We start from the raw sequence: 72089 nt of genomic DNA, 5'->3' as shown, positions 1-72089 counted from the left end.
GGACTTCAGGTCCGTTCGTGGGCATCCAGTTGGCGTGTCCGCAAGTCCTGCAGCAATGCATAGGAATTGGAGCATGGAAATCCATCGGCCATATTCCGATCAACAGAAACATATGGACTAAAAAGTGGCATTGACTGTCTCCGGTGTGTTCCCTTGACCACCGAGACCCAGGAGCGTGTCACTCCAGCTCCAGGAGACTGCTGCATAGCACCGCCATTTAGAGTGCCGCCGACCGGGGATTCCACAGGGGCAGCCTCGCCGAGCACCAGCGGGACAACGCCGGCACCCGGAGCGCCACCACCCGGGAGTTCCATAATGGCCAAACGGTCCTGGAGTTGTGCTTGCCGCTGTAGGAGTTCATTGAGGAGGTTAGTGAGGGAGTGGAGCTCCGTCTTCACCGAGTCAATTTCTGTCATTGTGGGAGCCATAGCAGGACTCGTAGTAGAACTTATCTTCGGCTAGATGTCAGCCACAGCAAACTCTGCTAAACAAGCACCATGGCTAAAGACGAGCCACCGCCAGCTAACAGAGAGCAGTTCGAAGATGTTTGTGATCAAAAAGTGCCGATTAATACAAACGCATGGAAGGTGTATAGCCTATGTCTGCTAGACAGGCACCATGGCTAAAGGCGAGCCACCGCCAGCTAACAGAGCATAGTTCGAAACGTGTAATCAAAAGTACCGATTACCGATATCCCGTGTTGGTATGGAGGCTGTGGATCACTTGGCTGGTATCCAAAGTTTGGTGTTAAAAGAGTTAGTAGAAAGTTGTTACAATAACGATAAAAAGTCACTCTGTGAGAGAGCTTCTCACTGACAGCCACAGACGCTCATGCATGCGCGATTTTGAGAGAGAGAGAGAGAGAGTGTATAAGGCATATTAGTGCTCAACAGAGCCATTCCCAAGGAGCCTAGAAAGTTTCAGAGTGCTGCTTACTGTAGATGATGAGATGCACAGGTAAAAAAGCAAATTGTTTTTTTATTACACAATGTTGTTGTACATATGTATTGTGATTCAAGGCACTTGATATGAATTGCAGTTAATGGCTTTATTAATAACATCAGTGTTTATCAGTGTGGGGACCAGGGGTCCTAAAGGAAAATGACTTAATTTACTGTTTTTATTAATTTTTCCCCCCAACTGTTTGGCTTCATAAAAATATGTTTAACATTGTTTTAAAATTGTAATTATTATAGTGCCTTCCCTGGAACCTTTCTAAAAGGCCTTGCCAAAAACAAAGGTCCCCCTTGCCACGTTCCAGAAAAGAGGTCAAAGAAGTCGTGGAAGCCATTCCAACTGAACTTCCTGCCTCTAAACACGACACTACACCTTCACCCCGTGATGAGCTGGAGCTCATGCAGGCAGGCATGGGAAAGAGGACATTGGCCATTACAAACGACTTCAGTCATTCAGAGGTGCAATGTTTAATTCGAAATGCATTTTGTTCCCAAGTGTATCAAGACTCAAGAGTATGGATTGTGTGGCAACAAAGCTATACTGTCTAAATGCAAGCAAGCAGTTGAAGTTTTTCTTTTCCCTTATCAGTTATCCAGTTTATTAAGGACAGCATTTCCAAAGATGAACAACCTTCAGGACAGATGGCTTCTGTACAAAGCATCAGGTGCACTTTTAAGTTGTCACTAGACGTATTCCAACAAAGTAATTCATCCAATAGATACAAAATAATATATATATATTATAATATAATATATTATATTATTATAATATATATACTGCATCATTTCAGTTGTGCTACATGCTTTTCAAAGGTGGAAATGGGAGGAGGAAAATGTCACGAGTCGTGTTGGACGCAAGGGGATACTCTGGTTCTGCCCTCAGAAGTGCCTCCGGAGGTGGAGGCAAACAAACACTCTACATAGTGCCCCTCCAAGATGAACTGGACCTAACTCCACTGCCACCTGATGCTCCAGAGTTCGCACAGATGCCAAAAGTGGCATGCAAACGTTGCATGACCTTAATGCCACTACAGATGTTGGCACTGCACATCGATCAGTGCGGAAACTCATCCGGCTCAGAAAACGAGGTAAAAATGTTTCCTACTTTGCCTCTTAAGTAACTTGAGATTGTCCTTTTCTGATGTTTTACTCCTCTGCTAACTTAACATGTTTTACTCCTCTGCTCAGGATGCAGATGTGGTGTTGCTGGAAGAGGAAGAGTCCAGAGGTCAAAATTGCTTTCATCAGGTGGGTCAAATGATGATGGACATCTAGGTGGCGCATGGTTGTGTACTTCCTCATTTAAATGGAGAGCAACATAACATTCATATTAAGTTGTTTTAGGTCTTAGTTGCAATTCAAAATGTCTCAATGATGTTTATACCGTAATCTGCTTATTGGTGCTTATGTATGTTAAAATGCACTTATTTATGTAGACATTTTGGGGCTCAGGTGAGTGAGCGTTTCTTTTTGTTAAATGTGCTCCTCACAATTCTGATTGTCAATGTTTTCCATGTGCCTGCATCTAGATGGATGGGGTCCAAAGTTCAGAGGGTTGTACCAGAGGGTTACCTGTGTTAGACAATATGGGACATGAGAGCTTCTGCTGTGAAAGGTGATTATTTGATTTATGTCACAGGTCAGATATGAGGTAGTAGATGGTAATCTGTGTATATTTATTTACATGACAAGTGTAAATGTGTTACTTTTCTATTTACAAGTATGGGAAAGGACTTCTGCCAGCTTGACACAGAATGCGCCGATCGAGAAGATCTCTCACAGTTCGACCATGACAGCATTCGCTCCGATCTGGATCATATATCATGGTAAGAAATTGTAGCATTTCAATACTTTTTGAAAGGGCCATGCAGTCTAGTTCATTTGAATGAACCCCTACTATAGAATAACTGCATGTTTTTTTTTTCTGTTTAGCTAGACCAGGACTGCCCAAAAGGTAGATTGTGATCTACCAGTAGATCACACAGGCTGTGCCATACCACATGACATGCAGCCTAAAATATATAATTTAAATAAAAACAAACTATTTTTGTCATCTCCAACTTGAATTAAAGTGACTTCACTTGATTAATTTGATTCATAGACAAAAAAATGAAGCTCTAACCAAAAATGCAATACTTTTTTTTTTTTTTTTTTTTATTTCCCCCTCTATTTCCCATTCCAAGTGTGTTTGTCTAATATGTAACTATTTTCAGCAATGGGATAATAGGCCTATATATTTTTTTTGGTGGGTAGATCTGGTTGAGCTGGTCATTTTGAAAGTAGATCTCTAGTCTAACAAGTGTGGGCACCCCTGAGCTAGACTAATGCTGTTTTGTGTTTTTGCCTGTAGCAATGATTTCTACGCTCGAGAAGCGGCTGTTCGAAGGGGAGAAGGGAAAAATGCCCAAGTACTCTACAAATGAAGCAAACAATGACCTGTTCAAGTATGTTCTATCTCTTAACCACTTGAAAGTTAGCATATAGGCTTTGTTTGTGCATATCTGCGGTCCATGACTAGTTTGACAGGTGGTACTGCCTGATGGACAAAAGTTAATTCATCCCCTAAGCAAATGGCTTGCTCTACTAGCTCAGTGGTATACAATTTGGTGTACATGCAGGGGACACAGATTTGAATCCTGCCTACTATGAGCTTTATTTGCTGCTTTAATTTTGTAAACGGTGTGTGTGAAAGTTGATAAATTCTTCTTGCTGTCAGTCATGTTAGATCAGTACTTAAAACTGTCTATTTATTTGTGTTTCATCCAGAGCTGCAGGTGAAATATTTGCAGTGAGCCTTGCCCAAGGCCGCAGTCACACCTTTGAGACAGCCGTCTTATGGCTGTCTGATGAAAAGCATCAGACAAGACAGCTCCCAATGCATTTCTAATGGGAGTCACGTGGTCTCATCAGACAAACGTGTTTCATGGGGGGGGGGGGGCGAGACACAAGACACAAAACATTCTGTAGTCCACAAGCTGAAGAACAAGGCGGCACCTCAGACAAGACAAAAAGGGTTGGGTTTACCCGCCAACCAATAGGAGAGAAGGTCCGTTTGTTACGCTGCACTGGGCGGTCTTTTCACACTCTGAGTCTGTTTTTTTTTTTTTGCATAGTGCAGACACGGAAGAGGAAAGCCTATGCACTTTCGTATTAACGAAAATGAAGTAAAGTAGTTTGGTCTGTTCCAGTAAGCAATTCAACAGGAAAATATAATCCCTGCCCGTCGTGGCCGAACAGAAAATTAAAACAAACGTTATAATTCAAGGTGCATGCATTTTCACTCCTAATGCTTGATGCTTGATAAGATTCTGCCCTGTGTTATGATCTGAGTGCCTATGCTGTGTAGCCTACTTGTACGACTGTACGTGAATATACAAATGTACTAGATATTTATCGTGTACACACGCACACGCACACCCTGCATTGACAGAATGGACCGGAGCTACTTATAAACTGAAAAAGTCGCTTGTTTAACGTGCCACGGCTGTGACAGCTAGCAGCTGCAGCTGTCAAACTAGCAACAGGCCAGGGCTGACAGTCCGAATGTCGGCAATCCAGTTAAAAAGCACATCAGTAAAACTGTGTATCCGAACCTTAAAATCCATATGCTGTCTGCAGTGGTTAAAAAACAGGGCTTAAAAAGAGCTTAAAAAGACGGAGCTTCGTCATTGAGCTGCTGCTGTGTTTCAGGGTTGAGCTGCTTAACGTTCGGTGTGCATCGTTCATCGCTGAAACTACGCGACTATATTAAAATTTCAAATACTGTCTCAGCAGAAATTTTGATTCATATGATTCATATGATTCAAAATCATATGATTTGGTTGTTAAAATAAAATAAAACTGTTAATATGAATGAACATGTTTTCAGTTCGCATGGGCAGTGCGCATTGGACTGGAGATTATGAAAGAGTCGTAGCCATGACTTATATATATATATAATACTACTGCTCCCAAACAATCATTTTGGGCATGAAATGTTATGATTCCCCCCCTTTTTTTTTCTCTCATTTTTTTAATAACATTAACATCGAGGTGTCCACTGCAATCTGTCGTCTCCTCTCCTGAAGTAGCCTAGAACTGGGTCCTGGGTTGAAAGGCATAGGGAGGCGGGGCATTAGCCTCCGGCGAAAACGGCCGGAGTTTTTTGGCGCGCCCCTATTGGTTCACCAAAATGTCAATCAACCCGCTCCCCGAGTCCGTCCTCCCCTTTCCTGCATGTGTAACTATGTTTATATGCCCGACTAGAACACACTAAAAGACGGGAGGATTAACAACAACATTGAACATTACCGAACGCTCGTTAAACAACTTTAAAAGCATACAATGGACACAGACCAAGAAGACGTTAACGCTGCCATCATACAGGCTTGCAAAATACACGGTGTGGAATTTTTGAAGGAGCTACAGCAAGTTATTTTGGAAACGCTTTTGTCAAAGAAAGATGTACTCGGCTGTTTGCCTACAGCAAGTGGAAAATCTCTGATTTTTCAAGCATGGCCTACGGTATGCAGTCTGTTATCGAACAAATATCCAGACAAATGGCCCAACGAAGCAATGGTTTTGATTGTTTGTCCACTACAATCAATAATGGATGAACAGGTTAAAATGTTGAACGCTAAAGGACTGTCTGCTGCCTGTGCTGGTAAAGATGAGAAGACCGACGAAAGAATTTGCAAAGGAGACTTTTCTTATGTTTACGGCTCGCCCGAAACTTTTGTTGGCAACGACTTTTGGAGAACAGCCCTGCAAGCACCTTTGTTTCGAGACCGATTGATTGGTTTAGCTGTTGACGAGGTACACACGATCGTGCAATGGTGAGTCTAAAGTTGAGATTTATCTATACTATAACGTGTGGGTCCAATGCTGTTGTACAGTAATGTGTTCTATTAAGTGGATTGTGTTTTGACTGTCCCTTATTTGATTTTACCAAGCCTAGCCCTGGAATTGCTGAGATATTACATACATTTCAATTAATGTATTCCAACCTTTTTAATGTATGAAATCAAAGCCATTCTATGGCTATATTATGCCATGCCATTTTCGCGTTTAAACGCTACTCAGCAGTACATTTATATCTGAACTGCCAAAAGTTGCAAAAGAAAACTAAAGGGGATGCTTTTGTATTTGTTGTCAACATACTAATGAAACAAACTGTATGTAAGCACACAGTTCTATTTAAAAGCATATCAAATAGACATAATACATGGCATGTATTTATATATAACAGTATTTAAACACACTTTGACCGTTACATGTCCCCATTTGTGGTAGTCATGGTGTAATAAATGTAATAACAATAATATATATATATATAAATAATAGGCCTATCTGATTTGATATTTACGTTGTTATTGACAACTTGGTTAAGTGTATGACTTTGATTGCAGCTGAAAGTAGGCCTGCAGCCTCGGAAACCCAGACGTTTTATTTAAGCCTGCATAAAACATTGCTGAAACCAGAGAACAATAGCCACACATTAGTCAACCGAAACTGCATATATTTGGCACATTAGCTATATAGATAATTAGATATAGATATTATGAGTGTGTGTAAAGCCTGTCCTCTGTTTAACAATATTCCATGTGTCTTTCTCTCAGGGGTGAGACAACTGGAACAGCAGAACCTTTCCGAAAGTGGTGTGGACTCGTCGGGGAACTAAGATCACTGCTACCAACGTCTGTACGTGTACCACTGCTGGCCCTTACAGCAACAGCATCCAAAGACATGAGAAAGAAGGTTGTGAAGAACTTGGGTATGCATGAATATGTGGAAGTTGTTAAAAGCCCTGACCGGGTGAACATCAGGCTGGCTGTGAAGAAGATCTCTGCTGATCCATTAAAAACATTTGCATGGCTCATTCAGGAACTAGAGTCAAAGGCACAAAACACTGAGAAGCATGTAATATATGTTAAGAGCATTGCTGATTGTGTTCTATTGTACTGTGAAGTTTTTAAACTTAACCTAGGTAAGAAATCACGGTTTCCAGTTGGAGCTAAAGATCTGTCCGGGAGTAGACTTGTAGACATGTACCATTCTGAGACACCAAAGGATGTACAACAAGACATTCTAAACTCGCTTCAAGACCCTGCATCAATTCTTAGAGTTGTGATTGCCACATCAGCTCTGGGCATGGGCGTAGATTTCAGAGGGGTTAACCATGTTATTAATTACGGACCACCCAGGGACATTGCATCCTACATGCAAGCCTATGGTAGAGCAGGAAGAGATGGTTCAGCTGCACATTCTCTAATTCTATATCATGGAAGACAGTTAATGGCTTTATCTGACCAAATGAAGCAGTATCTCGCTGATGAAACAACATGTAGACGAGCTAAACTATTAAAGCTTTTTGATGGAGAAAAGTCTATCCCTTTGCTTGTCCCCCATAACTGCTGTAGCAACTGTGCAAAATCTTGTATGTGCACAGAGCAATGCAATGGGCAGATGAGTGCACTAGAGAAACACGCTGGTATTGAACCTGCTAGTAAAAAGAGAAATGTTACTCCAGAACAGAGAATCACAATGGAGGAAAAGTTGCAGGAAATTATACAGCATGCTACACACGAAGGCCTTTATGGAGCTGTGTCCGTGTATTGTACTGGACAGCCTGGCGACACCAGCAACCTGATTAAAGATGTTATTGATAAAAGCAGTGTACTCTTCACATTGAACGATATATTTTTTAATGTGCAGGTTAGCAATGTTGTATTGGCACGTGAAATACTGATCATTTTAATGCTTGTATTTGATGATGTAGACGAAATGGAGGTCAGCAGCTCTGATGAAGAAGTACTAGAAGCATTCGGTGAAATGGAACTGTGGGATTAGATGATTTATTGTGCATTATTGTAAGAAGTGTTCATTTGTCTAAATGTAATTTTTTGCCTGAAAGTTGACTGAAAATAAATGTGAAACATTCAAAGTGTCTACTGTGTCACCTACTCATTTGGACATGCTCATGTGGAATATGGAAATAAGGGAATAATTCTATACAATATCTCAGGTTTGAACAAATGTAAACTGTTGTAGCCTATTAAATAGGTCTGTCTGGCTTCCAAGGCCTGTGTTATGGTTTGTTTCCGGTTTGCTGTCTGTTCCTGCTGCAATTTGTATAACAATAGAATTGGTGTTGATAGCTGCAAGCATAATCAATGAGTCTTCAGAGGAACAGTGGACACGCCTACATTCTCACATCAGTTTGTGAAACTGTACTTAATACATATACTTGTGAGTAAGATGTACAAAGCCTCCAATGAGTGCTCACAATGTAACTGCCACTGTAATGGTGCACAATATAATCCTGATTCAAAATGTATAATTAGAACATGTCTGAATAGGTGCAATGTTTACATGGAACGAAAACATTTACTGATATAATGTATTGTTCACTATAACAATCTAAGAGCAATGCAATGTAATGCACACATTGTCATTATAGATCTATTTTCAAAAGATTATAAATTTGAAAATGGGACATTATGGGTTTTAAGGTCAATTACTTGTATTAGTGTTTATCACCAGCTTTAACTATGCTTATCTGAGAAGCTACAGCAGGGTTAAAGACACAGCAGGGTGTCTTACATCATGATGGTTGAACAAAGGAAGGCCCTTTAGAGCTGCTATGACAAACACAGCTGTATGGGTCATGGAGTTCACAACCTTTTAAAAAAAGTGATTTGTGAACAGAGATGCCACAAATAAGTCAACCAAGTATTAAATAAACTTGTTTAATAATCGAATGTACTTTGGTTGGCATTCTGTAGTAAAAGCACATTATGATCATTGATTGGGGTTGTAGAAAGAACAAAAAAATAACTTAGCCTAAAAACATCTGGGTTTCCTAGGCTAACTACAATGAAATAATGTATTCTCAAACTGCCATTGCACACTGGTATACTTTAAGATTCTGATTTCTGAATAATTACATATCTCAAATTATATTTAAAAGGTTCACAATAGTCCTGATACTAAATTTCCCAAATTTGGTTAATTTCTAAACTTGCACATTAACTATGGTGGTTGAAACCAATTATATTTTAATCTTCCTTTTTTTTTTCTCCATATGTAATATGAAGAGGTACAAAGTTTTCATGATTCATACATTTTTAAGCCAGTAACACTCAGTTGTCAGATTTTTAAAAGAAGAAAACAAAAACAAGTACATCTTTAAATGTATAAAATTATAAACTTTATTTACAATAACAAATGATAAAGAAAATATGGGAATGTTTGCCTATTTACAATAACAAATGATAAAGAAAATATGGGAATGTTTGCCTATTTACAATAACAAATGATAAAGAAAATATGGGAATGTTTGCCATGAGAAATAGCTGTAGCTGTAGCTTGTTATGGATCCTCCTGTAGCTGGTGACATCTCTTTTTATTCTCCAGGATCCATTGCACAATATTTCCTGCCTTTAATTTGTGCAGTGGATTGGCACTTTGGTTTTTGAAGGCGCCGTAAGACCTTCCAGGCTTGACACTGAATACATCATAGTCGTGGAGAATTTGAACCATTTTAATTATGTCACACTGTTTGTTTGCCGCAGTGTGCCTTCCCGACTTTGGACTGACACCACAGTCTTCGTCAAATTGATCCATGATTCTTTTCATCTCACCAATGCTCCTGCTCATCACCTGCGCTATTTCAAATTCGAGATTGGCCCCCTGTTTGTCCATCAGCTCTTTAGTGTACTGTACATAGTGTTCACAGTTAAGGTCCAATGCAACGTTCTTTCCTGCCATACCACTTACATTGACCGTCCTGTTCCACATTAGCCTATGTGACACATTTGGACTTTGCATTGCAGATATGTCTAACTGCAGTCTTAGTGCCTCTAGACTATATTTGTGCCGGCCTGCCTGTTTAAAATGCAGCATCTTTGATTTCCAAAGACGGCAAGTCCTTTGGCCATCCCCCTCCTTAATTGAGTCCTGGAAATCTCTCTCAAGTAAGGCTACTTTCAAAAACCCGCTGTGGTAATTGAAGACCCCGTCAGAATTTTTATTTTTGTTGCCCTGAGCTTTTCCTGTGCTTTCCGGTTCTCCACAATGGCTTATGAGGACTTGATGTGTGTCATCTACATGTTTTTTGAGTTTGGCATGGGTGTTGAATGTTAGGCCTTTGCAATCCCTAAATAGGCAAGTTAGACTTTTTTTAGCCATTCCGACATGTTTCTCCCAATCATCATCTGTAGCAGTGGCCCCCATCTCTAATGTTTCATTCAGAATGTATGTGTCAAGGATGTTAATTAGGTGTTTGTCTAACCACTGCTGTTTTTGTTGATCTGAGCTGAACGTTGGAGGTATTGTGTTTTTCTTGGGTGTGTCTTCAATAGTGTCCATGGCAAAGTAATGTAGAGCAGCCGCAATGATCGATGCATCTGTAACATCTTGGATAAATGTGTTGCTGGCTGTGTATTTGTCACCAAGTGCAGATGTTGATACATTTCTTCTGTTGATTGTATTTCGTAGATGTAATAAAGTGCCCGGGTCACCGCTTGAGGTGGTGTTGTAGTAGTCTTTAAATATGACATCATTGGTGTTCATGCTGCAGTGAAAGTCTGCTATTGCTGTGACAATGCCGTTCTGTCTTTCATCTGAACCATTTGCATTCCCCAGTGCGCCTATGGCTACATCTGAATTTTGCTTGGTCAGTTGGTCTCCTGCTAAAATGACCTTAACAGCTGGCTTCATGACTGTCCTTCCATCCTCCTGAACAGGGACATAAGGGACATATTTGTCATTAATGTACTTTATTGTCTTTACCATGTCTGGCCCTTTCTTCTCATCAAAATCCAGAAGTCCAAGCGGTATGATCTCAGTTTTTGTGGCCATTGTTGAAGAATACAGATGAGGGATGTGCAATTTGACATTGTCTTTAAATTGGCTGAATTCTGGAAGTTGGGACACCAGCACTCGTCCAATCAGCTCCTTGAACTCTTCTTTTAAGTGCCGTTTGTCATCCTGGTTTGGAATGATGTCAGTTATTGGAACATCTCGTACATCCCTGTGAGTGTCTTGAGGGAGATGGGCGGCACTGACTCTCTCTGGATTAGCCAACATAATCATCCAGTGGTTGTCTTTCCTCTGATTGTCCGATGTCATAGTGTGTGGTGTGACGCTGCGGTCCAAATTGTCTATTGTGATTTGCATGGGCAAACTCATTGTAGGTCCCTGCAAAAAAAAGTGGGGTGGGGAGAATCGAAAGATGTGATAATCAAAATAAAATAATGCCAGAAAAAATAAATTAACCCATTTAGGACGGGAACATGTGTTGGTGTTTTAAGCATTATACTTTAGCTATTGAAAAATAGCAGATCTACAAGCTCATAGCGCGGCACTCTACTTGAAAACATGCACATTTATGAACATATATTCTTTCACAGCAGACATTTTAAATTCTAATCTTTGCTTCTGGGAGGGTCCCTGGAACAACAGATGGGGGTCGATAGGCCTTCATACATTTTTTAGGGTCCTTGACATGAAAATGTTTGAGAACGACTGATTTAGAAGGTATTTGTAGAATCGACCTCAGGTCTAAATGGGTTAAGACCTATAGCGTTTAACCACATTGACCATTATATTATACTTTAGTTGTTTAAAAATGGCCAAAATACAAGCTCGTAGCACGGCACAGAGTGCCACGATATGAGCTTACAGATCTGAAAAATCTTAAAAATGTGTTCAAATCTTTCAATACACATGGAACCTTTTTAACTCTAAGTTTTGATTCTGGGGGGTCCCTGGAACAAAACATTTTAAGATGTGGGTCTGTGGCCAAAATAGCAGATCTAAAAGCTTGAGCTTGTAGATCTGCTATTTTTCAATAGCTAAAGTATGACATAATGCTTAAAACACCAAAAGGGGTTCCCGCACAGAATGGGTGTGTTAATAGTATTTCCGCATACTCAAAACAATACATTTCAATATTGTGATACATACATTTTGCAATATCTTACCCTTTCAACTTGGGGAAGAAGCGATGAGCCAGATGCCGCACATCCATCCATAGCACCAGCTTCTCCGGCAGGTGGGTGAGCTGCTATGTATGACTTGCACACATCTTCCTTCCACTGGATTACGTTGCTGTCCCATGATTTAGCGATGTCTTTGACTTTTTCAAGGACTCTGCCAGGAGACACGCATACACCCAATTTCACTAGGCGTTCTAAACACCTTTTCTTTGCTCCTCCATGACGCATGACCAATGCATTTCGATACATGGGTGCTGACATAGACTGACATCTTGCCCTGAGTAGCGCTGCACCAGCCATCGCCATTGTGCATGTTTTGCTCTTTTGATATAGCAGTGCACGTGGTTTCAGAGGGCTTTTGGGGAGGGGCGGGTCCTTTGGGATTTTACTAGCACTTTCCAAGAACCGTTTGTATGTGGGAGCTTTTTGCCTCCACTCAGAAAGAACGTCTAGCCATTTGAATTCTTTCAATGCCTTAACGGTGGTCTGCCTCAATTTAGAATTGAATTTTAAACTAGACAATGTCTGACATTCCATGTTGATTTTCTTCAGTATCTCCTCAGTATCTCCTCCACCAACCAATGTCAGACATTCCAGGTACAGCCATAATTGCATGTGGTATTTGTTTTTCTCGTTTTCTGAGTATATTGTCAATAACTTTCTCATATGGTCCATGAATTATTCTGCTTCGGAGTGTGGAGCGATTTCTCACAGTAATCTATGGAAAAATAAACAAAATTATATATTAATCGTTATATTAATTATGAAGTGATTGCATAGGGACAAAATGGAAACAAGACCGCAAGGACATAACACTGTAAGATGTTGCTGTTTATACATTCTGTCTAATAGTCTAAACTATTCAATCAGTCAAGTCTAATTTTCCAGGTAAAAGGATAAAACTACAAAGACACATGCTCTTCCATGTTTTATCTTGAAAATAAAGATACAAACCTTTGTTTCACGTAGCTTTGTTGGCCCAGAGTGTGTTGGTGAGCGTGTTGCTGAACGGACTACTGTGTGACTTGGTACTTGGACGTCAGCAGTTTGCATCTCCTGCTGTGTTTGTTGACACTCCTAATGTAAAAACAAAACATCAAATCAATTCATAATAAAATAAAATTAGTATGAGCTGCTATAGAAGAATGCAATGTTTACAAACCTGAATTGTTGGTGCAGACAAGAAACTGGCTGCAGTTGAATTCTTCTTTCTGACTGCTCCTTCACCGGAGACTGGCCTGGATGTTGTCGGAGGCTGTGACAGTGGTGGTGAATTTGACCTTAGGCTCTCCCAACTTTCAGTCCTACTGGAAAGGGAAGTCTATAACAGAAGAGTGCAATATAGGATACAACAGGTTATGGTTTGGGTCATTCAATTCCATATCTGCATGCATTTATTGTCAAAAGCCCTAATGTACATCCCAAACAGTTGTGCCATGGCCTAGCAGTATGACCATCTTTCTGTAGGAAAAAACAAAGCCAGTGGGCTGTTAGATATTGGTACTAAAACCATGTAGATTGGTATCAGTATCGTATATGGGCAGCCTGTGCCGTGTGTGTGGGTGAGCACATGCATGCGTGTGTGGAGAGTTGTATTTGGAACTGAATGATGTAATACCAGGATATTTTGTATCTTATTTGGACCGATTAGATTATGGATAAAAGGAAGGAATAGTGATTGGGAATATTGCCAGACAGTATTACAGAAAAAAATCGTCTTCTCTGTGCAGACAAAAACAAAACAAAAGTGCATCTCACCATTCCTTCAGTGGAAGGCGTCATTCTTTTGGTCAGTGGTGGCAGTGGTGTTGTGAAGGACCTGGTCTCCATAGGTGCAGGAATCGTGGCAAATGGACTCTATAAGATATGAGGGGAATATGTTTAGGACATTGAGAATCATAACAAGACAGTATATTGTATTAGAGAGAAGCAACACAATGACATTGAGGCTGAATTGTTTGATACTCACAACTTCGACACTGGTAAGAGATCTGGGTGATGTCAGAGCTTGTACCCGCGGTGAAGGGCTGATCGGGCTAGTCTGACGTGCTTCCCAATTTGTAGTCATGTTGGCAACTGATATCTACAGCAATATGAAAACAGCCACAGTAAAATTGAATCAACAAACGAGACTAAACAATTCCAAAATGGCAAATCTAAAATCTAACTAAAGGCAACCTTGTTTATGCCCTACATTACATCTATACATTGAAAACAGCCAATGTACAAACGTGAGCTGATATGAGTTTTGAGCTATTTCTCTTGAATGTTCTCCCCATAATAGGTATGCTCTTGTCAATTAAGAGGATTGTGGTAGGAATACTTTACTATCAAAGGAAAATGTTCCCGGTTTTACGGTCATATATTTTTGTTAGTCTCCATCAACAACAATGGTCACCAAAGGGGGAGGGGGGTGGTCACCACCAGGGTTTTAAAGATGCTTATCTCTATGAAAAGATACAGCAGGGTTAAGGGGCTAAGCCACAGCAGGGTGTCTTACAAAATTAAAGCTGAACAAAGGAAAGCCCTTAAGAGCTGCTAGAAACACAAACAGCTGTATGAAAGGTCATGAAAAGGGATCACAAGCTTTTAATTATCTGTGAACGGTGATGACACAAGAAGTCTACCATTAAAGTATTAACTTGATGAATAATATACTGTACATAGTTGGCATTTTACATTAGTGACTGTATTAATAATATATTAGGCCAATTGACTGGGGTTTGTAGAGAGAACTGTTAAATAGTTGTAACTCATTGTTGTTGAGCACCGTTTATCAGCATGTCCCAAGCTATTACAAGGCTTAAAGCTAATGTAATATCTTACCTATTTGACACATACAGTAAAGACATTAGTAACAAATGTATTATGTATTTTAAAAGGGGGACTATGGACAAAAGGATGTCATAATGATATCATAATAGGTTTTCCTTGAATTTAAAAAGGTGTACAGATTATGTTTTCCTCACCGCTCCAAATGAAGGCAAAGTTGGACTGAGGGAGTGCTTTGGCGATGCACTGCTATGCTGGAGCTCTTCCCATTGTGATGTCCTCATTGATACAGAAGATGGCTATAGGAACATGGCAACATATATATATATATGAATACAGTATTATTTTTCCTCAACACCATAACTACTTCATGATAATGTATGCCAATGTACAAGCTCACAAGATAATGAGAAGCGCTGTGAGCTTGTGGATCTGTAATTTTCAGCGAGGGTTCATGCTACATTCAAGTGGTTAAAAAGTCAAAGCACAATTATGTTAAAGAAAGCGTTTGGGGGAATGCAAATATTTAAGATAAAGCAGGGGTTTGGGATGAGGAAAGATTTGGAAGAGGTGAAATGCTAGCCTAGTTAATAATAAAAATTCAAACTTCACACCATATGAAGACAATCTGTTCACCAATCTGTAAATAAAAATATACATTTATTATTTAATATAATTGAATGAATATTCACGTGCTTATGTACAACTTGATACAATGATATGATGATAATTGTAACGTTCTCTACATAGCCTAATACTCAAATGAAAACGAATATATTGTCATTAGGCTATATTAACATACTCACAATCAGCAAACTAGTTGTACACTTTGGTACATCTTTATCAACGAAAAGACTTCGTCTTGCAGGGCTTGCAGGATTTTCCAGTCTACCGGTAAATACTTTTTTTCTTTGACGGTCACGGGACCCAGCCGACCCACAATCTGGGACCTGATTGAATAATATTAACATTACAAAGACAAGCACATTAAAGTATGCTAATGGTATTACACAAGAGAAAACACTGTGGCTTGGATTTCATCTTACTCACTCACCTCTTTTTCTGGTGTGGGGTGGGCGCACCGTTTGACTGTTTTGTGCCTTCGATCCAATTCTTTTATCTCGTCGCCAAGTTTTGTAACCTCTTCTTTACATCGGCGATACTTTACTAATTTACTGCGGCACGTCTGGCATACAGCCTTTAACAGATCGTCGCTTGTCACTGATGTTCCCGTGAGTTCTTCTAATACAACGGTGTAGTCCTGCTTGACATTCTTAATAAATAAATTGTGTTTGTTTCTTTTATCGCTGTATTTATCTCCGCAGAGTCTGCACAAGTTCGTGATGGATTTTGATGGAGTGGTGGGTTCAGCCATGTCTCCAAATAGTTGTCCTCGATAGTTGTAGACTTGTAGTTAGCGTTCTCCAAAAAAATGACTAGGCTACTACTGTTAAAAACGAACGGCCTCAGTACTGCAGTAGCATCAGCTTAGCTTCCCGTCGGAAGATATGCAGAAGCACACCAGGTAGAAGACTGACGTCACCCCAGTTGGAGCGACGCCCATCTGCACTGTAGGTTCACTCCCACCCGTATGCCGGTTGGAAGTGGACTGGGACCCAGACTTTTCTTTCTTCCAGGAAATAAAACGTCTGGGTTTCCGAGGCTACTCCTGAAGTAACGCTGAACGGTCTGACTGCAGATAGGAGAGAGCCGTGCGCCCAGGCGCCCCATGGCTAACAGCCTGAAATGCAGCAAGTCGTGTGTTGTGGTAAAATGGATGCGCTTTATTAAAAATAATGGAGTCGTTGTTAACAGAAAATATTAATTTTCCACAATGATGCCATGCTTAGTCTGCGTACCTGGAGGCTATATACATACACACGGAATCAGTGCCAGACTTGGCACCTACTGTGGTAGTGGTACTGATAAAGTGGAGACGCAACACGTTGACACAACCAACGCTAGCTACTAGCTACTGTGTCCCGCAGCTAACAGCGTAAGGACAACAACAGGCAACACGTGGATGTTTCCGCATGTCCTCGCACCGCCCACGCACCGCCCAGATTCCGCAAAGCATTGTGGTCAATTGATGCGACAAACGACAAGACAGATGAAACCATAAAACATTGATAAGACGCTTGTCTGAAAGGTGTGACTGCGGCCCAAGGAGGACCAGCACCACGGTTCCTGCAGGAGTGGTGTTACAATTACCTCGTCACTGGCGTCGTGGACAAAACTGAGATTATGCATTACCCCTTGATCAAAGAGGTATGTTTGGTAAACTGCTTCAGGTTCATGTGTAAAATGTTTCTTTAGTTGCATAGAAAGTAATCTGACCCCAAGTTTTGAACAGCTGTTTTAGGCCATACCTTAATATGACTGTAGGTTAACTAAATGACAATTCATCAATAAGGTTGGTTCTTGCATTAACTTAATTCGTTTTGGCAAGTCAGTCGCTTAACAGGAATTAACTGTAAATTATTTAATTTGTGAGATGGGTGAATATGTATGATGCTGTAGACTCATAATTCAAAAGTTGTAAGGTTAATCCTTGTTGCTTGTTAATAATTTCAGATTGAGGATGCATCTGACCTATCTCCATTCGCCAAAAGAATCGCTGACTGTGGCTACACTGGTAGAATCGACGTGGACCGTAAAGAGAGCATCATAAGGTTTGTTTTGCATTTTGATGTCTATGATGTGATCTGATGTAGTATGGAGAAATATTATACTATTAATTTATTACATGTGTATAGGTCAATGGTATTTTAGCTATGTAGTAATATGCTGCTTTGAAGGGGTCTTTATAAACAAATGTTATATACCGGTAGCTAATTGTACAGTTTACATTGTGTTTTGAAATGGCTGACATAAAACTAGCTGTTTGTTATCCTTTTCCTTCTAGGGCTATTGTCTTGCATATCACCATTCATTGCACTGCAATGCTGCAACAGCTGCGGGAGGGGTTGGAGGTGTACGACCTCATCAAGGTCATGCAGAAAAAGCCTGTAGAATGTCGCAGTCTCTTCGTTGTTGGGGAAGATGACAAGGTATGTTCAAGTGGATATGTTCTCGTTAGTTTTATTGCTATATCCTTTCCTGAAGTTCGCAGTGGTATTCTCATTTGTCATACCCAGTGGAGTTTTCAGGTATATATATATATTTTTTTTAATTTAATTGTACATTCATGACACTTAAATTTTTTAATATTTACATCAAAGGGTATAGAAAGGGATAGAAATATACCCTCTGCACAAGCGGTATTGAAATTGCCACTGGCGGTACCAGTGTGTGAGTGATATTGGATCACATTGATTCAACTGTAATACTTTTTTTGTTCTTAGGTAGACGCCCATTACCTGGCATCACACCTGATCCCAGAAATGAGTCCAAAAGGCTCCACAAACCATGTGAAAGAGGCAAAGATCATGGATTTTTGCATGAGCTTGAGGGTAGGTAAAACTTACAACATTTTTATATAGTTTAGGAGATCCTACACTAATAATGCATATATAGATATATCTCCAGATTGGAACAAATGTTAACCTGGCTCTAGTAACTGATACATGGCAAGCAATGTGTATCTTGTAGCATAAACACTATTTCATTATCTGGATATTGATGTCAGCCACATAATACCGTTTCCGTTCACATGTGCTCCTCCATGACTTATTTAAACCAGTCACCAGAAGTTGTTGATTCTGATCTCTTATCTTTTCTAAGATGCACAACCAGAAGATGGGGCTGAACAAGCGGCACCATCTGTGGCATACGGTGATGCAGTGGCTGACAGGTCAAAATCACAGACATATGCTGGTGTCGGAGAGGGAGGATTTCCAAATTACTGTACAATTTGACCACAACTGTCTTGTGAACATGCCAGGCCACACGGTGTGTTTCCCAATTGTTAGTGCATGCACTGACACCATAACTCTTCCATCAACCCATATGGAAGATTATGAGTCATTTAAGAATACCTTCCTTAGGCCTGTGAAATTGTCTTTATCTGGGGGGGGGGGGGATACGGTTCATGGGAAATTGTCATGTTTGATATCTATGTTAAAATTGCACATGTTTTGTACCTGGATTTTAAAGGCACTTTAACGTTGGGGGGGGGGGGGGGGGGGGGATTATGTGCAATGTTCAAATTGCACATTCTGTTTGCACTTTGACCTTTGCAAATGTTTGCACCATTTCTTAAAGGGGAATTCGGTTTTCTTACCTCTTCTATGATGTGATATCCTAGGATGAATGGTACAGTTGACAAACTCCATCCCGGGTCTGCCACAGCTAAACACGGGTGCCAATGTGCCTTGCGCTAGATCGCTTATTTTAATAGCTTTTTATTTAAGATCTGATGTTCATATTGACGGAACACACTGTCCAACACTGTCCAACACACTGTCCACTGTCCAACTGTCCAACAAATATTTACTTTAACTTGAAGTATTTTGTGTTCTGCTTTTATACTTTGTGTGGGCAGTGCAACTGTCCAACAAATATTTACTTAACTTGAAGTATTTTGTGTTCTGCTTTTATACTGTTTTAAATCTATGGTAGCATACATTGTTATCTTTGATAAAAATGTGAAACTTGTACTTACAGTACAGCTGCTGTTTTTCTACAGTGTTACCAAGTGTCACTGTAAAATATAATTGAAATTGTTGGATAAACAATTGCACTGAACTGAATGAATTGTCTTGTCTGTTGTTTTACTGCAGCTGATGCATGTCAGTTGTACCTGATCAAGCTTAAGCACTGATTATGAAAACAAGTAATTATATTTCTACAATATAAGTGTTTTCTGAGGAGAGCAATGTGACGTTCAGCATTTCTCTCGCTGTTCTACTGAAACTCCAACTCTGTGAACCCCTCTTTGCAGAAGTTATTGTCAGATTTAAAGTCCTGTTTATTATGTACACTATGACACTACAGTATGTGTGTCATGAAGCATCAGTGCATTAATTCACAGATGCTGCATTGTGAGCTTGGGGATCCATTGTCAGCTTAGCCTCATTTGGAACCTCTCCTTCCGCAGCGATTCGAGCTATTGTCAGCTGTTCTCAATGTCTGACAACTCCTAACTCCACTTGAGCTTCATTTGGGTAAAGTGGTTATAATATGACACTGACAATACCAACTTATCATTTCCTGAAAAATTAAATCTTTCGATTTAGCCAGGGTGCACAATCTGGAGAGCCTCACATCTACATCAACGTGCAAACAGACTTCATTCAGCTTTACAGCATTTGCATAACCTATTTTGCAGCCAAAGAAGGATAAAAGTTTTAGGTTTAGCAGACTCTTAATCCTGAGCGATTTACAGTAAAAAAAGGTAGGTGGCTAGCGCACATCCAGTTCCTGTCTGGTGCTGGACTAAGGTACATACAGTGAAGAGAAGAGAGTCCGCACACAGGTATGCTCCAAGGTGTTTGCTCAGTATAAATTAAATATATACATTGAAACTACATACTATTGCCAGGTCATCAAATGAACCTGGCATCTGTCTAACATGCCATCTTAATTACAGGAGGATGGCGCAGGCTTTACTGTCATATGGAGTTGAAAATATGAATATAATTTACAGTCCTTAACTAATTGCAACTGAAACCAAAAATGTTCATATGAAATATATTTAAGACTTTATAGTGCTTATTAGATAAAGTTGCCCATGTGGTTGGTCAAGGACCATGCACTGTCCTCTGAGTTTCAGAGAGTTTATTCCCCTCTCTGATGGCTCTGCAGGAAGGTGTGGGGGAGGTCGCTGGTCAGGCTGGACCTCATCTGTGAACAGGGGAACCAGGTTGGGACATTGTCCAAAATAGACCTGGCTGGAAGTAGAGTGGGGTTTTTATGGATACCGCTGATGTGGCTGTGGAGGGCAATGTTGATGTGAGGAGGGAGGAGGTGGATGTGAACATAGCTTTGGGCATCTCTGAGTACCACAGATAAATAAAGGAGGAGATAACAAGGAGGTGGCAGAATTAGTGGAAGAGGGAAAAGAGAGAAAGGTTTAATACATCATACAAAACAGTGGAAGGAACATCAGGGGAACAGGTGACATTCTGTGGAATATCAAAGTGCAGTGGGGAATGCATAATTATAATATGTTGTGAAAGCTGTGATGGATTTTCTCTCTGACACAGGGAGAGTCATCAAAAAGTTCAACCAAATAACACGTTTTTTGTATAGGATTTCCTCTCTAGTCAGTAAGAATACCTAGAAGATTCTTACAGGGGCCCTCAACCAAGGTCATTTCGACTATGCATGCCCCTCGTGGTACCACAACACCACTCAGGCCTTAAAAACAAGGCTCCAGACATCCCAAAACAAACTAGTGAGGCTACTTCTTACACATACAACTCATCTAACCCCTGCTCATTTTGCTAGGGTCGGATGGCTCAGGGTTGAGGACAGAGTACAGCAACTTGCAATGGGCCTGGTCTACAAGATACACCACAACATTGGGATACCCATGTACCTGTCAATTAAGTATTTCAAAAACGGAAATGTAAGTCCACAATCACAACACCAAAGGCAGCTCCACTGATCATGTCCAGATTTGGCACAAACAAGGAATTTAACTCATTCTCCTGCTATGCAACAAAAATGTGGAATGCCCTTTTTATTATATATCTCCATGATTTGAGTATGTGAGGATCGCATTTGAAACAAGCCTTTTATGGGCAATCCATTTTAGTTGACCTTGTATTGTAAACTGTACTTCCATGTGCTTTTTCCATGTCTTCTAAATAAAGATTTCAATCAATCAATCAATCAATCAATCGAATGGCTGTGTGCAAATGCAGATCAAGATTGTGGGCAGACAGACAGACAGACAGACAGACAGAGGCACAGAGCTTTGTGGAATTATAGTTAAGTTAAAATGGGCAGTACCCAACACAAACAATGGGAGGCAGTACTAAGCTGACGGGTGGCTAGTGTGCCGAAATTACAAAAGAAAGAAGTAGATGAAGTCAACCAAAGATAGTAAACTATAGTATAGTATCAAATTTAAACAGATCTTGAGAGGCTGCCAGAAAATCTTTGTGTAAGTATTGTTAACTCCCATATAGTAATAGCATGCATGTTATGTTTTATTTGCTTCACTTTGACTAACGTGATGGAAATAGCTTACATTATTTTGCTGATAGCCACTCAGGCTACAGTGAGGTAGGCCTACATTTACAGCCAGTTAATAAATTAAGCGTAATAAATTATAATGCTCTATTTGTGATGTGGTGCTGACATTATTTTGTCATCCTTTGTTGCAACTACTACTACTAGGCAACTTAAAAGTGTGACCATAAAAGAGCACCTGTCCACATGCAGATTGTAACTGGTCCTCCAAGTAAAGTCTAGGCTTAACACCAAATGACCAACTGTTCATATATGTTTTATTGCTACAGGGTGTTGATGATGTATATTATTGTATGTATTTAAATGTGTCAATGAATTGAATACACAGGACCACAATAGAAACGAGCCCAAACAACGTTTTTACTTCAATATTAAATCAATCAATGATAGGTTCACCCATTTTCAACTTATCTTCATATAATTGGTCCTCACTCATGTTCATTATAAGATTACACCTTTTATGACTACTCACTGTCACAGAGGAGTTCATAAACCTGCCTACCAGTGGTATAATCAGTATGCAAGTTTGGTTTGGACTTCTAACGTTTTTGTTATTAATGCAAGAGCGTTTTTGTTATTTATTAATGCTCTTGCATTAATAAATAATGACATAATATTGACCAAACCCGCCGGCGCCTAATGAGATAAAATGGGTATTATGGCCTTTTCCACTCAATAACAATACTTCCCCTTGTCTTCCTGGCAGAATGCAGAACCAACCTGGCAGGTTACAGTTCCAGGTAAGTTTTTATTCCCCAGAAAGTAAATAAGTAGTAACTGTTTTCCAGTATTGTCCTTCAATAGCCAATTGTTAGTGAGTGGCTGTGCTCTGTATGATCAGTGTACAATATGATGTGTAATATAAGCACGTTATGATTTTATTTAAATTATCTTGAAGGTGCACACTTAAAATGTTGTGTATGTGACTCTTCTTCTATCTTTCTTACTTTTATGTTAACTTATTTAAATTTTGTATTTTACCTTGTTTCAGGAACCCATGGGACGGCAGCTCTTGCAGAGAGTCAGGGATAGACTTGCCTCAGTGATTAACAGACAGCCCATTGACTTTGAATACCTACACTTTGTTTGCTCTCAAGAGTTGCAGTTTGTTCGAGCTGCGGCAGCTTATATTGACTTTCTACAACAGCTGTCTGAAGTTGTCAGCACTTATCTATCACAGAGTAATGACCCTCCACTATTTGATGATGTAGCTGTTATTGAATATAGTGGAAGTGTAGGGCGACCCAAGCTTAACATATAAATCCAAACACTCCTGAATCTACTCAGTACTGGGATACCAATGACTTCTTTGGCTGACCTCCATGGGATTTCAAGGTCAACTCTTTACAGACAGATGAAACATCATAACCTCTCTGTCAGAAAATGCTATTCAGACATACCAGATGATGTGCTAGATCAGAAAGTTAGGTCTATAAAGACAAGAATGCCCCATGCTGGCTACAGGCTAGTGAAAGGATCTCTGCAAGCTATGGGGCATCGGATTACATGGAGAAGAGTAAAGATGTCGTTGCAGCGTGTGGATGGTGCAGGAATAATTGCCAGGATGATCCAGCTGTCTTGCATTGCTAGACGGGCATACCTTGTCTCTTGTCCACATCGACACAAACCACAAGTTAATAAGGTGCTATTTCCTCTACTGGACTACTTCTGCCCTTTGATGACTTTCATGTCACCCAAATGCAATATTAGTGCTGTCTAACTATTTACTTTTTGTTAGGTACAACATTGTGATTTTCGGACCAATTGATGGCTTTTCAAGGAAGGTATGTATAATTTTCAATCTCTCATTCATTATAATCTTGTAAATGCGAACTACAAGTGTCCCATTTCCTTACAGATCTTTTACATGGACACAGCTTTGAATAACAAAGCAGAGACGGCTTTTGGATTCTTTATGGATGGAGTTGAGAAACATGGCTGGCCATCAAGGCAAGTGTGTTCCAGGCCACATAGGGTCAAATGTGCGTGCCTAGAACAGACACATATATACGCTGCATTTTCTTTATAGGTACATATACAAAATAAATATGTTAATCTTATTACATGTTGCCAAGCGATGGGGTGGCTGGTAGCTGGTAGTGTATGTTTTACTCTGCTTCAATTTAATTATGTTTTGGGGCTTTCCTTAATTTCATTTCAAACCTTTATTTAAGCTCGAGAGGCACTGAGGTTACCCTCATTAACAGTGACGTAGACTAGGCATGTGGAAAATAATCGATACGTATCGATACATCGATTATGACGTGCGCGATGTGAGTGAATCGGTTCATTCACTGTGTATCGGTAAAATTGACGGGTGAAATCTCGATGCGTCGTTCGCGGAGTGCTTGCATCGGTAAAATCCGTGGTTGCACTGTTTTTTCATGGTAAATTTCACCCTATCCTGTGTTTCCGAGGTGCATTGAACGTACCATCAGAAAAGGAAGGAAAAAAAAGGTCCCTCGCAGCCAGCTCCGCACAGTGTGCGGCTGTGCGCTGCGAGCACGCAGTCAGTGAACAGAAGCTACCGTACGACGGTGCAGAGTAGACACGTTGAGACAACAAACAGACAATAAAGAGCACCCGCGACGAACAGAAGTGAGCCCCACGCACAAAGGAAGCACCACTTTAGCTTTATAAAATAGCTGTCCGTCGATCAGTTGACTTTTCACTGTAGCGCTGCGTGCTGCTAATGATCCACACTCCACAGCTGTTCTAGCTGATTCTCCGACGCGAATCTGCGTCGCGACTCGCGATCATCAATTTGTAATTAAAGAAAGCTTCTGCAGTCTGCACACACGTGTACAACAACAACAACGCCACAGCTGGGTGTACTGCTTGCGTTTAAAGTCGTTTACAACCGTTCCACAACTTTCCACTGTCCAGCTTTCCCCTGCTATTCTCTGGGATAGAGCCTTATTTATATTCTGCAGCAAGACGGTGTCACACGCATAAAATTGCAGATCCACAAGCTCACAGCGGGGCGTGGATGAGACGCGTTGTGAGCTTGTACATCTGCTATGTATTTATAACGTTAATAATACATGCAGGCCAGGGTCTTCAATGTTTTTTAGGTCAAGCCAAAGACCACTTAGCTGAGAGTGAGAGATCAAGCAGGGACCCCCACTATACATAGGCAATTATATTATAAAACTGTGTTGCAGATTAAACTACTTGTTTGACAGCACTACGAGTGTGACCTGTCATTTTTGTTTTGTTTATTTGTTTCTTTTCTATTTATATGTTGGTAACATTAATTGAGCTATTACATAGGCTATTACATTTTAATCTCTTGAACCCTCTATACTCAAAACCTCAAATTGACCTTTGAGATATAATTATTATACTATAGCCTATGATTATTAGTAATCTAACAATTCCACAATAACCAGCAGAGAGCAGACCCTTTGTTTACTTACATAATTCTATAAGTTGGGTTGTTTGAGATGCAGAGCTATAATACTAACCTACAGTAAAACAATAAATTGCTTTGAATTTAAATGTAATGATTTTTACATGTTTTGGGAAATTAATAGAGCTTTAATATAAATCCTTTCTATTGTGATGAATCGCCATCAAATCGCATCGTATCGGTAGAGGGGTGAATCGCATCGTATCGCATTGATTTGAACTAAATGGTTATCGCATCGCATCGCATCGGGAAGAGGGAGAATCGTATCGCATCGTATCGCCAGGGGATTCCATGTATCTCTAATGTATCGTATCGCTGGCAGTGCATCGAGATGCGTATCGAATCGTGAGATGAGACGAGATTCACATGCCTAACGTAGACGCAACAATATCAACAACAACAGACAGGAAGGCAACATTGTTTAAAAACAGTTACAAACGGATACATAGTGGACCATAATCAAAGATGTAACTGGGCAAAAGAGGGCATTGGAAAGTTCGTAAAAGGGCATTCCAGGAGTCGGGGGCATTAAAAGAAAAAGATTTTCCAAACTCAGAATAAACCCTAGGGGCTAAGAGTAACTCCGTTGATCTGGTGCAGGTCCCATTTTGCCAAGGCAATATCTCAGTCAAATATGAGAGATGTTTACTACCTTCACTAATTTACAGTAACAGTCCAGGTCACTCTGTGATGTCAGATTATAACACCATATTGGGATTTGCAGATTTATACGCACTTGTGACCTCACTGATACGCATGCCAAGTTTCAAGTCAATCGGTCAGTAGGGTCTTGAGATCTGTGTGGTACACAGGTGCAGACAGACACAAAAGCATCTAGTGATTTTGTGCATTTATAAATTGATTTTAGTGCCATAAAGAAAAATAAGTGAGAATGGTGATTCCTTCCAACACAGTAAAATATATAATTTTGTACATTGTCTTTCTCTTTCAGAGTACGAGGGGATCATGGTGTTGAGAATTTAGACATTGCTAGATGCATGTTCACTGTGCGAGGAACAGGTCGTGGCAGCTTTATTGCTGGAAAAAGCGTCCATAACCAGAGGTTGTACATGTTTTCTTTCTTCTAAAATATTAGAATGTATAACCCTTTGAGTCATCTATCTATCTTGATGGACCCCCAAAGACACCCCCGGGGACGCGACACGATTCAAATGAGACCACCCCCATCCAAAACGGTTGAGAAATGACAGCGTTACCATTTGGGGGTCCCTGCGGGTCCCTGGGGGCCCCCCAACCTTGAGACCCCCAAAGACTCCCCCGGGGACGCGACACGATTCAAATGAGACCACCCCCATCCAAAACGGTTGAGAAATGACAGAGTTACCATTTGGGGGTCCCTGGGGGCCCCCCAACCTTGAGACCCCCAAAGACACCCCTGGGGGACGCGACACGATTCAAATGAGACCACCCCCATCCAAAACGGTTGAGAAAAGACAGAGTTACCATTTGGGGGTCCCTGGGGGCCCCCCAACCTTGAGACCCCCAAAGACACCCCCGGAAACGCGACACGATTCAAATGAGACCACCCCCATCCAAAACGGTAGAGAAATGACAGAGTTACAATTTGGGGGTCCCTGGGGGCCCCACAACCTTGAGACCCCCAAAGACTCCCCCGGGGACGCGACACGATTCAAATGAGACCACCCCCATCCAAAACGGTTGAGAAATGACAGTTACCATTTGGGGGATCCTGGGGGTCCCTGGGCCCCCCCCCCCCCCCCCCCAAAAACAAATAAATAAAATTAACTTTAAATAAAAAGAAAAAAAAATCCGGCCGGCCAACCCTTTAAACGACCGGCCGGCCCTTTTAACCACCGGCCGACCCTTTTAACTACCGGCCGACCCTTTTAACCACCGGCCGGCCCTTTTAACCACCGGCCGACCCTTTTAACCACCGGCCGGCCCTTAAAACGACCGGCCGACCCTGTTTAAAAAATGGATTCTGCAAAATGGATTCTGCCCTCCCTCTGATATGCAAAGCTCTTCAGCCATGCTTCTCTCTATACAAACACTCATAATGTCCACATGGACATCTTAGCAGCCATGATGGGGTGGTTCACACAGGAGACCAGGTTCAGTGTTCCAGCAGCATCTATGGTCATCTCCATCTACATCTAGAAAAAAATACATCAGAAGCTGACCATATCACTCACAGTAATAGAAACATTTTAAAAGGATCTCTGGCTAATAAGACAAATATTCCTTAACATTATACTTCTATACATCTATAACAAAAATTGTAAAATATAAACCAGTTAAATATTTTATTTCTTTCATATAATCTTTTACAGGAACTGTTCCCGTCGCAGGTTTATGATGTCCATGTGTGGTCCAGCGCTATGGAATGCACTTGCTAATAAAAAGTACTTAAAATATTGCTTTGATGCTTATATCAATTAAGCTGTTTTTGTATTAGCAAACACACGGACAGGCCTCTTTCATACTGGAGTAATTCATCCGCTTCATTTACAGACATCAGTAAAACGTGACGTGACGTCCGTATTTAGAATACAACAGCAGCGCTTATTTTCCAGATCCAAACTTAGCGTTGCACAAAGCTTGCTTAATAGCGACATCAATTCATTCCAATCCACATTAAATGTTGCGCTCTGCGCGTTCATTCATCCGTATGTGTTCTGTTCTCAATGTGTGTTGAGGGTACACAAATAAACAGACAGCTAACACTTGACTTGAGAGATGGTCAGAGGCAGAGTAAAGTTTTGAAGGGGGTTTTACTTCTCCAAACCATGTAGGTATCAAGGCAAATTTGTAAAACTGGAAACATAAGGACACAAAGGAAGCACTAATTAAATAATGCCTAATTGTACAAACATTCAAAGAAATAATAACGGCATAAAAACATACAGCTACAAAGTCTACAAGCATTATGCATTACAGAGACAGTAGACTATCACTTTTAAATGACATGAAATTACTATAGAAAATGTAAATAGCTTGTAGATATATGTAAATAGTTTTAACCTGTTTTACAACACTACACATTACTGTGAAATTAATTACAATACAATATTACTGTCCATATTAATTGAACCATGAAATATAAACAGTATTAGAATTGTTATGAACTGTATCATTGCTGTACTATGTATGAATTGACAAGAAGTCAGAAAGGCTCTCTAGAGCTTGCACAAAGCTACTAAAGCTGACAAAACAGTGAAACTGTCACATCATAGCAACGCACGGAGAAACACTGAAACTAGTATTAGCTTAGCAACCTGTATGCTAGCGTAGGCTCAGCACCAAACACAACTTGCAAAGAAGAAATGAAGATAAACCAAATGGCTACAAAATCAGGAAAATGTCAGGAATGGTTGCAATCAAGTTACTCACAGACAATTCTTTCCAAGACATGAACAGAAAGTTAGGAGGAATACTGTAGAGCAGCAGTTGCACAGTGACCGAAGGGTCTGACGTTAGCTTTGAGAATGAATTAGTTTGCAAGTGAACCCAATGTTAAATAGTGTCCAGCAGAGGGCGCAAAAACACAGAAAAGTTCGGTATGTTCTGGAATAGAACATGACAGTATGGTATAGCTCATTTCATTAGCTTCAATAGCGTGACACATCCATTATGGTTAGATCCTTCCAATCGATCCAATTTCAATACTTGTTTCCGTATCAGAGTAAAGATTTCAACTTGAATGTAGGACCAATATGCCTTTCTTTCTTTTATCACCAGAGATATACGGTTTAACAACGTGCTCACACTTTGTGACTTGGGCGTCTTGTTGTTTACTCACTTGTAGTTGTTTGTCGATGGTGATTGATGATGACTGCAACAGGTTGATATTATGGTAGGAGTTTGTGTTGTGTGTGTAGCGAACCAGGCTGGACAAAGAGGTTGAAGGCCGACTGATGATGTGAAGTTTCTTTAATGGATCAACGTGAAAACTAAAAACAAGACACAAACATATAACCAATACAGGCAGACATATCCAATAATGTGAGGCATTCATATAAACAAATACGTTTACAAATAACCAATAAAAGTTTCATATCAAACCATAATACCATATAAACAAACCAATAAAACAAGATCTCACAACAATATGACACAAACAAATAACCATAAAAATGACATTCACCTTGTTCCCTCTCCAGCTAGGTGCTAACTTGTTAACGGGTGTCCCAATACCATGATGTCACTCAACCATGTAATTCTCCAGGAAAGTCACTAAAACCAATAAATCATATAATTAAAATCCAGCAGTTCCATTTCCATTCCATTTGTTATTTTGTTGGTCTGCACTCACTTGATCTGTTTGGTGTTCCATTTCATCCTGTTGGTTTAGGCTTGGCTTTCAAAGATCATGGTGGAGCACATGAGGAACAAACATTTTCTCCCTGACTGATGCATGCTGGGCTTTCTTTATCAGACAGTATGACTCTGGTGAGTGAGCAAGCTTCCTGTTTGCCCACATAACCTTTCAAAATAAGAGCTTTTCCTCCATTTCCATTCCGGGGTCCGTTAAAGTGTGAGTGTAATGGTTTCAAAATAAACGGGGCAAACAAAACAAGAACAGGCTCCAGACATAAACTAAATAAAGGTCTCAAAAAACAGACAAGCGCAGGGTTCAATAAACAAAAAAAAAGTACTTTTCTTTCTTTCTTTCCTTTCTTTAAACTGCGCTGTTTGTGCGTTGCGTGCGAGCTGTTGAAATCTGTGTCTCTGCTCCGCTCGGCCGCGACAGTCCCCCCCCAACGCAATTCTGTCTACCCAAAGTAGGCTACCAGTGAAAACATCAACTTATTTTTTTCCACCGCTGCGGGGGGGGGGGGGGGGGCTGCGGGGAGGCGGGGCTGCGGGGAGCCCCCATGAGGATCATCAGAACTCTTCGGCTCTGCATTGGACTAAAAGATCCTTTGCAACGAGAGCAGAAAAAAAAAAAAGCTTGCATACAGACAACGACGTAAATCAGCGCCGTTCATTATGCATTTCCAGAAAGTAGATGGAAGGCATCAAATTAATTCTCACTAAGGAAATAATCAAAACGGGATTTATAACGCAGGAACTATTAGAAAGTAGCTATATTATATTATATATTCGTAGGCAGCAGCGCAAGAAAGCCAGTGGTCACGTGACTTGACACATTTACCCCCAGGCACCTACTCGTCCTCTTAAGGCGACTCAAGCCCGACACACACCGTCTGCGACCGGCACAGTATTGCCGCGTGCCACAGCCGCACGGCAACACCAACAGGACGCGGCGCGCTACCGCGCGGCTGGGGAGTTTTGTTGACTATTCCATTCCAGGCCAGTAGATGGCACTGTTGGATAGTGCCATCTACTGCTACACCAGACTGCAACACCAGAGCTTAGGGAAACCGCGGGACAATGGGTATGGTATAATTTTGTTCTACATATTCAATAACTTTAAAACAAAAGTATACCGTAGTTTGTTAAACTAGAAATCAATATATTGGCTGTATTGCCATATGCAAGTGAATAACAATACTTTACTAATGCCAGGTCTGTATCACGATAGTATAGTAGCCTATAATAACAGTAAAAGTTGACATGTCAAGTTTGCAAAGCATCTATTTTGATACCGTGGGTATAGCTGTTAAAAATGTAATATACAATATGAATCTGGCAAGACAAAATCTGTTCATTTGAAACTGCCCTCATTGGTTTATTCATGTTTATAATGTCTACTCAGTAGGCTACAGTCTACTGTACTCCACCAATGTACAGTATGCCTAGACTCTACTGTACATTGAACAATGTAGGCCAATACTGAACTCAGGTAGCCATGCTAAATGTAAGCTTAATACAAAGTAGGCTACAATTAATTTCAATCAAGGCTGTGATGTACGGTATGCCATTGAACAAAATTAAACTAAAAAAAAGTTAAAGCTTGCAGCTATGCCCATTTTCACTTAACATAGCTGTGAGAAAGGTATGCTTTGTACTTTAACATTATTTAACTAGATATGTAGTGGAGTAAATAAAAAAATAGCAGAGTTAAAGTCAGGTGCTTGCAAAAACTTTATTAAATGTACTCAGTTAATGTCCACCACTTAGCCTACCTTATTTCCAAACCACACATGCAAGCAGTTGTTTGTCTTGAACACAACAGTTAAAATCATAAACATTTTGTATTCCCACAGAACAAATAATTTCTGACAGAAAGAAGGTTGCTGCTGCACTTCTTCTGCTACGCCGTAGGCTGCTTGGAAGAACAGGAAGGAGGATTTGGGTGCATGAACTCAACCAACAAAGAAAAGAACAGGGGCATCATCACCATTTGGTACAGGAGCTCCGGGCTCATCCCGAGAGGCATCGAAAATATTTTAGAATGAGTGCAACTCAAATGGACCACCTTCTATCATTAATTGGACCCGACATTACAAAGATGGACACAAATTACAGAAAAGCCATAGAACCACAACAAAAGCTTGCAGTCACATTGAGGTATGTTTTAATTGCTTTTTTCACAATTCAGATTTCACAATTCCTCATTTGTAATATAAAATTTGGGCAGAGCCAGGGCAGGCCGACACCAGCCAGACAAGCTAGTAGTAGGCCAGATCCAGTCCTGACACAGAGGTCTAGGACTGGCACCCACGACCTGGCCCATTTGATGCTAGCCTGACTGGTGGAATCGACCCGCCATGCCACTGCCATCTCTGCCTTGAAAGTGCAAAGAACATCGAGTTGGAAGGTCCCTGTATGAGTACATGTTTGCCGTCAATGGCACCGATGCAATATGCAATTTGGAAAGTTCCATCTAGCCAAGAACTGTTTGGCGATTTCTCTCCAGTCATCCTCGGTTGGCTGTGGCATGTAGTGGACCTTGTAGGTCCCCTACATGCCACAGCCAACCGAGGATGCCAAACATCTGCCGATTGATTGCATCACATGTGTCCTTTATGGCAGAAGCGACGGTGCTCTCTCCTAGGCGATAATTGAATGCCAAGCTGGATAGAGAATCTCCTGAGGCTAAAAACCTGTAGACCGGGCGGGCTGACACCAGCCAGCCAAAGCTAGCATCAGTAGGCCAGATCCAGTCCTGACACAGAGGTCTAGGACTGGCACCCACGACCTGGCCCACTTGATGCTAGCCTGACTGGTGGAATCGACCCGCCATGCCACTGCAATATAATTCAATTATACTGTGTCAAAACCTGCCTCCATGCCTAAAAAAAACAAAAACAGTTTGTCTTGATTAGTGAGCAGGTGAGCCCTAGATCCTCCGATACTACACTCACAGCTGCTCATAATGGGGACGCTCTTCAGTTTCCTCAGGTTGATAGGGTGGTGGTGTCAGCATGTTTGGGTAGTTTGAGGCAAATGGTGGTGGTCTAGTTTCAAACTGCTCTGGCATGACAGACCTAGACCGGGGGTCGTAAGGCGGTGGTACTACATATGGCCTACCAGTAGGACCTGCTTGTAAGGATTCTGCTGATGGTCTAGATTCAAACTCCTCTGGCCTGACATGCGTATGTCTTTCATAAGGCTGGGGTGTGACAGGAGGATGTAGCCTACCGCTACCACCCGCTAGTGAGAACTCTGCATCATCCAATACTTGTAGGATGCCAACTTTGGCTCTATAATTACTGCGAGGGTTGAGTCTCTCCATTTGAGGGACCAAACTCAACTAAAACAACTCTGACTCACTTTTGGCTACTGGCACAGTTGTCGGACTTGAAATGAAGTCCATCAATCGGTCATTGAAAGCCGTGTCGACTCATCATGTGTCTCCTCTCCCTCTATGTCCAGGCCTGCGTCGGAGTGGTCCAAACTGCCTACAGTGCTAGAAGTTAAATGAAAATGTAAATTACTATAACAAATAATATAAAATAACTTTCATATCCAAACAAAAATGTCACATTACAAGTAAGGTTGGTGAAATCATAAAGCATAAAGTGCATAATATGAACAATCTGCAAGTTGTGGAGGGAAAAAAAGCTCCCTTCTGTTTAGTTTGAAAATGGAGGTCTAGAACTTGGGGTCATGTGATCAGTGAACACAATTATTATTTCCACACAACTCGAGGTATATTAATTTTGATTTTTGATTTTTATTTGGATCTCTTTTAGCCTTTCGGCTAATCTTCCAAGAGTCCAGAAATAAATTAAAACATAACACAATACATTATATTACATTACAAAATAGTACATTTCATTTCAAAATTACATTTCAAATTACAACAGTAAGTGAGTTAAATGTTACAACATAATAAAAGTACCTAGTCCTCTACTCATACAGCCGCACACACTCACAGGCACAGCCCACAGACAGATACAGTTCATTCACCTATCTATGGTGGACTATGCATGACATGGGTTAATGACATGGAAAATGAGTGGCATTCCCTTTTAATGTGACGTAAGTGCATAATAAATAAGTCATGAATGTGTGTTGCTTAAACCATTTTAGGCGGGAAGTGAGAAACCCTTTTGGTATTAACACATTTAGACCTGAGAACTATTCTACAAATGTCTTCTAAATCCCGACAGTTTTCTTGAAAAAACTAGTCTAGGATCTGGCTAAGATATGTATGCACTTCATTTAGGAGAGAATATCTCAACTGTTCTTAATCTTGGCTAATATGACCACCGCAAACAACTTGGGAACTATGGCAAATTCTCTATCCGGGACAAAATACCTGAAAATGACCACACCCTTTTTTAAATGATGCATGCATATATGCTTGTATAAATATGCAGGCATATTGTCTTATTGACAAAACAAAAATCCACTCTGTAGTTGAAACATGGCTCCAACTTCTAAACCGTTGAGCAAAAGATTTTCTGAGATGATCAAAATGTTCAGAATACTAATGTTTGAATATAGTAGACCATATGCACCATATGCACACTGCGGTCATCTTTCCACAAGTTAATGGCAGGGTGGAAACTAGCCACAATTTGCCATTGACCGCCCATCCATCCAAAACGACAAAGTCCTATCTACCTATTTAAATAGGGTGTGATCATTTTCAGGTATTTCGTCCCGGATAGAGAATTAGCAGTTGAGATATTCTCTCCTAAATTAAGTGGATACATATCTTAGCCTGGTCCTCTACCGTCAGTGGTGCTCAAACTATTTCATTTCAAGGACCACCAATATCATTCATATGTAATTGGCTGCCAACCAGCCCCCACCTGAAAATATGTTGTTCCAGGAACCCGCCAGAAGCAGAACCTACAAGCTACAAGCTCATAGCGCGGTACCGAGTGCCGCACTATGAACTTGTAGGTCTGCCATTTTTGAAAAATGGCGCAAATCTTTGAATATATATTCTTTCAGAGTGAACATTTTTAACTCAAATCTTTGATTCTGGAAGGTCCTTGGAACTACATATGGGGGTCGGCGGCTAATTACATGTAATTCTGGGGGTCCTTCACATGACAAAGATTGAGCTCCACATAGAAACATGAGGTTTTTCAGAAAACTGATGATTTAGAAGACATTTGTAGAATCGTCCTCAGGTCTAAATGGGTTAAAAAGGACCCCTGACTAATAAGACAAATTGTGTCAAATGTCCATATGGTGTAGCCCTATGGAATGCATATGCAAAAAAATAAAAAAGTATTTCCAAAAGATATGAGCAACAAAGCAATATTTTAAATAATTGTTATTAGCATGTGCAATTGTGCATTCAATATTATTCCATAGGGCTGGACCACACATGGACATATGACAGCTTGTGACAGGAGCAGTTCCTACTGAGTAAAATATTCTCTATTTATGAAATAAATACAATATTTAAGGCCTTTCTATGATATTGTTATAGCGGGCAAGTGTAATGTTTTAAGGCATATTGTCTTATTGACAAAACAAAAAAAAGAATGTGATTACTAACCTTCTGCTTGCCAAATGTGGCAAAAGAAAGGCCATGTAGGCGGCATAGCGCCATTCTTTCTGGCTCGTGGCCCCAGATCCACTTGGTAGGTGTTGTCTCCTTCGCCACTTGTTGAACGCATCCCTCAGACACTTCCACCTCGCCTTGCAATCAGCCACTGTAAATTCAAAATAAGTACATTATCACAAATGTTAACAGACCTCTCCCCTCTCATACCTGGGGCTGAACATCTGGGTGAAATGCCCTTTACCATCATTGGAGATGCAGCATTCCCTCACAAAACATATCTGATGAAACCCTATGCTGCGCGTGACCTCACCTATGAAAGGCGCATTTTCAATTACAGACTGTCACGCACGCGCAAGAAATGTTGTGGAAAATGCATTTGGCATCCTTGCATCCAGGTGGGAGATTTTCCAGAAGAGGATCAAACTCAACCCAGTGAAAGTGGATGCCATGGTACTGACAGCCTGCATTCTTCATAACTACCTACACAACCCCTCAGATAATCAAAGGTGGCTTGATGAGATGGAAGGGAACCCAATGGAGGATGGGGCGAGGATGGGGGCCAACAGAGCTGGTCGGGGAGCACATGAAGTGAGGGACACACTGAGCCAATATTTCATCTCACCACAGGGAAGAGTGCCATGGCAGGACAGTATGGCATAATTAGAATGAAATAACAATCCATGACTGTATAGGCGGATTGGGGAATCTTCTTGTAGTTATAAGCACAAGTTACAACGTCCTTAAAATCCTTAAAGATATAAATGCCGCAGTTTATTTTGCCGTAAAGAAAACTGGCATGTGTTTTTCTTTGCGACACCCCCACCCCTCCACCGCACAAGTGCAGGGAGTCAGGGACCATAGGTGATTTGTTTTTGCCTCGAGCATAATGAAAGAAAGGCACCTATACAAGATCAACATTTTTCTTTCACAACGATGATAATGCTAGTGTGTTACTGTGTTTGAATGTATGGTGAATAGAACAAAATGTTTCATTGCTAATAAGAAAAATAAATAACATTTTGGAGCACAAACTCAATACAAAGACTGTAGTGGACATTTAGAGACACATAGATACTTCTATATAGTTAAACAGAACAGGAATTCATCATAAAGGAAGCAAAAAGTGAAAAGATACATATACAGTGAGGGTTCAGATTTTACAGGGGCCAGTGTCGAATTGCACATGCATGAAGCGCACATGCATGTGCATGCAGTACATGCATGTGTGCACATGTGCACACATGCATGTGCACATGTGTACACATGCACGTGCATGCAGTACATGCATGTGCACATGTGCACACAGCAGCCGGTGTGCGTTAGGTTCATTGAAAATTATGGAGGCGGCTGTGTGCGCCGCGCGGGGGACGCAGCCGGTGTGTGTCGGGCTTCAAGCAGATCCTTACCGTCAGATGTAAGACGATAATGGTACCCTGACAGCCCTTCATAAAAAGACGAGTTGGGTTGAGAACATGTTGCGGACAACGGCTGGGGAAATATCTGCAATCTTGGATAATTTCACGACTGAAGCAGGACTTAGCTGGGAAAAGTGTGTCGCTGTTTGTACGGATGGGGCGGCGGCGATGACGGGCCGAAAGAGTGGAGTTACTGCACGGATCAAGGCTGTGAACCCAAAGATGATTTCTACCCACTGTATGCTCCAGAGGCAGGCACTCGCATCAAAAGGTATGGAACCAGCCCTTCACTCCGTTTTGAACACAGTTGTGACTGCAGTTAATTTTATAAAGTCGAGGGCACTGCAGACTCGTTTGTTTGCACAACTTTGCAATGAGATGGGTGCTGATCATGACTCTCTGTTGTTTCACTCCGAAGTGAGATGGCTCTCTCGTGGTAAAGTTTTGCAGCGGGTGTTTGAGCTACTGTACGTCACGAGATGTCGGCGTTCATGAGTGAAAACAAACCTGACGTTGCACATTTATTTTCCGACCCGGAGTGTGTAGCCAAATTGGCCTATCTTGCCGACATATTCAACTCGTTGAACGACCTCAACCTCTCAATTCAAGGGGGATATTCATCTATTCTGGAAGTCAGCGACAAAATCACTGCTTTCATGAGGAAAACAGAGCTATGGAAACAAGAATGCAAGCCAGCATAACAGACATGTTTCCCCAGCTGACAGAGTTTCTCCACGAAAACAAGCTGTCTGTGGATAAAGTGAGAGAGCTAGTCACCTCTCACCTCACTGCACTGAGCGAGCAGTTGAGCTCATACTTCAGTGATGTGGACACCGCTGCCTGGGACTGGGTGTGTGGGATCCGTTTACTTCAGCAGCAACAAGTGGCCTCACTGCAAAGGCAGAAGAGGAGCTGCTGGAGTTATCCTGTGATAGGACACTGATGCTTTGATTCAAGCAAGTGCCTCACGCTGATTTTTGGCCCCCCCCTCTCACGTGAATATCCTGAACTCACTGCTGAAGCCATGCGAATATTGCTACCCTTTCCCCCCATACCTCTGTGAGTCATCATTCTCCACCATGGCTGCGATTAAGACAAAGTACAGGTCTCGTTTGCATGTGGAAAACGATATGAGAGTCTGCCTGTCATCCATCAGTCCAAGAATAGACAAATTGTGTGCTCAGAAACAAGCTCACCCATCACATTCATTTATGCCTAAATATTTATTTGTTTTGCAGCAGTGTAATTTTGTTCAGATTTGTTGAGAGTTTTGTGCCAAGGATCAATACGTTTATTATTTTGAAATTGAACCACCTACTTTACTGGTCATTATACATGTTTTTTTATTAGGACTATAGGTGTGTTAATTGTATGAAGTCTTGCTGCTGTTCATTTTATGACGTTTCTGCTGTTTTTGATAACCGATTTAATTTTGTTCAGATTTGTTGAGAGTTTTGTGCCAAGGACTTAAGGACCAATAAGTTTATTATTTTGAAATTGAACCACCTACTAACGTCACCTTGCTGCTGTTCATTTTATGAAGTTTCTACTTTTTCTACTTGAAAAGTTTCTACTTGTGTCAGGTTTTGCACAAAAGCAATATGAATAAAATTACTATTGCATTGACACATATTGTAGTAGTGGTTTTGTATATTTATGACTGAAATGATTTAGAAATAATTTAGATTGAAAGGTTTTTAACATAAATAGTTAGAATGTCATCTAAATGTACACTTGTGGTTGTAAGTATATTCTTATCTGTGTTGCGAGGATGAGGGGGTACCTGGTCCAAAAAAGTTTGGGAACCCCTGGTCTAGAGTAGGATCCACCTTTTTATTCACCAACACCTGCATTTCACTCTCCTTCTGCTGCAGAGCAAGTTTCAGTGTCTCTAGCTCCCTTTGCAATTTTTCCTGCTCCCCATCTTGCTTTGGTTTAGCTGATGAACTAATTTCACTAGTCTCTTCCAATTTTTCCATCGTATCCTTCAAACTCAGCATCCATGCCATGCCATTATCTTCTAGGCGCTCCAAATAATCACTGTCCACATGTTTTATGACCTGTGAGATAAGAGCATTGCGAGTTTTGTCTGTCACATCCTCCTTCACTGACTGTGGTATTTGTAGCTCAATGATTTTTATCAGTTGGTCTTTGTTAAGTCTGTACAATGCACCTTTAATCTCCAGCTGTAAGGTCTCCATTTTAGCAGGTATGTGGACAACAGTGCTAGTGTAGAGGGTTTTCACTGAACGTTGCTGCTCCCTAGTGGTCACTTTGATCACCTCAGAATGCACGTACCAGTCACATTTAGTCCTCTTTTATAGCCACTTTATCCTCTGCTGCCTGGGTTGTTTTTGGGAGATGTTCGATGAGAGGGGTCCTTGTGGGTACTGAGGATGGTCCTCCCTTCTGGCATCTCAGTAGCAGTGCCTCCAATATGTTATACCCCTGAAAGGGGGAATAAAGTGACCCTGCTGAAAATTCCAGCATATTAATGAAACATTATATCAGATTATCTGGGCCACTTTGATACATGTTTACCACTTCACCTTGAACACCCATTGACCTGACAGGAGCAATGCAAAGATGACATGATTATAAAAAACATTACCAGAGAAATATGACACTGCTCCATTCCTACTAAAATGAGACTAAAACAAATGAAAACTATTCAAGAGACTATGACTAAAACTAAAATAACACTAAAAGGATCAACATGCAAATTGGTTGGTCGATCCATTCATTCATCAATAGGGTTACACACCCTAACCCATTATCACCTGTCCATTAACAATGGGTCATCCAAAACATTCCACAACATTCACGACCCATTTATTCTAACAGATATTAGCATCAGCCGGCCCTGGCCATTGTTGCTTCCAGCAGCTCTGCCTGTGCGGGATGTGCGCGCACAGACGGACCTTATTCTAGTTGTAGTTACAGGCTAAGTTACTAAGTTACTTCCTAAGTCACTTCCGGGTCAACAATCGATAACTTGGCTGTTCGGAATGCTAAGCTAATGCTATATTTTTCATAACTAAGTCAAAATAACCTCAAATCAACCCCACATAGAGACGGCGTGTGCACGATAGCGCACGATCACGCGAATTTCGGCCGTTTTCTTGTAAATTACATATTAGCGAAAAAATGCTCATTTTTTCTCCGTTGAACCCCCGATAACTGACATTGGTTGACATTTTGTTAATTTTTTTCCGCGAACGTAACATAATCAAACTAAGTGATTGAAATACACCAGTCCACATACACATAGTTCAAACAACATGTCAACACACAGAGACGAGTTTCAATTGTACCACTAGTGCATGAATATTCATGAATATGACATTTTAATTGCTGACAAATGTGGGCAAACACTGCTTCTCATATTAGTATATCAGCATTATCCAAGTTGGAAATCGATTAAAAATGTTGGTACAAAAAATACATGTTTAATGTATTTATCTAAACTGCTGATAATTGACATTAAGTGTCAACATAATGCCTTATTTGAAGAAAAAAAACACCCATTAGCTTTTTCCTCTTTATGACATGTCTGCATGTGTTTTTTTAGATTACAATTCTGACTAAAGCCTTTTTCACAAACTGTACATGTTGCAGGTCCCAGGTGGCTGAGACGAGCAATCAGTATTAATGTCCTGATGAACAGGAGAAAGAAGCACACAATCGTTTTTGTTGTTTACAGACTGCTTGCTCTCGATAGAATTTATTCTCAAAATCACAAATCCACTTTGTTTCCCATTTCTTTTGTTTCCTGGTATTATTATGTCAATGTATTTTACTTTAACTTCAACTCAGTTTTCATTAAAAAACACCATAAACCATTACTGTACCACTGGAGTTATCACCATTACAATACTGCATGTTCTTCCCATATTATTTTACATACAGTAGCAAACCTGGTACACTTCATTACTCAAAAACATACAAGAAAGTACCATAATAGACCCTCATTCATTGTCTTGTTTGTCTCAGGAATATTCACCTTTTTAACTCTGTGCACTTTAATAATGCTCATTCCAGTAACTATATTCTTATATACTTGGTTATTGCAATAACACCTTTGGAGTTACTGTACCTACTGTACATAATTAATCACTAATCCTGAGAGCGGAAACTTATTCATTACCATGTCCAAATACAATAAAATAGCTGGTCACACTTCTTACAAAACACACATAGTTTACCAAAAACACATTACCAAAATCATATACCAAAAACGGGAGCTCTACTTTGGGAGTGTACACTTGTAAAACCTTGCACATGGACGTCGCCATTTTGTATTGATTGCCACAGCCAAACTAGTGTGTTCTGCCCTGAATTCACTCACAAACAATAATCATATCTTGCAAACACTTCAGAGTTAGGCTGCACCATCAGAACGTGTACTTAATGTTATCATAATCACATAGGTATCATTCAGTGAGTTGATGCACCAAAACCAACCTGATGAACAGGAGAAAGAAGCACACAATCGTTTTTGTTGTTTACAGACTGCTTGCTCTCGATAGAATGACGGTGAGCTTCCGGTCTGTAGGTAATACCAGCCCATGAGAAAGAGAAGGTAAGACGCTCCTATACTGCCCCCTACTGTCCAAGGTGAACTCAATACATTGACAAGTGACAGCTCTCAAAACTATTTCAAATCACAAAATAAAATAAATAAAACAAACAATAATAATGTGACTACCTTCTAGGTGGGTCACACGCTCCCCGACAAAGAAAATGACTCCCGGCATTCAAAATACAAAATACTCTATTCAAAATGTACACTTTTTCTTTTCAAATCAAACCTTGTATGTACATGTCTGTGTGTAAGTCAGTATGCAAAGGAAGGAACAGTGTATGGCATCATGACAGTGTATGGCAGTGTTGAGTAGTGTGTGTGATATGGTGGGAAGTATGGTGTTTGGCCTGACTGTATTCCCCATGCTGGCAATGCTAGTGGTCCACAAAGTCCAATACTGTTGACTGACCCCATTGGCTGGTAGGATGGCTGACCAAGAGACTCATATGTCAGCGTCCTGGGTGGTCTCCTGTCTCGCACTGGTCTCCTGACTGAATCACACTGAGGGGATACAGGACTGTCATGGTTAATGTCATACCTGGCCTGGTCAGGTTCATGTTCATGTGCTACATCCTGTCCATCATAGTCTGCTGTCTGTTCAAATTCATGTTCACTTTGTTCATCATCTTCAATCTGTTCTTGCTCCATCAGTTCATGTTCCTCTTCTGTGAACCTGGAATGCTGTCTGTGCTCTACTGCTGGTGTAGTCAACCTTGCTTGTTCCTGTAAGGATGGAGAAGTCACAGGGTTCCTTTGAGGCACGTGTGTGGTTGTAACATCCGGCCTCACTCTAAGCCAGTACTGGGCCCTGGGAACATCATCGTCCGAGTCAGATGAAGCACTGCTTTGTAATGCCTCTCTCTGTGCATCCGTATCTACCCGATTCCCATTCCTTTGTCTCTCCTTAGTCAGTGCTTGGCTCCTCGACGGTTCAGCAACACTCACAGGCAAGTCATTCACAAGGTGAAGGAGATTCCTGTGGAGAGTTCGGACTTTTCCACCACCTGTCTCTGGAGACACTTTGTAAACAGGGCTGTCATTTATTTGTTCCTTCACAATGTTTACTCTTTGTTCCCAGTAGGACCTGAGCTTTCCCGGACCTCCTCTCTCACTCATGTTGCGGACTAAGACTCTGTCACCGGGCTGTAGCACAACTCCCTTCACATGACGATCATATCGCTTCTTGCCTCGTGCACTGGACTGTTGGCTGTTCTCAGATGCAATTCGGTAGGCCTCTTTCATTCTCACAGCCCATTTGTCTGCGTACCCTTGTGGCGTTTCACCCTCCTCTTCAGTGGACAGACCAAATAGCAGATCTACGGGAAGGCGGGGGTGGCGCCCATACATCAGGTAGTGGGGTGAGAAACCTGTGGCCTCGTGTCTAGTGCAGTTATATGCGTGCACCACCTGTGGTAAATGATCCTTCCAGTTGCTCTTTTCCTCTTCTTGCAGTGTTCTCAGCATCTGAAGCAACGTCCGATTAAATCTCTCTGCAGGGTTTCCCTGGGGATGATACGGGGTCGTTCTGGAGTGACTCACCCCAGACAGCTGTTGCAGGGTTTTAAACAGGTTGTTCTCAAATTCTTTACCCTGGTCATGGTGTAGACGGGAACAAAATCCGAACCGAGTGAAGAAGTCACCAAATATTCTCTCTGCAGCTGTCCTGCCTGACTTATTTCGTGTTGCATACACTTGGGCAAATCTGGTGAAGTGGTCTATGACTACTAAGATGTATTCGTACCCACCCTTGCTTTTCTCCAAGTGCATGTAATCAATAGACACCAGCTCAAGTGGTGCAGTGGTTGTGATGCTGCCCATCGGTGCTCTATCATGGACCACAGGTTTCTTTTGCTTGATGCAGGGGCACTGCTTTGTGACATAGGCTTCAATGTCCTTTTTCATGAATGGCCAATAGAAACGATCTCTTGCCAGCCCAATGACTCTCTCTGATCCTAGGTGAGCCATGTCATTATGGAGATACTTCAGTACGAGGGGCCGATATTCAGCAGGTAGGACGAGCTGCTGTCGCCCTCCAGCTCTCCTGTACAACAGGTCACACTCCATATACAGCTTACTCCACTCATGCATGAGTCTTTTCACAGGGCCACCTGCTTTCTTTCTGTCCTCATTTGTCAGTGCTGTTCTTGACTGTTTGAGCTTGATTATCTCACTGATGGCTGCATCCTGCCTCTGAGCTCTGATCAGTTCACTTTGGCTGATGGTGGGTAACGGGGACTTAACTTGTGACTCTGAACTTTGTGCCAGGTTGAGAGAAGCAACATAGGCAATGTCACGCCTTTTCGCAGCCTCACTTCCTTCCCAAGTAGCATGGATGGCATCTCTGTTGAGCTCCTCAGTACACTCTTCAACATAGCTGTTTATGTCTAGTGGGAGACGGGAGAGTGTGTCAGCATCCACGTTGGCTTTTCCTGGCCTGTACTTCAGGTTGAATCTGAAGTCAGCAAGCTCTCCGACCCATCTGAAGCCTGTGGCGTTCAGCTTTGCAGTACTCATCACGTATGTCAGTGGATTATTGTCTGTATACACTGTAAAGGACGGGGCATAAAACAAGTAATCCCTGAATTTTTCACATACAGACCACTTTAAGGCCAAGAACTCCAGCTTTCCAGAGTGAAGGTTGTAGTTCTTTTCAGCGGGGGTCAATGTTCTCGAGCCATAGGCGATGACTTTCAACTTTCCACTCTGTCGTTGGTACAAGACTGCACCGAGTCCCAGCTGACAGGCATCGGTGTGAAGGACAAAAGGCAGTTCAAAGTCAGGGTATGCAAGCACAGGCGGGTGTGACAGGATGTCAATGAGCTGCTCGAGGATAGTCTGGTGACAGGCGGTCCACTGTATGGGGGTCTTTGAGTGCATCTGAGCTCCTTTACCTTTCTTTGTCTTCCTCTGTGTTGCATCAGGATTTCCTTTCACTTGCAGCAGCCCATATATTGGCTTAGCGATACGGGAGAAATCTTGGATATACATCCGGTAGTAACTCAGAAAACCTAACAGCTTACGGACGTCCCCCACAGTAGTGGGTGTCTTCTCCCTCAGTGACTTTACAGCCTCGATGTCTTTTGGGTCGATTCTCACACCATTAGCCGACACCAACCTGCCGACATACCTGACCTCTGGCTTGAACAGCTCACATTTTGTGGGACGCAGCTTGACACCATGACGCTGCAGGGCTCTCAGGACTCGACGTACTGCATCAACATGATCAGCAAAGGACTTCGAATAGCATAGGATGTCATCAAGATATGGAATGCAGCAGTCGTCACGCAGAGTGACAAGCATCTCCTCCATGCTGCGCTGGAAAGCAGCAGGTGCATTGGTGAGACCAAACGGTATCCTCACCCACTCATGTAGACCCCAAGGCGATATGAAGGCTGTCATGTGGCGGGATCCTTCAGCTATGTAGCCCTGATGATAGGCTTTCCCTTGGTCAAGTATGGTGAACCAGCTGTGACCACCCAGGGTGTCCAAGAGATCCTGGATGCGAGGCAGTGGATGGCGATCTGCAACTGTTTTCTGGTTCAACTGCCTGTAATCAATACACAGTCTTAGAGATCCATCACGTTTTCTGACACAGACTACAGGTGCTGAAAAGGGTGACTTTGACTTGACAATCCAGCCTTTTGCAAGCAGCTCTTGGATGTACTGTTTGACCTCTTGATAGAGTGGCTTGGGAATGGATGCATATGTTTTTTGGACAGGAATGTCATCTTTCAGACTGATGGTCATGTGGAGGCTTGGGATGTCACCAATGTCACCATCATCACGTGCAAAAGCTCCTGATTCCTCCATCAACATTTGTTTCACCTCCTCTTGTTGCTCATCTGTCAGATGACTGACATCCACTGGGGGGTGCCACAGGTCTGCAGTGGGTGAGACCTGATTAAAACTGGGGAGAGGTGAGGAGTCAACAGTGTTTACATGAATACTCTTAGGGTCACTGCAGGGACTGTCTGTCTCTATGACTTTGTCAATGGGCTCAATGCTGCCTAGAATTGTGAAACTGGGCAACGTCACATCATGGCTGGAGTGGTTTGACACTGGCACTTTAATGAAAGATCTGTCTGTCTGGTAAATCTCCATTAAGCCTGCTCCAATGCTCAATGTCTCCAGCTGTGCACTGTCGAGGTTGGGTTCAAACAACAAAAATGTCTCTGAGGGGTTAACATTGGCTGGTACCCTGCACTTAATGTGAACTACCTGACCTGAATAAATTGTGACCTCTTTGAAACCCACTTTTACAGCAGCATACTCCTCTTCTGGGGAGCTCTGAGTCTGAATAAAAGTCACTATGGCCTCCGCACGAGCATCATCAATTTCCATGGCACCAGCGAGGAGATTGGACAGAATGGACATGAGCTTGGGTCGGCCTTCATTGCTTTTAATGAGTTCTTGGATTACATTAAAACCAACTAATGGTCTGTCTAGTTTCAGGTGACTCACTAGGAAGGGAACACGGATGGATGAATCTGGGTCATCATTTCCTTGCAGGTTTACCACCACCTCAACCCATCCGTCGTAGGGCACTTTATCACCTGTGACGGCAGTCACATTCAGCTCCCTGTCCATTAGCTCACAGAGAGGTCGAATATCTTGGCCAGGCAGGTACTTGTTCTTCCATGTGCGGTCAATTAGGCTTACATTGGCTCCTGTGTCCAGCAGGACAGTGACAGCGTAGCCACCCATCCTACACTTCAGAAGGGATTTGCGGCCAATGAGTGGGGCAACTAACTTGCATGGCTGTGTTGTATTGTCAGTTTGTATTGTGTGTGCATCACTGACCTTAGCTGGCTTTAGTTTTGGGCTTGTTTGGGGTTGGGACTTGTACTCGGGACCGATCAAAGGTTGTCCCTCTACCTTGACTGGGTCCCGTTTCCCGACGGCTTCTGTTTCTTTAAACACCCAACTGCACGATGGCCTTCTTCTCCACATACAAAGCAGTGGTTGCAATTTGGATTGGACTGTGCGACACATTGCTGGCAGCCATAAGGTCTCTGGGTCCTTCTCTCCGATCTGGGCTGGTCAGGGTTACTGTAAGGGTTTGGTACACTGCGCTGAGCTGGTGCTTGAACTAGCTGTTTCAAGGTCTCCACTGCCTGGCTCAATGCTTCAACCTGGGAACTCAGTCTCTGTATTGTCTCATCTTTAGTGACTGTGCTAACATTTGCCTCACTCTTAACTTTCTCCTCAGGTTCAGCCTGGGTGCTATGGGCCTGGGTTACCTTACGGGCAGAGCTGCTGCGGCCATGTCTGCGCTTCCTCTCACTTTCCTCTGTTGTGGTCTTTATCACCTGTCGCAGTAGAGCGTCATCAGATACTGTTGGGTCAGCAAGGAGAGGCTTGAGCTCACGCCTGACATCTTCAAACTTCTCTCCTATTCCTTGACATATAGTGTTCAAGAATATGCACTGGATTGTGGAGGCATCATACTTGACTACTGAGTTCGTCTGTTTAGCAGTGAACATAATTCTTTGTTTTAGGCCAATCATCCTATACAAGAATTGCTGTGGTGTCTCGTTTTCATGTTGCTTGGCACACATCAAGTCTTGAAAGAGCTCTGTGCCTCCTTTTTCACCTAGATGTGACTGGAGGAAGCTTTTGAGTTCTGTGACAGTCAGGTCGTCTTTGTTTGTCAACATATCTCTGAAGTTGCCAGGTTTGATTGCACGGAGCACCCCCCTAATGACCTCACCCTCAGTGTGTTTCTCTCTGAGACCTTCATCTATTTGTTTGCATAAGCTGTTGTAGCTGAGGTCAGATGTAGTGTCACTTACTTGGCCCCCATGTATCCTGAACTCTTTCCGCTGGAGATAAGCGAGATCTTGTAGGGAGACCAATCTGTCTGATACTTGGCGTGGTGTGGGGTTGATGCCATTATGGTTATGTGGCTGGCTGCCACCTTGCGCTGAGGTTGGAGTCATTACTGGGTCATTTGCATCTGGGCTGTTCATGTGTGGGTCAGTTGTGGTTGTCAGGCCAGAAGATGTGGTGGGAGTCACAGTACATTCCTGTAATTTCCTGCCTATTTTTTCATACATGGCTTGTAACTTCTCAATCTCCCCAGCTGGCGTGGTTGTGTGGGTTTGAGTGGTGGGGTTAGTGTGTGTTTGTGTAGGGTCATCTGAGTGTGTGGGTGGTGTATTTGAATCAGCTACATCATCTGAAATGACAACAGGACAAGCAAAACGAGCACGATATTCTATAACCTTTGATATTAAATCATTCAAATGCATCAAATGACCAACACCCTCATCTTCAGACTTAAGCAGATCATCAGAATGCATAAATGTAAGGATATGGTCGATGCAGCTTTCTTCATCTGTTGGCTCCAGCTGGTCATGATCAGTTCCTATGGACTTCGCAACCTCATAGGCCTCGGTGCCTGAGAGATTGTACAGTTTCTTTTTGATGCTGAATAAGACTTCTTTGCGTACGTTAGACATGGCTTTAACTGCAGTGATGACACCTTGCTGCTGTCGCCGCACTGCGGCACGTCACTTCGCCTCTGTAGTCGCACTGAGTCTCCGTAGTTGCACTGCAGTCTCTGTAGTAGCACTGAGTCTCTGTAGTAGCACTGCAGTCTCTGTAGTTGCACGGCAGTCTCTGTATTCACACTGCAGTCTCTGTAGTAGCACTGCAGTCTCTTCGGCCCTGTAGGTCGCACGTCAGCTCTGTACTGTAGTCGCACTGCAATCACGGCACCTTTGCACTGTGGTTGTACTGCAGTCACGCCACCTCTTCACTGTAGCCGCACTGTAGACACACCAACTCTGCTCTGTAGCCGCACCGCAGACACGCCACCTCACTTCAGTAACGTGCAGGACTTCACTCTGGCCTCCGGGTTCATAATATCACTGGATCAGCAACCGTCAAATCATCAATGGCGTTGCCGATCCCGGACGAGCCCCCAAATATCTGTTGCAGGTCCCAGGTGGCTGAGACGAGCAATCAGTATTAATGTCCTGATGAACAGGAGAAAGAAGCACACAATCGTTTTTGTTGTTTACAGACTGCTTGCTCTCGATAGAATTTATTCTCAAAATCACAAATCCACTTTGTTTCCCATTTCTTTTGTTTCCTGGTATTATTATGTCAATGTATTTTACTTTAACTTCAACTCAGTTTTCATTAAAAAACACCATAAACCTGTACCACTGGAGTTATCACCATTACAATACTGCATGTTCTTCCCATATTATTTTACATAGCAAACCTGGTACACTTCATTACTCAAAAACATACAAGAAAGTACCATAATAGACCCTCATTCATTGTCTTGTTTGTCTCAGGAATATTCACCTTTTTAACTCTGTGCACTTTAATAATGCTCATTCCAGTAACTATATTCTTATATACTTGGTTATTGCAATAACACCTTTGGAGTTACTGTACCTACTGTACATAATTAATCACTAATCCTGAGAGCGGAAACTTATTCATTACCATGTCCAAATACAATAAAATAGCTGGTCACACTTCTTACAAAACACACATAGTTTACCAAAAACACATTACCAAAAACGGGAGCTCTACTTTGGGAGTGTACACTTGTAAAACCTTGCACATGGACGTCGCCATTTTGTATTGATTGCCACAGCCAAACTAGTGTGTTCTGCCCTGAATTCACTCACAAACAATAATCATATCTTGCAAACACTTCAGAGTTAGGCTGCACCATCAGAACGTGTACTTAATGTTATCATAATCACATAGGTATCATTCAGTGAGTTGATGCACCAAAACCAACCTGATGAACAGGAGAAAGAAGCACACAATCGTTTTTGTTGTTTACAGACTGCTTGCTCTCGATAGAATGACGGTGAGCTTCCGGTCTGTAGGTAATACCAGCCCATGAGAAAGAGAAGGTAAGACGCTCCTATACTGCCCCCTACTGTCCAAGGTGAACTCAATACATTGACAAGTGACAGCTCTCAAAACTATTTCAAATCACAAAATAAAATAAATAAAACAAACAATAATAATGTGACTACCTTCTAGGTGGGTCACATAAATGTAAAGGTCATTTCACCTGTATGAGTCCACATGTGTACATTTAAATTCCCATTATTAGTGCAGCCCTTGCCACAAACGGTAGGCTACACATAAAAGGTTTTTTCCTTGTATTGATCATCATGTGTGCTTTTAACTCCCAATGACATTTGGGAAAACACTGATATCAAATTGTTATATCAGTTATAACACTCATCATCGAACAGATTTTTTTTCGACGCATGTGTGTTTTTAGACTATCAATCCGACTAAAGCCTTTTTTACAAACTGTACACGTAAAGGGCTTTTCCCCTGTGTGAGTCATCATATGTGATTTTAGATGACTCATTTGACTACATCCTTTGCCGCAAACTGTACACATAAAGGGCTTTTCCCCTGTGTGAGTCCCCATGTGTAATTTTAGATTACCCTTTTCTAAAGCATGTGCCACAAACTGTACACATAAAGGCTTTTTCCCCTGTATGAGTCCTCATGTGTAATTTTAGATAATACTTTCGACTAAAGCATGTGGCACAAACTGTACACGTAAATGGGTTTTTCCCCTGTGTGAGTCATCATGTGTCTTTTTAGATCACCCTTTTGACTACATTCTTTGCCACACACTGTACATATAAAGGGCTTTCCCCCTGTGTGAGTTATCATGTGTCGTTTCAGATCACTCTTTTGACTAAAGCAAGTGCCGCACACTGTGCAGGCAAATGGCTTCTCCCTTGAATGAATCATTGTGTGCTTCTTCAGATAATCCTTGCGATTAAACATTTTACCACAATCTGCACAACTAAAACATCGCTTAGCTATTTGACTCATGGAGTGACTTTGTTTTGGTGATTTGAGGTCATGGAGCAGCTTGTTGCTCAAAGACAAACTATTTCCTCCCATGTGTTGTGTATTGTGCAATTTCAGTGTGTTTAAACCAGACTGGTCATCCGTGGTCTCATCCCACTCATCACTGTCTTCAGTGATGTCAGATTCAGAACAGTGTGAAGAGAGGAGCTGATCACCACTAGTTGGTTGTGATGGTCCACAGTCCTCTACATCAGATTGTGTTTCCATGTGTTTAGATGAGGTGCTGGCTACAGGTTCTGTTAGCATGTTTTCATCATCTTCATGTTTCACTAATAGTAATGTCTCTGTTGATCCACCATCCTCCTCTGATCTTTGAAGTAGCTCATCGTGTTCCCCTTTAACCTGTGGAGACTCTGGTTCATCTTTGATCAGACTGGAGGTTCTCTCCTCCTGTTCCTCTTTAATCTGTAGAGACTCTGGATGCTCCTGGACCAGACTGGAGGTTCTCTTCTGCTGCTGCTCAGGGAATACCTCCTCTTTACACACAAGGGGGTGTATGGAGTCTAGACAGAAGATACAGAGGAGAAACACATCATTACATGTTTGAACATGAACAATGCTTCATTTCTAAAAAAAAAAGCATCCCCTTGTTTCTCAAATGTAAATGATAATTTGCTATACAACCCTATTGCTATCAGATGTATCCTCTGATGTTTTAGAGTGCAACGTGAGTTAGCTTACTTTAATATATTTATGGTCAACATTTAAAATAAATTATTCCTTACTACTTTATTCGGTTGTTAATGCTAGTTTAACAGTCACACTAACATGAATGGGGGGAAATACAACTAGAATACTATTGACTATTATCAATGCAACATTTTCACTAGTTCCTCTTTTATTCTAAATAGTCACCATTGCCATTTAAGAAATAATGGTGAAAATAGTAATAGTAGTGAAGGTTTTACCAACCTGCTCTGTGTAGTTTGACGATTGGTTGTAAAACCATATCCAGTAGTCTGCGTTGGCGGTCAGTTTCTTGCTTGATCTGGAAAGCTTCATCCTCGTACTCTGTTAGAATTCTACCAACGACCCCAAATATCTCTTCAGCAGCAGCAGATAGTCTCTGGTTGACCAAGGACTTCAATGTTTGTAGTAAAGCCATAACTCAAAACTTGCCCAAATAAACGCTTCAGCTAGTGCAGAAAGGAGAAGTTCAGCTCTTAACAACTAGCAGAGTTAAAGTGACTCCAAGCAGAACAAACTCTTGTTAAATACTAACAGAGGGCCCTGATGCTCCAATCAGATTGAGGGGGGGGGGGGGGGGTGGGACACGAAACACCAACAATAGAACAAAACTGGCCAATCACTGCTCCCAACAACAAGGCAACTCAATATGTTTTATATCAAACATTATACAATGACGTTCAGATTCAGTAAAACATAATAAAGTTAAAGCTACATTCCTATTCTACCCTGAATTTGAACCTTGTTTCCTTAATTAACAATTTAAATCATCACTCAATGTAATGAAAGGAGGGAGCAAAAATGCATGCATGTTTTTACAATGTGACATGCTGTGAGCGTATGTGTGGTGGGGGCGGTTAAATAAAATACTTATAACAAGAAACACAGTAAAAGGTTGACCAAGGACTTCAATGTTTGTAACTAGTGATGTGTCGGTCACGAGCGACTCGTTCATAAGAGCCGATTCATTGCCGTGAAGATGAATCGGATCGCTCACGTCTTGCAATGAGTCGGTTCACGACCACGCCCCCCCCACCCCCCGGCACGCACACACACACACACACAACGGATATCGTCGATCGGGAGCTAAGCTAAAGCTGACACGTTTCTTCTGAGAAACTGAATGAATAGCTAGCAGCCTGCTACTACAACAGTATGAATAGGCTATGACTAACGAGATGCAAATAATGCAACAATATAGTGCTGGGGCGTAGCCTCGAATTAAATTGGTCACTACACTTGCTTTCCCATTTTTTACCTCCTTTATGATGATGAGTTCCTGTTTTTGGGCTGGCTATATACAAGTCTATATTTGTATGTCTCTAAATGTTATGATGAATTGAACAAGTTGAATGCTCTTGTAAACAAGTATAATGCTTTATTGGTCGTCCACTCACAGTTGTACATTTTTTTTGTATTGAGTTGTGCTTGGAATGTACTGTAATTCTGCAAACTGTTCTGTTAATAAATACTCCAATCAAATCAATCAATCAGCATCACGGCATGACCCATAATTATACAGTACAGTGTACAGTGTTTGACTTAAGGAGGTTAATAAATATTTCAATCAAATCAATCTGCATGACAGTACAGTGTTTGGCAATGACTTAAGGAGGAGTACAGTAAATACACTTTGTAACTTTAAATTATTATGTTTTAAGGTTTCTGTCACACACAATTCAATTATTCAAGTATTTATGAACAGTTTGCAGAATGGGTACATTTCACACAAAAGCACGACCGTGAGCCAACTCAGCCGACATAGGTTTAACATAGCATTAGTTTTTGTTTTTTTAATTATCCGTTTTGCGGAATTATAGGTCAACGTGTAACTTTAATGTTTCCGTTGGTGTACTATACTACTGCTGTCCGTCACTGGACCATGCGTGTCCTGAGTTACACCGACGCCTGCTGCTGAGTGTGCTGCTGTGAGACTGTCAGTGTTGCTACAGACAGTACAGTCAGTCAGTCACAGTGCTCGCTGCAGGGACTCCGGAACCGGAAGTGCCACTGAACCGAACCGTGAACCGATTCAGTGAATCGGATCATTGCCGTGGGCGTGAACCGATTCGCTCACACACTGAAATGAGCCGTTTGGGCACATCACTAGCCATAACTCAAAACCTGCCCAAATAAATGCTTCAGTTAGTGCAGAAAGGAGAAGTTCAGCTCTTAACAACTAGCAGAGTTAAAGTGACTCCAAGCAGAACAAACTCTTGTTAAATACTATCAGAGGGCCCTGGTGCTCCAATCAGATTGAGGGGGCCGGGCCACCCCAACAATAGAACAAAACTGGCCAATCATTGCTCCCAACAACAAGGCAACTCAATATGTCTTATATCAAACATTATACAATGACGATCAGATTTAGTAAAAAATAATAAAGTTATAGCTGCATTATGTTACTTTCCTATTCTACCCTGAAATTGAACATTTAAATAATAAAATCTCAATGAAAGGAAGAAGCAAAAATGCATGTTTTTAACTGTATAGATATCTGTGTAAATAACGGAGGGTTACACTCTCTGTAACCCAGGTTCTCTGAGTGGAGAGACTGGCTCTCCACTACATATTTTCAATATGTACGGGAACTGACCCCACAGGGCAGTGTTCATGGATATCTCTTTAAGACACATCTTCTATGGTGGCACCGCCCAGATGCCAATCAGCGGGCTATTTAAGCCCCATCTGTGCAGTGCCACTTCGATTAATTCTTGATTGACACGCATTTCGGAGCGGCTCTTTTGTGGAGAGCCAGTCTCTCCACTCAGAGAACCTGGGTTACAGAGAGTGTAACCCTCCGTTCTCTATCGTGTTCGAGACTGGCTCTCCACTACATATTTTCAATATGTACGGGAACTCTCTAAGACACACCGCGAGGAAATAAGCAGACCAGCTGCCCCTGCGGCAGCCCGAGGCAGTTTAACCTGAATTCCGTCCGAGCCTATACGTGGTGAGCGCCATGAGTCACAGGCGCTTGCCAAAACGCTCCAAAACTTCAGTATTCATACCAAGTAAGTAATACTCGTGGCCTAGGCGCAAGACGCCGCCTAGGCTCAGCTGGCCCAGCATGATGCTAGGCCAGTGACCACCGGGGTGAAGGGCTGCTCAAGCCAGCCCGTCAGATGCCCGGCCGACCTGACCGGTCAAGGTGCTGGTGACCCTACCGCTGAGTAGCACGCAGGAGCGACTCCCACAGGGGGAGCGGATGCCACCACGTTCCATCGGTAGGACAAGGTGAATGTAGACAGAGTCGCCCATGTCACTGCTGTGTAGATCTCTGTCAGAGATACACCATTCTACAGCAACCAGGGGGCTGTTGTCCCATGGGCAGAGTGTGCCCGCCTTCCAGGCGACCCTGGCACTCCTGCCTGCTTGTCCCTGTTGGATCACCCCTGTGATCCGGTGGGACAGTCCACCCTTCGACCATGGTCTACCCGAGCACTCTCTGATCAGGCCGTATGGTATAGAGTGCAGGGATTGGTGCCAGCACCACCTAACCATTGCCATGTAGGAAGCGGCAGCCTCCTTCATGCACTGATAGGGACATTCTTGTGGCTGACACTGCTAACAACAAAAATGCTGTCCTGCGAGAAGCCACCCAAGTGTCCATTCTTTCTTCCGCGATGATCAACCAGGAGGTTCACCGACGAGGTCGGTTTCGCTCGGGGTCTCACAGCGCTTCTGCAGCCAGGGAACCAAGGCTCCACCAACGTGGTTGGCTTCATGCTTGGACCCTTTGGCCACATCGAACGCCGACCCAAGGTTTCCCCCAACGAGCAGGTTTCACCAAGGGTTGGACGCACGGACCGAACGCCGCCTCCAAGGTTTCCCCCAACGAGCAGGTTTCACCAAGGAGCGGTCGCACGGACAACCTGAGGCTTCCTCCGCAAGACAGATTCGGCACTCAGCTTGTTCGCTTAATTGGCTCATGCCGCAAGGCAGACAGTACCACCTCCCGTGGGGGGGCTGCCGACCTAATGTGCGAGCACCCGGTACACCGTGGTCTCCCTCAGCCCTAAGGGGCGGAGGCACCAGCTGGCTCACTGCCAAGAGATGCCAGCCAGCAACTAGTGCTGTGGGATCCAACAAACGGGCACCGGTCACGAGGACGTCCCACGCCAACATCCGTGGATGTACTCAAGAACGACGCAGGAGCGCAAAGTACCAACAAACTGGCCAGATGGAGATCCGGGATCACCGGAAACGACAATGGAGGGCTCGTCTGAGGACGACCTCGAGAGAGCTACAACCCATGACATGGTGGAACCTACTCAGGGGTCCACCTGAATTGACCGCCACTGTCTCGAGAGACAGCATGTGGGGGCTGGGTATCCTGAACTGTCAGGACTGAGGAGTGGGCTCGGTGTGCTGAGCACCTCTAGCCATACCCCGCCGGTTGGCCCTGGAATTGTTTGTTTACGCTCTCTGCCGTGTGGTCTGGCCGGACCGCGGCGGCAACGATCAGCGACCGTAGATGGCCTCAGAGTACGCCGACTAGGTCAGCCCCTCTGGGTTCTACCCCGCTACCCGCCGCAACGGTTTACAGCCGCGATGATCAACCAGGAGGTTCACCGACGAGGTCGGTTTCGCTCGGGGTCTCACAGCGCTTCTGCAGCCAGGGAACCCCGGCTCCACCAACGAGGTCGGCTTCGCACTTGGGACCCTTTGGCCGCACCGAGCGCCGTCTCAAGGTTTCCCCCGACGAGCAGGTTTCACCAGGGAGCGGACGCACGGACCGAACGCCGTCTCAAGGTTTCCCCCGACGAGCAGGTTTCACCAGGGAGCGGACGCACGGACAAGACTGAGGCTTCCTCCGCGAGGCAGATTCGGCACTCAGTCTTGTTGCTGTTGTTGTTGGCTAGCTGCGCCTAGATAGCCATGACTTCGTGACTTCTCTGGATGAGAAGAGCTTTCTCTGTGGTTTCAGACCGGTAACCGGATTCTACCCCGCAGAGTCACACCTAGGTGCATAAACGGCTCGCCGTGACACACTGTACACTGTATCGTGTGCTCTGCCCGACAGCCACAGCACGCTCTGCTGTGTCACTGAGCCCGGCTCCACCGTGAAACTACACCACGGACGCATGAGCTGACCTCGTCAGCAATACGCCCTATAGTGTGATAATGGCTGAGATTCAGGCATACTTCCTGGCAGACCCAGCATGTCATGTCTATGTTACCAAACGTCGGACAGACACAGCATGTCCTGTCTGTGCCAGAACTACACCACTGTCGCGTGAGCTGACACCCCGCCCGAATACGACAGTATAGTGCGCTATGATGACTGCCCAACATAAAGGGAAACCTTCGACTGACCCAGCACGTTCTGTTTGTGTCACTGAACCCAGATCCACAATACCGAACTACATCACCGGGGTGTAAGCTGGCGCAACACCCACAATACATGTATTCATGTACTCTTTGTATGTCTATTTCATATGGACCCCAGGGAGATTAGCTGTCGCTTTGGCATCAGCTAATGGGGATCCATTCAGTCAACCATACCCTGTATAGTGTGCTCTAATGGCCGTCTGACCCCAAGGAATTGTGTTAGTCTCACCTACAAACGAGACAACAGCTAACCCGAGAGGGCGAGTCAACGCTCGCTCCCTAAACTGCACACTGTAGTGCATTAATAGGCTGCTGACACTCGTAAGTAGTCTCGCCGAAAACTTTCACTAAATCCTTCTTTACAGACCTGTCCATACCAGGCAGGGCAGGAAAGAGGTGGAGCTATAGCCTGAGCTTAGCTCGCCCAGCTCTGCCAACCTGGGACAAGGTTCAAGGTAGTCTTTGTTTGTCTCCCTTGAGAAATAAATGTCTTGGAGACAGAGTCACAGCTGTATACAAATAGCATCCACGTTCACATAAAAATTACATTTTTATGGGACATTTTAGTCTGTCAGTGGAAACGACTCTAAAAACAGGCCCCCATGGCCCCTCCAGCTTCAGCTGGAAGGATGAGACCATTCGTACCGGGGGCGGGGTCCTCATACCAGGGCCCCCGCAGGGCACACACTGGTCATGGCCATCCTCTGTGGGCGTGTGAGCTCCACATGCAGCCTGAGAAACCCCTGCTATTTCCATCTCCTCTTGTCTCTATATAGATATATTCATATGTATACCTATATATTATTTATTACATGTGTACCTATATATACATATATGTATCCATCTTGTATTGTACACCATATTTTAACTGTTCGGAATGTGCTCCACAGGGAGTGGGCCCATAGTAATTGCTTGAACGTGAGGGGTCATAATCTACCCTTTGCAGCTCACAATGCTGCATAAACGAATCAAGGCAACATGGTACCCTAAGACACCCCCATGACGCGGATTCTCAGTGTGCTCTCTCTTTGTTAGGACGGAGTCCCCAAATCAATGTCCACAGTTTGTTTTGTGTCACCAGCAGAGTTATGGACCTCTGGAAGAGGTTGTACATAAACTGCTCGGCCGCTCTAGCACAAAACAATCTGACATTAAGCACACTGGAGGCTTCCAAACTTTTGTATATCATACCAGTAGGCCTACAAGTCCACATGCATAGTGTGTTGTTGTAGCCATTATCATACTTATAATAATAACAATAATAATGAATTGCATTTTTATAGCGCTTTTCCAAGTGCTCAAAGCGCTTTACAATGGTACATATATATATGCCTGTACTGTATTGTACAGACTGTACAATACATTGGTAGTGTATCAGCTTGCGTGATACACATACCTGTATGCTTGTATTGATACACACAGGTATATATATATATATAAGCATATAAGTATATATTAACCAGAACCAATTGTGACAGAGTAAGCGATTCAATTGCAGCGCCTAACACGGTGGGTCATCTGGAGTTTTTTTCTCCTGATCTTTGAGCCACACCGCCCTCTTGTGAACCGTGAGGCACAGTGCAGTCTGGGCAGCCGTCCCTGACGAGCATACCTCCTACACTATGACGCTCACGTCACCTGTCAATGAGGAAGTTGGAACACGCTGGAATTGTTTGTTTACACTCTCTGCCGTGTGGTCTGGCCGGACCGGACCGCGGCGGCAACGATCAGCGAACGTAGATGGCCTCAGTGTACGCCGACTAGGTCAGCTCCTCTGGGTTCTACCCCGCTACCCGCCGCCACGGTGTACAGCCGCGATGATCAACCAGGAGGTTCACCGACGAGGTCGGTTTCGCTCGGGGTCTCACAGCGCTTCTGCAGCCAGGGAACCAAGGCTCCACCAACGTGGTTGGCTTCATGCTTGGACCCTTTGGCCACATCGAACGCCGACCCAAGGTTTCCCCCAACGAGCAGGTTTCACCAAGGGTTGGACGCACGGACCGAACGCCGCCTCCAAGGTTTCCCCCAACGAGCAGGTTTCACCAAGGAGCGGTCGCACGGACAAACTGAGGCTTCCTCCGCAAGACAGATTCGGCACTCAGCTTGTTGCTGTTGTTGTCGTTGTTGTTGTGTAGCTACGCGGCGCCCAGAGAGGAGTCGTCAGGACGACCGGCTCTCTTCTTACCTAGGTAAGTGGACTGTGTGCCACGCAGCTTCATGTTCTAAATATATATATTTATATATATATATGTTGTTTAATAGTGTCAAAACTGCTGAGATACACGAAACGTCTGCTCTCGTGGAAATCAAAAAATCGAAGTGGCACTGCACAGATGGGGCTTAAATAGCCCGCTGATTGGCATCTGGGCGGTGCCACCATAGAAGATGTGTCTTAAAGAGATATCCATGAACACTGCCCTGTGGGGTCAGTTCCCGTACATATTGAAAATATGTAGTGGAGAGCCAGTCTCGAACACGATAGAGAACAGTTGTTGCAGAGCTGCACTTTTCAGGGAGTTTGTTTCAGAACTAAATTCTATGTTTTAAAATATTATGTACATATTAACATGTTATCTGCATGTAGTTTTACCATCATCACAGTGATGACTAAGGGATGTGTCACCATCCGTACACAGAACTGTGTGAAGCATTTCTTATTTTCCATTAGATTTACAGGCTTAGTAAAATGGATGCACACAGTAACATTAAGACATATTAAATGTAGCAATAGTTCAAGTAAAAGGTCTGTGGTGTGTAAAATTAATACTCATATCATGTTCCTTATAGTATAATTGTTTGGTATGAAGGATGTTCTTGTCACTGTATTGTTCACAGTACAAGATGTCCATACTGGAGGTGAAACACATGTTTGTGATGAGCTTCTTGTAATGAACACACATAAAGAATCTGTAGCTGTCAAACCTTTATTTGAAAAAGAAGAATTCACGGACAGTGATTTTTTTTACAGGTAGTTCAAAGTGCCGTGATGTCATGGACACTGGTCTCACTTCCTTCCTGAACTATACATCAGTATCAGAAAGAGTCCTCTCCCTCTCCACAAGTGCAGCAAAGCATTATGGTCATTGTAGTAATCCAGCAGTGAGACATGACATCACAGACACTTTGAAATACTAAAATGTCTAAAAACACACATTTACCACATAAACTCCCCAGGAAAGATATGGTTGCAAAAGGAATGAAGTGGCCCTTTAAACATGCATGTGTGAAATGTCTATTTGACCATGAGAGAATGACTTCATACAATGACTATTGCTGTGTGCAGTGGGTGCGGTGAATTTAGGATTAGGAATGTGACAAATAGCTCAAGTTGCTTTTGTCACCTATCAGATGTTGTCACAGGGATGCTAAGTATTTTCCAGTCTAAATGATTTAAATGCAAATGATTCCCAATCCTATATATACATGTTCCACCCTATCCATTCACACTATACTGTAGGAGTAGGCTATATGCACTGTACTTATCACAGTAAAAGGATCACAAGTTACACACCCTATTCCATTATCACATGTCTGTTAACAATGGGAGAGACATCCCCCAAAACATTCCACAACATTCACAACCAGGGTCGTCTAACACTTTTAATATTTGTATTGGTTTAAATAGCCTATATACCACCAGACATAATGGAATAATTTGTATTATAAGTGGTATTGGACAGTAGCACCTGTAACTTGAAAGCACCATGCTCATTGTACAGGTACAGCCACACATCAACCATATCTACACACAACTGACTCAATAGTCCATCATATCAAGAGTAATTGGTCAATCTGAAGAGTCATGTTTCATGTAAAAAGTATAGAATAATAAATGTCATTAACAAATATACAATACTCTGTTTAAAAGAGAGAATTTAACATTTACCTCACCTTTTAGTATCCTGATGGATTTTTGTTTGCTTGTTTGTTTGTTTGGTCAATTTAGAAAGAAAACAGTGTTGTATATTTAATGGATGGCGTGAGGGCATTCCACATTCTTGTGTTCAGAGCATTGGAATGATAATTGTCCCATGTTTGTTCTAAATTCGGGTGGTATGAGCAGGGGTGGACTGGCCACGGGACGTACCAGGCATAGGCCCGGTGGTCTGGGCCAAATGTTTAATTAGTTGACTGTTGATTGTGTACCATTTATGTTGTACTGTAAACGTGGTGGTGTTTAAGGGCTTGTATTTCAAAGTATTTCTATGGACCTCGACCCGAAAAGTCAGTAGAGTATTTGCGTGCTGGTTGTGGTGGGCCAGTCTGGGCCAAATTCTGCGAAAATGTCAGAAGGGCCAAATTGTTGCCTCAGTCCAGCCCTGAGGGGACTGAGTGCACTGTCCCCTTTTTTGGGGGGGTAACGGAATTACATAACTGAATTGCCTGGCCCTACAACAACCCACTCTGTCTGTCTGTCTTGTGATAACAACACACATCAGGCCTAGCGTTGCATTATCTCCCATTTAACCCATTTTGAACCGAGTGGCGCGCTATGAGCTTGTAGATCTTATTTTTTCAATAGCAACATATTTTCAGATAGGGGTCTGCCGCCTATTACATATATATTTTTGGGAGTTCTTGACAAGAAATAGTTTGAGAAACCTCACTGTCAGGATTTAGAAGACATTTGTAGAATCGAACTTAGGTCTGAATGGGTTTTAATGACAGAGCGTGGTCAGGCTTTGGAAGGAGGGAACCATACTAACTAGAACATACTAATTGTAAAATGAAGCAGTTCTTGTCACTGTATTGTTCACAGTACAAGATGTCCATACTGGAGGTGAAGCACATGTGTAGTGATGAGATTATTGTAATGAACACACATAAAGGATCTGTAGCTGTCAAACCTTTATTTGAAAAAGAAGAAATTACGGACAGTGTTTTTTATACAGGTATGATATAGTAAATATGTTCCGTTACAATGCATTATATGAACACAACATAGTAAATAATACAGATAATCTAAACAAATGATCAAACTTAGTGATTCAAATACACTATGATAAACACTGATGTTAGTCCAAACAACACATGTCAACACACAGAGTTACAATTGCACCACTAGTGCATGCATATGAATGCATATAATGAATATGCCATTTGACAAATGTGGACAAACACTGATTATCATGTTGTTATATCAGCGGGTTGTTGAAAACCTCCCATGCCTTCTTTGTGTGTCTTCATGTGTGTTTTTAGATTATCGATCCGTCTAAAGCCCTTTTTAAAAAAATTTACAATCAAATGTTTTTTCCCCTGCATGAGTCCTCATGTGTATGTTTAATTCTCCATTATGAGTGTAGCCCTTGCCACAAACTGTACACATAAAGGGTTTTTCCCCTGTGTGAGTCATCATGTGTCTTTTTAGATCACTCGTCCGAATACAGCCCTTGCCACAAACTGTACACGTAAAGGGTTTTTCCCCTGTGTGAGTCATCATGTGTAATTTTAGACTACCCTTTTGACTAAAGCCTGTGCCACACACTGTACACGTAAAGGGTTACACACCCTAACCCATTATCACCTGTATGTTAACAATGGGAACGAAATGACTTAACTTAATTGCCTGGCCCTACAACAACCTGTCTGTCTTGTGATAACAACACACAGATCCTTCAGGCCTAGCGTTGCATTATCTCCCATTTAGCAGGAACCCCTTTTGGTGTTTTAAACATTATGTTATAATTTAGTTATTGAAAAATAGCAGACCTACAAGCTCATAGCGTGCCACCGGTCTGCTATTTTAGAAAAGTTGTGAAAATGTGGCCCATATGTTTGAATATATTCTTTCACAGCGAATATTTTAACTCAAATCCTTGCTTCTGGGGGGTTCCTGAAACAACATATTTTCAGATGGGGCTCGGTGGCCAATTACATGTAATTTGTTGGGAGTCCTTGACATGAAATTGTTTGAGAAAACTCACTGTCAGGATTTAGAAGTGGAATTCCCGTATCCTACGACTAGATGCACTGGTATTGTACAGTAGAAATAAAATATAAAAACATTTTTCATTCATACCGATTGTCAGATAACATATAAACTCACGTCCACAACTACTATTCTTTTTTTGTCATAGTTTTAAACATCATCACAGTATGACTAAGGGATTTGTCACCACCCTTACAGACACTTGTTAGAACATGAAGCATTTCTTATTATACGCTAGATCTAAATGTAGTCACAGGTTAAGTACAATGGACAGTATGCACTCTGTAACATTAGGACGTACTCCTGCCATGTTCAAGGTAGAAAGTTCAAGGCGCCTGTCACACCTTTCAGACAAGCGTCTTATCAATGTTTTATGGTTTCATCTGTCTTGTCGTTTGTCGCATCAATTGACCACAATGCTTTGCGGAATCTGGGCGTTGCGTGGGCGGTGCGAGGACATGCGGAAACAGATCCACGTGTTCGTGTTGCCTGTTGTTGTCCTTACGCTGTTAGCTGCGGGACACAGTAGCTATAGTAGCTTGTTGGTTGTGTCAACGTGTTTGTGGTGACAAAATGTTTTTTTGGAGGAGAAAGAGGGCTCTTGTCCTGGCGATGTTGGTGGCGAGGAGAAAGAGGGAAAGGGAGACGCGCCAGAGAGAGCTTAGCAACGACTCCATTATTTTTAATAAAGCGCATCCATTTTACCACAACACACGACTTTATTGCTACATTTCAGGCTGTTAGCCATGGGGCGCCTGGGCGCACGGCTCTCTCCTATCTGCAGTCAGACCGTTCAGCGTTACTTCAGGAGTGCTTTGGCATTGCCAGTGCCCAGTGGACACCTCGATGTTAATGTTATTAAAAAAAATGAGAGAAAAAAAAGGGGGGGAATCATAACATTTCATGCCCAAAATGATTGTTTGCGAGCAGTAGCATTTTCAGAAATATAAGTCATGGCTACGACTCTTTCATAATCTCCAGTCCAATGCGCACTGCCCATGCGAACTGAAAACATGTTCATTCATATTAACAGTTTTATTTTATTTTAACAACCAAATCATATGATTTTGAATCATATGAATCATATGAATCAAAATTTCTGCTGAGACAGTATTTGAAATTTTAATATAGTCGCGTAGTTTCAGCGATGAACGATGCACACCGAACGTTAAGCAGCTCAACCCTGAAACACAGCAGCAGCTCAATGACGAAGCTCCGTCTTTTTAAGCTCTTTTTAAGCCCTGTTTTTTAACCACTGCAGACAGCATATGGATTTTAAGGTTCGGATACACAGTTTTACTGATGTGCTTTTTAACTGGATTGCCGACATTCGGACTGTCAGCCCTGGCCTGTTGCTAGTTTTACAGCTAGCCTGTTGCTAGTTTGACAGCTGCAGCTGCTAGCTGTCACAGCCGTGGCACGTTAAACAAGCGACTTTTTCAGTTTATAAGTAGCTCCGGTCCATTCTGTCAATGCAGGGTGTGCGTGTGCGTGTGTACACGATAAATATCTAGTACATTTGTATATTCACGTACAGTCGTACAAGTAGGCTACACAGCATAGGCACTCAGATGCAGATCATAACACAGGGCAGAATCATATACCGGTAAGCATTAGGAGTGAAAATGCATGCACCTTGAATTATAACGTTTGTTTTAATTTTCTGTTCGGCCACGACGGGCAGGGATTATATTTTCCTGTTGAATTGCTTACTGGAACAGACCAAACTACTTTACTTAAATTAATACGAAAGTGCATAGGCTTTCCTCTTCCGTGTCTGCACTATGCAGAAAAAAAACAACAGACTCAGAGTGTGAAAAGACCGCCCAGTGCAGCGTAACAAACGGACCTTCTCTCCTATTGGTTGGCGGGTAAACCCAACCCTTTTTGTCTTGTCTGAGGTGCCGCCTTGTTCTTCAGTTTGTCGCCTACAAAATGTTTTATCAATGTTTTATGCCTCGTGTCTTGCCCCCCCCCCCCCCCCCCCCATGAAACACGTTTGTCTCATCAAACCACGTGACTCCCATTAGAAATGCATTGGGAGCTGTCTTGTCTGATGGTTTTCATCAGACAACCATAAGACGCTTGTCTGAAAGGTGTGACTGCGGCCCAAGTAAAATATGTGTAGACTGTGTAATTTAATTAATACTCCTATCATGTTCCTTATAGTAATATTTTCGTATGAAGGATATAAAATGAAGCAGTTCTTGTCACTGTATTGTTCACAGCGTCCATGCTTAAGGGAGGTGAAACACATGTGATGTGATTAGCTTCTTGTAATGAACACAAGGATATTTTACTGTCAACCCTTTATTAGAAAAATAAGAAATTACAGACAGTTTTCTTACAGGTATGACATAGTACATATTTTCTGTTACAATGCATTCTATGAAGACAACTATTCTATAAAGAAAATCTAAACAAATGATACAACTAAGTGATTAAAATATACTAGGTACAATTGCACCACTAGTGTATCAATAATAATGAATATGACATTTTAATCGCAAGCAATAAAATCAATATGTTTTGGTGTCTTCAAATTCCTGCCCTCACTTTTATCTTCAATATATACTTTGCTCAGCCAATCATCACTATGGGCTGATCAGCCAATCACAAGCCAAAAGGAGGGGATAGCGCCCCTCTCATAAGCACTCATTATGTACAGCTTTTTCCTCTGTGTGTCTTTATGTGTGTTTCTAGATTACCATTCTGAGTAAAGCCTTTTTTGCAAATTTTACACTCAAAGGGTTTTTCCCCTGTATGAGTCATCATGTGTAATTTTAGATTACATTTTGAATGAAAGCACTTTCCACATAATGTACACGTAAAGGGCCTTTCCCCTGTATGTTTCCTCATGTGTGATTTTAGATTCCCATTATGAGTACAACCCTTGCCACAAACTGTACACGTAAAGGGCTTTTCCCCTGTATGAGTCATCATATGTGATTTTAGATTACTCATTGTACAACGTAAAGGGCTTTTCCCCTGTGTGAGTCATTATGTGTGCTGTTAGATTACTCTTTTGACTAAAGCCTGTGCCACACACTGTGCAAGCAAATGGCCTTTCCCCTGAATGAATCATTGCATGCTTATTCAGATTTCCCTTGTGATTAAACATTTTGCCACAATCTGCACAGCTAAAACATTTCTTACCTGTGTGACTCCTCGTGGCGTGACTTTGTTTTGGTGATTTGAGGTCATGGAGCAGCTTGTTGCTCAAAGACAAACTATTTCCTCCCATGTGTTGTGTATTGTGTGATTTCAGTGTGTTTAAACAAGTCTGGTCATCCATGGTCTCATTCCACTCATCACTGTCTTCAGTGATGTCAGATTCAGAACAGTGTGAAGAGCTGGTCATCACTAGTTGGTTGTGATGTTCCACAGTCCTCTACATCAGCTTGTGTTTCCATGCTTTTTGATGAGGTGCTGGCTACAGGTTCTGTTAGCATGTTTTCACCATCTTCATGTTTCACTAATAGTAATGTCTCTGTTGATCCACCATCCTCCTCTGATCTTTGAAGTAGCTCTGGTTCCTATTTGATAAGACTGGAGGTTCTCTCCTCTTGTTCTCCTTTAATCTGTGGATACGCTGGTTCCTCTTTGATAAGACTGGAGTTTATCTCCTCCTGTTCCTCTTTACACGCAAGACTAAAGACTTGAGTAGCAGCGTTCTGAATGAGCTGCAATCACCTGGTATATTTTAGGGACATCTGTAAAGCACTGGTACAGTAGTCAAGACTACTATTGGACATTTTTCTAGATTCCGGTTGGATATAAATCATTTAAATGCAAATTATTCCCAATCCTATATATGTTCCACTCCATTCACACAATACTGTAGGAGTAGGCTATATGCACTCTACTTATCACACTAAAAGGATCACATGCAAATTGGTTGGTCGATCCATTCAGCAATAGGTTTACACACCCTAACCCATTATCACCTGTCCATTAACAATGGGACAGACATGCTCCTAAACATTCCACAACATTCACAACCCATGTCTTCTAACAAGGTAGATAAAGGTGGAATTCCCACATCCTATGACTAGAAATAATGGAATAATTTGTGTTACAAGGTATGACATGGTGACATTATGCCTACTGTACATGCATGTAAACCACACACATCTATACACAGCAGACTCAAGACATCAAGAGTAACTGGTCAATCTGAAAGACATGTTTGACATTTTTCATTCATACCAATTGTCAGATATCAATTAACTTCATGTCCACAACTACGATTATTCTGTCATAGTTTTACCATCATCACAGTATGACTAAGGGACATGTGACCATCCTTACACAGAACTGTTATAACACTTCTTATTATACGCTAGATGTCCAAGTAGTTGCAGGATAAGTACAATGGACAGTATGACACACTGTAACATTAAGACCTGTCATGTTCATTGTAGCAATAGTTAAATGAGTGTGGACTGTAAAATAATACTCATATCCACTTACTGTCGTAATTAAAGGAGATTAAACTAATATGTTGTGAATGTGATGAGCTTTCTGTAATGAACACACATGAAGTATATGTATATAGCTGTCAACCCTTTATTTGTAAAACACGTATGACAGAGTAAATATTTACAATGCATTCAATGAAGACAAAATACTACAGAGAATCTAAACAAAGGATCAAAGTGATTAAAATATGAGTTGCAATTGCAAAGATAGCCTGGCAGGGTCAGCCTAATATCACTGCGTAGACACACACATTTTTACTTGCGCAAGCAGAGCGCGCAAGTAATCATTTCGCTTGGTCTCTTCGAAGTGAAGCCAAGTTTTCTTCAACCGTAAGTCTGTGCCTGGTTTGCTGGGACTAGTTACAAGTTACAACATTACGTCATATACACACCATGTACTCTGGTCCCAGTTCTCAACGATGACGTAATGTTGTAACTGCCCAGCTAACATTTCCCCGCTAGCTACCGCCTCCCGCTGTCGCCTTCACAGCGTAGCACGCCCGGGCGGGCTTGGACTTCCCCCCGCTGTCCGCGCGTCAAACGACCGCACTTCAGTTAGATTTTTATTCCTCTGCGCAACAGTGTGCATTTACAGCTCTCGTGACGCTGTCCTGAGGCTTGCCCCCCCCGCCCCTCTCTTCCTCTCTTCTCTCTTTCTTTTGCGCTCTCTCTCTCTCTCTCTCTCTCTCTCTCTCAGACAAGGATGTGCATCTTATGTATAAAATAAATCAATAATAATAATATTATATTTTGTAGGATTATGTTTTTTTTTTAAACTAATATTGAATATAATTAAGTGGATTATTCTTCTACTTCTTCTTGCAGCTATATTTTTAATAATAATATGTACCTGCAGACTATAGTAATTTATTTGTAACACTTTACTGTGGTCGTGCAGTAAATTCACCCGTGAAGCCCCCCCCCCCTCTCTGGTGAAGCCTGGGACCGAGGCTTCACCCGGCATGCATTGCGGCTTCTCTGAGTTGTTGTTGAGAATTGAGAAATGAGCTAGGAATTAAGACAAGACTCCACAGTCCACAACAAAGGCTTATATTTCGCCGTTTTTTTCCGGAGAAATTCAGTTGAAAGGTCAGTGTATTTTTATATCTGATATATACTGTGTGTAGTTTAATTGCACGTGTTAGAATCGTTTCGTTTCCTAACGCTAGCAGAGGGAATAGATTACCGGTATAGCTATAGCTAGCTAGCTAGCTAATCTATTGTCTGGACGGGCGTTAGCAAACGTATAATTCATGCTATTTTAACAGGCTTAAATACAGCTCCGTTGGAAATAAATAGAAAGCTACTGCAGCTTAAGCGTTATGGACGGTGTTTTATATTATTTCATTTTACAGACAAACAAGATGACGTTCCAAGACCCAGACGGTGGAGCCTGGGGAAACAAAGCAACTTCATCAGAAGTAGGCTAAGTAAAGTGGTTTAGTAGCGAACAATAATAATGTATCATGATGTTCTTTTCTAACGTCTTCTTATGTTGATAAAAGTCCACAATTATTCGAATTGGATAAGATTTGATACGTTGCTTGTGTATAGGCTACATAAACAGCATTTTTGCTGTAAATCACATTTTTTGTCATTTGTTCCAGAACTTGCACCATGAAACGCATTTTCTAACGTAAGTATAGGCCTACTGTGATGACTGTGGACTTAAATATCAATGCTAATTTTCATCTTTATTAAACTGCCCTGTCTCTGCTCTGTCTGAACAGTTATTTGGTGGGAACCACTGAATTAAGTAATTACTTTTTGAAACAACTGAACGTTTTTTACTGAAAACAAATTTCAATTTTGTATCTTTGTCTTTGTCTAAACTTCTCAGGACTGGAACCCTGCGTTCTCTACCACCCTGACCTGGTTTCTACTCCAGTTACATCATGGCAACAACAACAGCAGCTACATAACAAGGTTAAGCCATATATTTTGTGTAACTTCTGTATATATTATGGCCTTTGGATCCTGCTGAAAATAGCCGATCTACAAGCTCTCTTGCCTCAAGTTTGCAATGTGTAACTGTGTACCATTGTTAATTTGTTACCATCATGACATTTTAAATGACCGAGGTGTAGAAGGGAGATGAGCTTGTAGATCTGCTATTTTTCAACAGCTAACAGCTTTTAAAATAATGTTTAAAACCTATGAGGCGACACAGATGCGTCGATGGTAGGTAGGCCTATTTCAGAATGCCTGAATTTACACTTGGTTGCATGGTGAAAATAGTCGATCTACAAGCTCACGTGTTGTGAGCCCTATACAAATGCAATCCATATCAATTTTGTATTTGATTTTGTTCAAATTACAGATGAGGAGGTCACATGGAGGAAGTGGTGATGGTGATGGATAAATAAAATTCATAATAAAAATGGTAAGAACATTTTAGCACAGGAATAGAAATTAGAAAATGGCTGGGTTTTACCCACAGGGCAACTGTTAAATCATGGATCACAAGCCAGAGAAATGATTACGGTGAAAATAATTTATTTAATTAATTCTGTGATTTCAGACGAACTTTCGCTGGAGGAAGACCTATCGACTTCAAATGCAACCTCTGCTGGAAAGGCTACCACCAGTCGGGTTTCCCTGACCCTCTACTATACGCAACATCCAGACCTCAAGGAACGCACCCAGCTTTCCGTGCTTGGACATACAGACACGGGGACATACACACATTGCTACGCTCAGAAACTCCTGACTCCACTCGGAAGAGAATTGGTGTTTTAAAGACTTAAGCACTTAAACTTGAGAACTGATATGTCTTCTAAATCCTCATAGATTTTAGTTAAAACGTTTGCAGCAAAATAATATATATTTACAGATTTGTGCCACATTTTCACGATGTTTCAAAATGAGCAAACTCGTTTTCAACAGCTTACAGCTTTTTAAATAATGGTTAAAGTGGCTAAAACCACTGGATCTTGGACTTCAGTGACAGGGACCTGGGGTCTGAGAGCCGGAGACGTTGGACAGGGTGCATTTTGGAACTTCTGCTGGCGGCCACCACCAGTCAGGCTTCATAAAGGAAGGAAACGGACAGGCATGGCAGGCAGCTCATCAAACGGTGGTCCGTGGCTCAAATGCTGAATAACTTTGGCATGAAAAGGGTTCAAACCCACCGCTATAGGGGTTTCCAAATGGACTCTTGAATGTATGCTGCACTATTTCTTGCTCAAAAGGTGAATCTCGATTGTGTGTTCTGTTTATTGCTGTGTAACTGTTATTGCAACATTACTGGGCCTACAGTACATAACTAACTCCACACAGAATAGACTTGGTGTTTTATAGAAATTAAACTTGAGAACTGATTCCACAAAATGTCTTCTAAATCCTTGCAGTTTTTAGTTAAAACGTTCACTGTGTTTGGGCCACATTTTCACGATTTTTCAAAAATAGCAAATCTACAAGCTCGTGAGCCAACAATGATGCTTAAAGTGTTTGAATGGTATGACTGTTTTCTTGTATTCTAAACTTGGTTGTTTACATGTGCCTAAATTATTTCATTGTAACCTTTTTTTTTCCTAATAAAGAAACAAAATTAAGTATACATTTGCTGCTTTATTATGTTTCTATAAATATGTGGGAGGGAGGTGAGCATGGGGGAGGAGGGGTGCGGGGTCGCAATATATATATGGGGGGGGGGTGTTGTCATAAGACAGCTCCACGCTGTCCTGCTGCTGCCTTCGTTAGCTGACGTTCGAGTCGCGGCAGAGAAGCGGGGCGCCGGCTACACGCGCGTCGGCGCGCACGGCACACGCTGATCAAGAACGACGCGGCCACATCGTGCGACGCGCCCGGCGGAGGACACGATCGGCGGCGCGCGGCGACCGCCTCCCGCAGGCGGCGCGCCATGACTTGCTAGCTGGGTGGTCCCAGCAAACCAGGCACAAACCTACGGTTGAAAAAAACTTGGCTTCACTTTTTGGAACCAAGTAACCACAGTATACTGCTAATCAAATTACAACTACATACTCTGTATGTAGTTACTTGCGCAAGCAGAGCGCGCAAGTAATCGTTTCGCTTGGTCTCTTCGAAGTGAAGCCAAGTTTTCTTCAACGGTAAATCTGTGCCTGGTTTGCTGGGACTAGTTACAACATTACGTCATCCTTGAGAGAGTACATGGTGTGTATATGACGTAATGTTACAAGTTACAAGTTACAAGTTACAACATTACGTCATATACACACCATGTACTCTCTCAAGGATGACGTAATGTTGTAACTAGTCCCAGCAAACCAGGCACAGATTTACCGTTGAAGAAAACTTGGCTTCACTTTTTGGAACCAAGTAACCACAGTATACTGCTAATCAAATTACAACTACATACTCTGTATGTAGTTGTAACTAGAACAACTACATACAGTCTGTGCCTGGTTTGCTGGGACTAGTTACAAGTTACAAGTTACAACATTACGTCATATACACACCATGTACTCTGGTCCCAGTTCACAACGATGACGTAATGTTGTAACTGGTCCCAGCAAACCAGGCACAAACCTACGGTTGAAAAAAACTTGGCTTCACTTTTTGGAACCAAGTAACCACAGTATACTGCTAATCAAATTACAACTACATACTCTGTATGTAGTTGTAATGTGATTTGTAATTACTTGCGCAAGCAGAGCGCGCAAGTAATCATTTCGCTTGGTCTCTTCGAAGTGAAGCCAAGTTTTCTTCAACCGTAAGTCTGTGCCTGGTTTGCTGGGACTAGTTACAAGTTACAAGTTACAACATTACGTCATATACACACCATGTACTCTGGTCCCAGTTATCAACGATGACGTAATGTTGTAACTGGTCCCAGCAAACCAAGCACAAACCTACGGTTGAAAAAAACTTGGCTTCACTTTTTGGAACCAAGTAACCACAGTATACTGCTAATCAAATTACAACTACATACTCTGTATGTAGTTGTAATGTGATTTGTAATTTGTAAATCTGTGCCTGGTCTGCTGGGACCAGACTACACAGATGACCATATCTCTTACGTCATCACTGAGAGCTAGTCATACATATACACACCGTGTATTCTGGTCCCAGCTCTCAAAGATGACGTAATGTGGTATCTGGTGGGACCAGATTATACAGATGACCATTTCTCTTACGTCATCACTGAGAGCTAGTCATACACCGTAAGTGTATGCCTGGTTTGCTGGGACTAGTTACAAGTTACAACATTACGTCATATACACACCATGTACTCTGGTCCCAGTTCTCAACGATGACGTAATGTTGTAACTGGTCCCAGCAAACCAGGCACAGACTTACGGTTGAAAAAAACTTGGCTTCACTTTTTGGAACCAAGTAACCACAGTATACTGCTAATCAAATTACAACTACATACTCTGTATGTAGTTGTAATGTGATTTGTAATTTGTAAATCTGTGCCTGGTCTGCTGGGACCAGACTACACAGATGACCATATCTCTTACGTCATCACTGAGAGCTAGTCATACATATACACACCGTGTACTCTGGTCCCAGCTCTCAACGATGACGTAATGTGGTATCTGGTGGGACCAGATTACACAGCTCACCATTTCTCTTACGTCATCACAGATACAAATCCAACTACAGATTTCGGAAGTATTTTAGATCATGTATATTTCAACAAATTTGAAAGTATTATTACAGAAATTGAAGTTAGAGAC

The sequence above is a fragment of the Protomyctophum bolini genome, assembly GCF_963924005.1.
Source record: "Protomyctophum bolini genome assembly, chromosome: 19".
Classification (NCBI taxonomy): Eukaryota; Metazoa; Chordata; class Actinopteri; order Myctophiformes; family Myctophidae; genus Protomyctophum; species Protomyctophum bolini.
The sequence above is the reverse complement of the archived record's forward strand: the minus strand, read 5'-3'. Positions refer to the sequence as shown.